General features: G+C 39.2%; 1 long non-coding RNA gene across 2 annotated transcripts; it reads right to left on the bottom strand.

Annotated features, from left to right (window-relative positions):
- Window positions 1-18,797: 18,797 nt before the first annotated feature.
- LOC132002898 (uncharacterized) lies at window positions 18,798-45,476 on the bottom strand. Of its 2 annotated transcripts, none has more exons than XR_009400076.1 (4): window positions 45,384-45,476; window positions 45,022-45,124; window positions 35,962-36,016; window positions 18,798-19,031 (listed from the first exon to the last, which is right to left on the bottom strand). It is a non-coding gene; the product is annotated as an uncharacterized LOC132002898 (long non-coding RNA). The 2 variants fall into 2 exon arrangements; XR_009400077.1 differs by lacking the exon at window positions 18,798-19,031 and adding an exon at window positions 29,988-30,109.
- Between the last annotated feature and the right edge of the window lie 26,613 nt (window positions 45,477-72,089).

Raw genomic sequence — 72,089 nt, 5'->3', positions numbered from 1 at the left:
ATGATATCTAAGGACAAGAAATATAAATAATATTTTAATTGTTATAACAGAATTACCATAAACTACAAATGTTTAGTTTTCTTTATATCCTCATTTTTACAATTTGCTGAGTCAAATTGCAATAGCTTATTTTAAAAATAAGCAAAAATAGTTCATATAATTTTATTGTACAGCTGACTCTTTCTAAAATAATAAAGACCAAATTAGAAAGAAATTTCTATTAGAAGCAGCTATCCAGATGGAGATGTAACATAAGATGAGCTGTTTTGCTATCATTGTTGCTATATAATTTAATTATTTTAGTGAATGATTCCATCATCTTATATCCTGAAGTGTAGGAAAATAAGTTGAGAGGAGTGAGCAAGGATTTCATCCACTGAGATCCAAAATTGAAGTAGTTATGTAGTATTTTGTATTGGTGTGGGGTTTGGGATTGTCGTTTTCATGAAATGCATCACTATCGGTGTATTAGCTTTCTACCGCTGTGTAAAAAAATGATAAAATCTTAGTTGCTTAAAACAATACATGTTTATTGTCTCACAATTTCTGGGGTCAGGAGTCTAGATTTGGCTTAGCGTAGGGTTTCGCATGGCTATAATGAAGGTATGGACTGCTGTGTTCTCATTTGGAAGCTTGACTGCAGAAGAGTTGATTTCCAGTCTCATCCTGGTTGTTGGCAGAATTCATCCTTGCAGCTGTATGATTTGAGGGCCCACTTTTTGTTGTCTATCAACCTTAGACCACCCATAAGTCCCAGAGGTTACCACACTATGGTGGAGGATCACTAAGTTATCCATAGCTTACAATGTAGATGTTTGCTTCTTCAGGGCATGCAGGAGAGTGTGTCTACAGTCTTCTGAAATGGACTCTACTACAATGTAACATAATTGTAAAAGTGATACCCCAACACCTTAACACAAGCCAGCCTCATTCAAGGGGAGGGGATTATTCAAAGGTACAACTCAATGGTGTGCCTCTCAAAATCAGAAGTTCTATTGCACATTTTTCATTTATTTTTTTGTCTTCCCTCTGTCCTAGGATACATGTCCTTTGAGAACAGGAAAATATGTAAATGATGTTGAAGATTTTATTTACTTATTCGTCAGAAAGAGAGAGAGAGAGAGAACACAAGCAGGCAAAGGGAGAAGCAGGCTCCCCGCTGAGCAAGGAGACCAATGATGGACTCTATGCCAGGACCCTGGGATCATTACCTGAGCTGAAGGCAGATGCTTAACCAACGGAGCCACCCAGGTGTCCCTTAAATGATATTGAAAAGAAATGCTTTCTTATGAATAAAATCTAGATACAGAAAGTGTTTAAAGTTATGGATGAATTAATTACAAATAAAGAAAAATGTTAGTTATCTTTATACTTTATAATTTAGTATTGCTTTTAGATATATCGACTTCAATAACTTGCTTAGTTTGCTGACTTCATCAATTGTCTGGCCCTTCTAAGAATTAGTCACAAAGAAATAAATTCTATTGTGTTAATTAAGGAAGAAGCTAAGTACATGTGACAAAGAAGCCAGTAATATAATAACTGATGTAAGGCAGAAGTTTTTTTTTTTTTTCTTACACAACAGTTGGGCCAATACAAACAGATAGGGCAACTCAGTCTTCCAACTGTATCATCCACAAGGTACCATCCTTGTCTTCTTGGCCAAAACAACACACATCCATTTTCCAGAAAAAAGAAGAGTCAAGGTCCAAGGAAATAACTTCTGCTTATATCCCCTTGGCTCAAACATAGTCACAAGGTCACACAGAGCTGCAAGGAACCAATGAAATCTAGCTGCTTTATGTACGGTAGGAGCCCAGGACAAGGGGAGAAACAGAGTATGGGGAACAACCAGCAATCTTCTATAACAGTTAAACAGTTTATCACAGTTCCTGAGTAAGATGGCCAAATCAACTTCAAATTACAGGAGCTCTCTGGTGACCTGGATTATTGTATCTCCCTTGGAATGCTAGTGTGAGTCTCCTTTGAAATGCATTTTTTTTTCTCACTTACAAAATAGAATTAATGTAAGCTTTCCTGCGTTTGCCTAATAAGGTTTTTGTGATGAATACTCAGAAGATGGTGTTTTTCAAAAGTACTCTCTTGAGCTTAATAAGAAGCCTCTAATAAGATAGTTGCACAAAGTCATTATGTAAGTATCACAATTTTTCTTTTTAACCAATATAAGATCATTTTTCTCAAGAAAATAAAATAAAAATTTTAGCACTCTTCCTTTTTTATAAAATGGTAAGAAAGTCTCTTTTTGAATATTCATGGCTCTTAATTTCCAAATTCTTAATTTCCAAAACTGTACCTAATTGTGATTTACCAGAGTATTGTTGGGCTTTTGTTTTTATAAGTCTCATTTGGTTTGTTTTAGGCCGTTTGAGTGAAAATTTTCTCTCTAGATGCAAAATTCCATACTGAACAAACTGTCTCTTTTATACACAAGCTTCTGGAAGAACTAAGCAAGAGGATTTTTGTCCCCTGACACAGCAAATCATTTTTTTTTTCAATCTGAATATTTAACCTCCCTTAGTCATCTCTACATGTCTTAAGTGATAATTGCAACTATAAAAATTCTTATATAGTGATTATATATTCTAACGAGTCCTGATCCCACAGAAAGAGTATTTTAAGGTATAAGAAAGTGTGAAAGCACTGTTTACAACTGTAGATGAAACATGATACCCATATACTGTACTCTACTTATACATTAGTCACAAAGAAAGAGCAAGTATGGGAAGAAAGACATAAAAATAGGCACCCAGCCACACCACACTTAAAATTCTATCAGTTCTAAGTCTAATCCTAACTGCCCCCTCCACCACACACACACACACACACACACACACACACACACACACACTCATGCGCGCACGCGCACGAACCACGCTTTTTTTCACTTAGTTCATTGCTCAAGCAAGTTTCCCTGCATGACTTGCCTTTATATCCTCCACTACCCTAGTTCGTGCTCATTTTTAACAGTTCAATTATTGTCTCCTCTGGAGATCTTTTTGGGAACCTCAGGATGGATTGAGGGCCCCTTGTCCAGCATATTTCCCTGATTGTATTTACTATGATGTGATTGATTTCTTTTTGTCTCTACCTCCCCATTAGGCAGAGAATGCCTTAAAGGCAGCAATGCATTTTATTTCCCTTTACTAGAGATGCCCAGACCAAAGCTTGGTACATGATGTACCCTCAATTAATGTGTGTTGAAAAATTAATGAATTTTTAAAATCATAGTATCTGTGACAACATTTAATGCCATGCATTGAATGTAGACAGACTAGTTTAGGGATCTAATTTATCTAGAATTATTGTCAACATTAATTGAAATAATTATTTCAATGCTCTGTTTGGTGAAAAAAGAAAGAACAAATTACTTAGTGTTCAACATCTAATATGTGAAGACACTGTTCTGGCACAAATACATTGTCTCATCCATTCATTCATTCTACAAATATTTATGGAGTGCTGACTATGTACTACCAACAGCTTTAGTCAATAAAGATACACAATAAAAACAGCAGATAACGGGATGCCCGGGTGGCTCAGTTGGTTAAGCGACTGCCTTCTGCTCAGGTCATTATCCTGGAGTCCTGGGATCAAGTCCCGTATCGGGGGGGTCCCTGCTCAGCAGGGAATCTGCTTCTCCCTCTGACCCTCCCACTTCTCATGCTCTATCTCTCTCTCTCTCTCTCATTCTCTCTCTCTCAAATAAATAAATAAAATATTTAAATATATATATATTTTAAAAAAAAACAAACAGCAGATAACAATCCTGCCTTCATGAAACTTACATGTGGTAGGAAAGGTGGAGGCCGGCAGGGAGGAGATAAGGCAGAAAGTAAACAAGACAAATAAGTAAAATATATTAAATTGCTAAGAACAGCAGGAAGCAAGAACATGAAATACAGGAATAGAAGGTGAAATTTTGAATTGGATAATCAGGATGGTCTTCCTGAGCAAATGAATTTGAGTAAAGACCTAAGTCAAGTGAAGGTGATGGGTGTACACCTGTCCAGAGGGACATGTGATAAAACAGGTAAGATAAGATAGCGAGAGGCTTCTTATAGTCTTGCCAATGTGAAGGCCATCGTGCCTTTCAGTAGAGTGATGGAGGTAAAAACTGATAGAAAGGGATTCAAGAGTGAAGGAGAGGAGAGAATATGGCAAAGTAAGCCTAATTTAATCTTCTAAAGAACTCTGTGAGCTAAGTAGTTTTAGTCCAGTTATAGATGAAACTGAAGCCCAAACATGTTAAATAATTTGCCTAAAGTGCTCGTGGAGGCAGATTTGGGATTCCAATCCAAGCCGAATCTATTTCCCCAAGAGCCCTCCAAATTAGCAAATTGTTCACTGGCTCTTTTGGCTATATTAATCAGTAGTTCAGAGTCAGCTCCACTGCACAGTAAATGAATTTAATATAATGGGTATATGACTGATCATCATCACAAAAAAATATGATTTAACTAGAAAGCTATTAAATGGGTGACTGCATGAAGGTGTGAATACTGATTCCAACACTTAGCAAGATACACAGTTCAAATCAGAGTAAGTGCCCTGCGCTGATATTTGCACAACAAAACTGTAAGACTAAAAGAGGATCCATGCACTCTCCATGCAAAGCATTAAAGTAGACAGTATCCACAGTATTAAAAGTCAGCAAGGCTGAAACCCTACTCCTTTTAAAGCTAATAGGAATTATAAATGAAATTATTGTAATAGATGGTTGTAGAAATGTTTTTCATGTCCTTCCTTAAGGATATGTGTGTGCACATTTAATTTCCTATAGATTATTTTTCTGGTTTTATACATCACTGGGGAGTCAGAAAATTTGGCAGGAGAGATAGACATCAATTTCACAGGAATGATGCATCATGCAGATAAAGTAGGAGAATGTTTTTTAAATTCTTTTGTTATGGAAAATGTCAATAAAAAAACAAGTAGAATTGTATACCAAATTTCATGTACCCATAATTCAGCATCAACAGTCACCAACTCATGACCACTTTTGTTTCATTTCTATCCTCACCTCCTTTCCTCTCCCACTGTCAGATTATTTTGAAGTAAATAAACATCATACCATTTTATCTGAATACATTTCAGTGTGAGGAGAAGATTTAAAAATAAGTAATTTGCAGGGCTTAATTACATGATAACGAGGTTTTTAAAAAAAAAAAATGTAAGTTCATCACCTTTATTTGGCAGTATCCAAGTTCAAATTGTACATAAATAATGCTACCTATTTATTTTTTTGAAAAGTTTTTTCATATGTGTCTATTTTTATTTAATTGAATACAGCTGGCACCCAATGCTTCATTAGTTTTAGGCATACAACATAGTGATCCAATATCTCTATGTGTTATGCTATGCTCACAAGTAGAACTACAGTCTGTCATCATACAACACTATTACAGTACTACTGACTATATGCTCTATGCCATAGCTTTTATTCCCGTGATTTATTGTGGGAGATACAGGCTTTTAGTAACGATATCTATTTTAGATGACCACATAGGCTAGGGCAGATTGAATCTTGGAACACACCTTGCTTCTCATGTCAGCCTAGCCTTCTAGTATATATATACTGATCCACTGTTTCCCACTGTGTCCTCATGGCCAGGCCTCTATTCTCAATCTCTTTCATTGGTGCCACATTCAAACCCCTGTTAGCCTCTCTCAGGTCTAGAATACCACTGTCCCTCATTCAAAATGAACACCTTTTTTTTAACTCAAGTCCAACCTAATTCAGGAAGTCTTCCTGAACTACTATGAGTCCCAGTGACCTCTCTGTTTCTTAACGCTATTGCTCTCGTAATTTTGACCTCCACCATGCAAGATTTTATTATATATACTATTCCATGTTTGCTTTCCCAATATTACTAAAAGCTCCTATAGGACAAAGATTATATTCTATAATTGATTTGTATCTTAAACTTCATAGCCTCTTCCACATAACTGGTTATATAGCAAGTATGCAATAAATATGTATCACTTATTAATGAACTTAGTGGATTCAAATATATGCATTGGACCAGAAACGCCTTGAATTTCTTTGCATGTAATATTGATTTAAATTTGCAAACTGCTCAAGTTCTCCCAAAGAAAAATTTACTAATAACCTACAACCTCTTAGGACTTCAAAAAAAGAGTCAAAGCTCTAATCTAAATTCTTCAAGATTTAAGATTTACCTGGGATGCCTGGGTGACTCAGTTGGTTAAGCAGCTGCCTTCGGCTCAGGTCATGATCCCAGCATCCTAGGATCGAGTCCCACATTGGGCTCCTTGCTCAACAGGGAGCCTGCTTCTCCCTCTGCCTCTGCCTGCCATTCTGTCTGCCTATGCTCGCTCTCTCCCCCTCTCTCTGTTAAATAAATAAAATCTTAATATATATATATATATATATATATACCTGAATTTAAAAAAAAAAAAAAAAAAGATTTAAGATTTACCTAATCATGATGATAGTCCTGACATAGAGTTCTTTGGTATTTATTTCTTATAATGTCCCTGAAAGTCATCTCCTTAAGAAATACCAGGAACACTTCAGTCAAGACTGAATGTTCTCTCTTATTTCAAGAGAGTTCATCATAAATGCTGAATAGGGGACAGCCTCGAAAATAGCACTACTCAATCTATTTCATTTATATTGCAAGGCATTTGAAAATGGAATATTTTATGTGCTGAACCAATTTGATTTCTCTGTATGATTTGCCATTCATATTTTTTCTTTTTTCCACTCAAGCCTGTGATTTTAATAGTGATTATATATAGAGACAAACATGTGAATGAAAGTGATACAGAATTTGTTATTATTCTTGATAGAGACAATATGCTAACTCTATGAAAATTTAGTATTAAAATTGACTTTATGATAATATTAGAAGGAAAATAAGCTGGCTATCTTAACAATATTAAAATATCTGGGGTAGGTGTCACAAAGTTCAGGGGTTATCATTTCTTAGAATATTTCTCAATTGCAAACTCTTTTAGAGCATATCAATTTTTGCATACCCTATTTCCTCTGAATATCAGTGAGTACCTAATATACATGTGACCCTCAAGTATTTGATGGGAATAATTATTGGATAGATGATGTTAATTTCATGATGGAGTAAGAAAGAAGATGCCTCTCTATGATAATATTTGGGGAAAAAAAACTATCCATGCAAACTGCTGTACTCCAACTTAAATTTTAATCCCCAATAGGAGAAAGTCAATAGGGGAAAGAGAAGAGTGTAGACACCCCTCCGAACTCCCCTCCAGTGCTGGAAGGTCTGAATACCAACAGTCAGCAATCCCAGCTCTCAGCCCCTAGAGGAAGTAGAGAAATAGCTCCGTGGCTCAGAATCATTAAAATAAGTGGTAGTACCTAAAATGTACTGAGTGTTTATTTACTATGACAGTCATTGCACTAAGTGCTTTGCAGGCATTATCTCATTTGATTTCATCACAAACCTATAAGATATCATTTTTTATGTCCATATAGCAGATAAGGGGCTGAGAGCCCTGAAGCCCTGGGACATTAACCTAGAGCCCCCACACTTAGCTTTCCTTCCTACTGCCTCTTTCCCAAAATAATTCCTCTCCATGCAACTTTATCTTGGCACTTACTCTCTAATGTATATAATAGCTTGTATCCCAACCTGCAAAGGGCAAGTTTCCAAACTTGCTACTATAACTAGTTAATGTAAGTTCATTCATTTGCCCACAAGCCTAATGAAACCAGAGTATTTTGTGTCACTTTGCTCACTGTCTTCCCTTGTGAAATATATATCTTCTAATAATATAGGAACCATTATCAAGCATGGATCTCAGTCCTAGAAATTTAACTCAACCTTCTCTTCTCTAATTGAAATTAAACCCTAATGTCTGCATTTAACTTTGCCCTTTGCCATGATATAAGCAACCTGCCTGTCCCATCCTCAGAACTAGGCTCCTGGTCTAATCCAATCTTCTGGAATCACATCTCCATGTCTGTCTCCCATAATGGAGACATTATGTGGTATCACCTGGTCCCTAGTATCCTCTCTCCTCAGTACCCAGTCAGGTTGGTTCTGCTCCAATGCTAACTTAGAGTCTACCTTCACAGAGAAGGAAGTCATGCCTGAATCTGACATAGTCTCCTTCTCCTCATTCCAAAAAATAAACTTTAAGAAATCCACGTGACTCCAGACCCCAATAGAAGATACTTTCAAACTCAACGTTCATTCAATAGAAGTATTTTTCTTGAAGGGAAGTGTGAGCTTGTGCTCAATATTATAATAAAATTGAGCTCATCTTTCTGTATCCTCTATTGTCTAATGATGTCTAATGAATCAAGCTCGCAGGGACATCTTTAGATACAGAGGGCAGTAGGAAAAATGTGGACTCAAATCTCCCCGGTTTTCCTTCTCACTTTCTTCCTCCATTATATTCCCTCTCCACAAAAGTCCAAATGCTACCAGTTTCAGCACTTCAATCAGGTCTGCTCTTCTTGAGAGTTGAACTATCACATAAACTTATTTTCTCTATTCTGTTTTGCTCGAAACAAACAAAATGACCCCTAACTTAATCAGTCTTAATCAGCCTCCTTTGACAAATTCACATTTACCATAGCAATTACTTATAACAGCTTCATGCTTTCTCCTTCTTGATAACAACTCCATATTTAATGAGCACACTTAGAAAGTGAACCATAAGCCATAGAATATATTTCTACTTCTGAAGTTTCAGGAAATGTGATAAAAGATAAATTAGAGCCCGGGAGATTTTCTTCATGCCTCTAAATAACACCAAGTGAGAACAGTCCTGTTGTTTGATCTTAGAGTCATTTTTCCAAATTTCGTATAATGATACACCTTCTTTAAAGAAGGGAAATGATATTTTTGAACACTCTATGCCTATGCACTGTGTGTTTTGCATATGCAATTTCATTTAATCCTCAGTAATAGTCCTGTTCAATGGGTGATATTTTCCCCCATTTTATAGTTAAAGAAATGGAGATCTTCGAGATTAGGCAGATTCTAGTTTCTTTCTCAGTTAAGCAATTGGCTGAGAACCAGAACCCAGCTGTGCCTGCCTCCAAACCATGGTCTTTATTCACACTGCTCAATTCAACCTGGCCCAGCAAAGGGTATGTTACTAAATGATTGCACATATTTTTTCACAGATGCATCAATATCTTGGCCTACCATTCACCCTCGAATAACAAAAGCTCCAGGAAGTTAGAACCTTGGATTGGGGGTAGGGAGGGGTTGCGGATTTTTGTTTGTTTTGATTTTTGTTTGTTTGTTTTTACTTTACATAACTAGTGCCTAGAAAAAGGAATTAAACACGCTAGTCGTTGTGGTAAGTGGCATGGTGGTCCCCAAAGGTGTCCACACCCTGATCCCCAGAACCTGTCAGTATGTTACCTCACACAGCGAAAGAAACTGTGCACGTGTGATTAAGGGTATAGTCCTTGGCACGGGAGATCATCTTGGATTATCCAGGTGGACCCAGTTAATCACATGAATCTTAAAAGTGGAGAAATTTTTCAGGCTTTGATCAGAGGGAAAGATGTGAAGACAAAAAAAGGGTTAATAAGAGAAGCGACATTTCTGGCTTTGAGTTTGGGGGGAAGAAGGTTTAGAAACCAAGGAATGTAGCAGCTTTAAGAAGCTGGAAAAGGCAAGGAAATAGATTCTCCCCCAGAGTCTCCAGAAAAGAATATGATCTTGCCAATACCTTGATTTTAGCTCAGCGTGACCCATGTTAGACATCTGACCTATAGAACTGTAAGATCATACATTTTTGTTATTTTCAGTGATTAAGTTTGTGGCAATTTTTTTATAGCAGTAATACAAAACTAATATAGTGCCTTAATATTTGTAAAACAAATAAATAAATTAATCCACAGATTGACATTATCTCCATAAACTGGACTCCCATGTCAAAGATCAAAAATACAGAGGTCTAACCACCTGCTCATGGAGTTTGCTAAATGAGGACTTTATGACTTAATGAGGTTTACATCTGTTTAATTTTATTCTACATTGTATATTTCAAACAATGCTCAAAATATATTTGCCTTTGGGTGGGTGTCATCAAAGATTCATAAGGACTCATGTACTGAAAACTTTGAATTTGATTACTCTTGGTTTGCCTTACCCGATCTAATGGTCATATAAAATCAAGTGTCAGATCAAGCTGATTGCCTTTGTCCTAAAAGAGGAAACACATTTATTCTTTAATAGTGTCTAAATGAGTCTAAACTCTGGAATAAGCTAGAGAAGTGATAGGAGTATTTAAGACTCTCAACAACATGGGTGCCTGGATGGCTCAGTGGGTTAAAGCCTCTGCCTTCAGCTCAGGTCATGATCTCAGAGTCCTGGAATCGAGCCCCACATCGGGCTCTCTGATCAAGCAGCGAGCCTGCTTCCTCCTCTCTCTCTCTCTGCCTGCCTCTCTGCCTACTTGTGATCTCTGACTGTCAAATAAATAAATAAAAATCTTTAAAGACTCTCAACAACATACTCCAATGAGCACAGTGAATTTCGGGTACAATAGACCAGTACCTTATATTCCTAGAATTGAGAGCTCTTTCCTTGCTGTAAAACAAATTTTTCCAAATCATTACAAAGACTTTTCAAGACACTATGCTTTAGTGAGTTTAGCACAAAACCTGAGTTTATTCTGAAGCCTAACACCCAAATTTTGTAATATTAGTTATCACTCTGTATCTGTATCTCTCATATCAGTCTGTCTATGATAATATTGGCCCCACTTAGAGACAATCTCCATCTTTAGAACCCCAAGTGTCAATGCCATTGCCCAAAATGGGCAGAACAGAATGATTCAGGTCATTGAAGGTTCTCCTATGGGTACTAAAAAGCTTGCTGAATGAAAATAAGGCTTATGTTTTTAAGTGATTCCAAGGAAAGGAGAATTAGCTTTGCTGTGACAAGGGCATGGGTAAGGCAGGAGAGTGGCTGCGGTTCCTCCAATGGTAAGAGCCTACCCTAAAGTTCAGTATCTCTGATGATGGCAGGTGGGAGCTAAGGGGGTGATCACAAAAAGCTGAGGCCTTGAGAAGGGTGACAAAAGATCCCCAGTTCTTAAGGAAGGAGCAACCATGTTGGATTCTGAGGGTACCTCTACCAGATGAACTACAGCTCTGCTATGCACAAAATTAGTGCTGTAGTCTACCCATGTCTCGTTTACTTTGAGCTAGCCATGCATCATTCTTAGGTGGGGCCCTCTTGAAATATATTTCTTAAACATCAAAATGGTTAACAATGCTGGATCTTCCTTCCCTACAATTGTTAGCTAAGCAAAGGCTCTGTAACCCCAGACTCAAAAGTTCCCATAGCTGTTACTGTGAGACCATAACTTTTTTCCCATTGCCAATACTGCCACCCAGGTGCCAACAGGATCTAGTGTCCATGAACTGGCGCACTTGTCCTGTGCCATTGCAAAACTTCCAGAAAATGGTCTCTCCAGCTGCCACGTGTATGTGCTCACACAGACACACACACCTTTCCCTCAAGATGCACAGATATATCATAGTGGCTGCATTGGAAGGAACTTCCCTATCAGCTGTCTTGTAATATCCAAAACACCTTTTCTCTCCAGTACTCAGGTTTTGTTGTTTGGTCTAGCTTACTCTATTTGATAATGTCTTCATCTTACTTTTAGATTCCTCCATTTTTCCCTCTGCAACTCCACTTCCACCGGTTTAGCCCTTTAGCCCTACCCATTAGGCAAAATTGTGTATGTCCAGCCATAAGAGTTCAGTGGTGGACTGGGTTATTTTCAGAGAGACCGTCAGCCCCATGTGAATCAATAGATATGTCAGGTGTTGGGGGCAGAGGGGAATCCTAAGATGGAACTGTGCCAAATATGTTCACAGAGGTACCAAAAAAAAAAAAAAGAGGCCACTGTGGTTTGAATAGGGTTAATAAAAAGAAAATAATAGGATTACAGTGGATTGCTGAGAAATGAGAGGCAACCAACTGAAGAGAGTGAGTATAGCTAACTCCTGAAGAGGTTTGTTTAAAGGGGAGCTGGGAAAACTCTTAATAATGCTCTGTTTGCCTACCCGGATAGCTTTCCACTCTGACATGCTGATTTACGTACTAGATTTGTTTTATCATTTTTTTACTATTTTGAGGGACCAAAGATTATGATAATCGTTGGTTCAGCGAATATTTCTGGCTCTCCTTCAGAGCACGTGATAGGATTGAGCTTGCTTTCTCCCCATGTGACCTGTTCTGGGAGTGCTCTGTGTCACCTCTGGGAAGCTTTAAGAGATAGTACAGAATTCACTACACTCTCTTTCCACCTGCATTAACAAACAACAGCCTTCAAGATGAGGTCAACTGCGTCAGCCTGGGGCCCTGGAGTAAGGACACATGAGCCAGGGTCTCCAGTCAACCCTTGATAGGCAAGTGATTTAAATAAAAAATAAACCTTTTGTGGACGATTAGATCTTAGGAGTGTTTGTTACCACAGCATAACCTAGTCTAACCCAACTAACAAAAGAATGTTTTAAGTTTACTTATATTTTTAGCAATATGTAGAAAAGAAAGAAAATTTGAAGCCCCAATCTGTATTCAAGTTATGTAAATAAATCACCCCAAATGAGGTTAACACTATATTCATCCCACCAATTGTAATAAATCACAAAAATTACATTCAAATGTTATCTCCTAAAGCTATGTCATGTTTTATGTATGTTGTATTTCATTAACCTAATTGAATACAACCCTCATGCAAGTGACAGTTTTAAGGGAAAAAATCATATTAGTTTCAAACTACATAATCTTAAGTGAGAATAATAATAAAATATAGAATGTATGTATTGCTAGCTCCTTCAAAACCCACAGGATTACTTGAAGGCCTCTTTTGCCTCAAAAGATGAGTAGAGTTATGTGTCATTTTTATAATCTGGACACATTATAGTAAAACTGTAGAATAACCCAGATAATTTAACACATGCTTTTCCCACAAGGCGCTTATAACCTAAGAAGTTAGGGATGAGGGTTGGGAACCTAACAGACACGTACAGCCTTGTTTTACGGGCTTGTTTTTTATTGTTTCAGTATTACATGATCAAACGTTAAACACATATCATTCTTCCATATTTACTTAGATGCAAAAAAAAAAAAATCCAGCACTTTTACTTTATATTTTTCTCAAGATACAATAATGAGTCTGCAGGGAAGATCTGCCTCCTCTAGTCTCCATTAGCTTAATCTAATTCTGATTTGAGTTCTAGTGTGTTCTCCCTATGCTTATATTGCCCATTGTATAGTAACTAGCCTTCTTGAAGGCAGCATCAATTAACAATCATCTTTCTATCTCCTAGAACATCCAGATTGGTGGGGCGCCTGGGTGGCTCAGTGGGTTAAAGCCTCTGCCTTTGGCTCGGGTCATGATCCCAGGGTCCTGGGATCAAGCTCCACATCAGGCTCTCTGCTCGGCGGGGAACCTGCTTCCTCCTCTCTCTCTGCCTGCCTCTCTGCCTACTTGTGATCTCTCTGTCAAATAAATAAATAAATAAATAAATAAATAAAAAGAAAAAGAACATCCAGATTAGAGCCTTACACGTGGTTAGCACTCAACAGTTGTGTGCTGAATAAATGAATCATTCAATATATTAAACAATACACATAGGCAAAAATATAGACTGTCATCAACAAACATTACAATAAAGCCAGAGTTGTGGCTCTAATGAATTCATTGGGAAATTACAAAACTGGAAAGAGGTGATTAGAAATGAAACAGTAGAACAAAGCAAGTCAAGTTCCTAGTGAGGGGAGAAAAGAAGATAATGATGTATCTGGGGCATCTTCTAGAGACCTTCAAGGCAGTCAAGAGAATAAGTGCTTGAAGAATCCTTGGCTTCTGAGTTCGTAGTGGGTATTAAATGCTCTGTGTATGGGGGACAAGCTCCGCTAGGACCAAGGAAGTTGGTATTTATGTAATCTCCCCATAACTGTATTTAATTTCTTTTGGAAATTAATAGATAAATCTAGTATTGTAATTAGTTTGGGAAGTCATGAGATGAAACATGCTCTATAAGAAGAAGCAAATTATATACGTTCAACCATTTAGCTGTACTCAGCTTCTGATCATTACTACCGGAAATATTCAAAAATATGCCATAAAAAGAGAAGCATTCGTTTTTCTTATAGCTTTTAACCAACTTAATGGTCTTTCAAGTGGCTTTTGGTGTATTTAAATGGAGAAACATTACCAAACAGCTTTTTGAAACAGACCTGATTAAACCCTGCCTCCTTGACCATGATCAAGTTGTATTTCCTCTTTACCTACCAATACTGAGGAGAGTATTAACTGCATTAAAGCACATTCAGCACCCAGTATGATACCTACCTCATAGTAGGTATTTAATAAATATTTGTTTTCTTCTTTTCTTGCAGATACACTAAACTAGGCAAAATACAGGTTAAAATATTGTGGATCCTGTGGATTTGCATGTTCCATACAGATGCTTTGCTTCCAAATAACTCTGACCCTACTGAGTAAATATTGTTGTGGATAGTATATTATTACATTTTTATAATCATTAAATTATGTTTGATAATTAAATTAAACTATAATACTCCAGTTAAATAATTATGATAATTAGATTATCTTTCATAACTTGACATACAATCCTTCTCATCTTCAGCATCTTTAACTTCTTGGAATCCCACACTAAATATATACCAAATAGATGTACGTTTTTTTGGAAGTCCAGTGCATTATTCCGCATCACCAACATCAATGCAATTACTGCAGAACCTTGGTCACTGTTACAGAACTGCAGTACCAAGGAGAAACCAGTGCTTTATGTTATGGTTTAAAGCTATGCAGGATATAATAGGAATCAAATGAAAGTCTAGTATCTGTATTACTATACACACATCCATATATAGAATACCGGATCAAGTATAAAATTAATCTTAGCAAATAGCATATCTAGTAAAATGCTCTTTAGTATAATAAAATCAAGTATGACTCGTTGACTGTTGCACCAATGTATAATTGCAATTACCAAAAAGGGAACACAGAATATGCTTCTAGCAGGAGAACAAACTCTTTCCAGTTTATTGCTTTGGCTCTCACAGGATTCAGTACACTCCCCATAGTCAGTAATTATAAAGTCATAATTGTACAAGGTTCTAAATGTCATAAGTCTAATCGGTACCTCACCTAATTAGCCAACATGTTAGACTACTTTGTTCATTGGTGTTTGTAAATAAATAAATAAATAAATAAGGAGTTATTAGGAAAATGAGCTAACATGCCTTCGGGTAAATTCTGAGATCGTGTGTATGCCGTGTTCTCTTCCAGGTCAAGTATTTCTTTAATGTAATTATTCATAATATGGACAGCAAGTGTTCCATTTGTTATGTTTGATAAATAAGCTGAGCCATATTCTATTAAAATATACAGTTTTAAATTATGCATTATTCCTGGTTATTAATAGGGAAAACCTGTGTAAGCACTATACTTCCTACCTGTGTTCATAATAGTGGCTTCTAATACAACTGTCTGTTGCACATGAGCTTTGTCTAAGCAGACTGCCAGTTATGTGGGGGGCTTATTTTTTTCCCCATCCTCTTTCTCTTTCCTTGACAACTGTTGTTTGATGGCTGCTGTGTAAGGGAGGATGTGGTGTTTGGTTCATGTGTGGTGGGTAAGGAAAGTACTACATTCTCCAATAAATGACAGAAATTCCTTCCTGACAAAAGAAATGGACATTAGAAATGAGCTCTCTGAATAAAGCTTTAGTATAAACAGACCACAATCATATAAGTAACACCTTGCTTTCCCTATGACAAAAAGTTGCCATTAGTCACCAATGAGAGATAATCCCTAGGTAAGAATAAATCTCAATTTCATGTGCATCCCTGCTGCTATCAGAATTCAAACCTCAGAGGATGCTTCCTTCTGTAATGCACATTGAGTCTACGACTGAAAATAAAATACTTTATAGGTAACCACATCTGAGAGGTGCAACTGGTACATTGTATGACACAGATGGGGAGACAGGGAAACCTTCCTGGGAAAACTGGATTTAGTCCATAAAGAATGCCTGCTTTGAACCTGTCGCCCTAAAAATAGGGATCATAAGACTTCCCCTACAGAACATGAACAGCAAGGCAGACTCACAGAGCAAATTTAAATTGCAGTGTTTTAGAGTCTGAAACCTTTTGGGTAATTTTGAATATCATCTAGTATGGATTAATAACTGTACGTATTACACGATCTTAGGAAGACTCAGCAATCATGCATCTGAGCCCAGAGTGAGGGGAGATTTCTGGAGGAATTGCAGAAGGTAATGTCTGGGAATTAACCACGAAGGTTCTTAAGATTCAGCCTTCCTTGGGACGCCTAGGAGGCTCAGTTGGTTGGACGACTGCCTTTGGCTCAGGTCATGATCCCGGAGTTGCAGGATCGAGTCCCGCATCGGGCTCCCAGCTTCACGGGGAGTCTGCTTCTTTCTCTGACCTTCTCCTTGCTCATGCTCTCTCTCATTGTCTCTCTCTCAAATAAATAAATAAAATCTCTAAAAAAAAAAAATGATTCAGCCTTCCTTGAATTTAATAAGGAACCTCCTGTTTTCCCCCAAGTAATCTCCCAATTCATTCCAAAGCACCCAGAGCCTTCTAAGATTAAGTTTGAGTTAATTTGTTAAAATGTAAAATAAATATATTTTTAAATTTTTATTTTTGAATTATATTTGACATACAATGTTATATTAACTACAGGTGTACAGCATAGTGATTGGACAGGTCTATATATTATGCAATGCTCAGCACAACCATTTTCCACCATACACCATTATTACAATATTATTGGCTATATTCCTTATGCTGTACTTTTCATCTCCAGGATTTACTGTTTTATAACAGGAAGTTTGTATCTCTCAATCCTTTTCACCTATTTCATCCATTCCCCCCACCCTCCTCCCCTTTGCAAATACTCCACGTATTTATGGTCTGTTTCTATTTGTTTGTTTTATTTTTTAGATTCCATAGACAAGTGAAATAATACAGTGTCTTTCTCTGACTTATTTCATTTAGCGTAATATCCTTTAGGTCCACCCTGTTATTATGAATTACAAGATTTCATTTTGTTGGGCTGAATAATCTTCCATTGTATGTATATGCTACATCTTCTTTATCCACGTATCTATTAGTGGACACGTAGGTTGTTTCCATATCTTCGTTATTGTAAATAATGCTGCAATAACATATAAGTACATGTATCTTTTCAAATTAGTATTCTTGTTTCCTTGGGTAAATACTTAATAGTAAAATTACTGGATTGTGTGGTGTTTCTGTTTTTAATTTTTTGAGGAAACTCCATAGAGTTTTCTACAGTAGTTGCACCAATTTACCTTCTGACCAACAGTGCATAAAATGTTCCCTTTTCTCCACACTTTCAATGACACTTTTTTCTTGGTTGTTTTTTTTTTTTTTTTTTTTTTTTTTTTGATACTTGACATTCTGACTACTATAAGGTGATATCTCATTGTGGTTTTATTTTCGTTTCCCTGATGATGAATGATATTGAGTATATTTTCATGTGTCTTTTGGCCATCTGGATGTCTTCTTTGGGAAAATGTCTATTTGGGTCCTCTGCCCATCTTTTAGTCAGATTATTTGGGGTTGTTGGTATTGAGTTGTAGAAGTTCCTTATTTATTTTGGACATTAAACCCTTGCCAGAGATATCATTTGCAAATATCTTCTCCCATTCCATACGTTGCTTTTCATTTTGTTGATGGCTTCTTTGCTGTGCAAAAGCTTTTTATTTTGGTGTGTCCCTATAAACTGCTTTTGCATCCCTGAGGAGACATATCTGTAAATATTTTGCTAAAGCCAATGTCTGAGAGATTACTCCCTATGTTATCTTTAAGAAGTTTTATGGTTTCCAGTCTCACATTTGGGTCTTTAATCCATTTTGAGTTTATTTTCATGTACAGTGTAAGAAAATGGTTCAGTTGCATTCTTTTGCATGTAGCTGTCCAATTTTCCCAACCATTTGTTGAAGAGACTGTCTTTTCCCTATTGTATATTCTTGCTTCCTTATAGATTAATTGGCCTTATACTTGTGCAGTTTATCTCGGGGTTGTCTCTTCTGTCCCATTGATCTATGTGTCTGTTTTTTCTGCCAGTACCAGACTGTTTTGATTACCACAGTTTTGTAGTATATCCTGCAATCTGCAATTGTGATAACTCTAGCTTTATTGTTCTTCCTCAAGACTGCTTTGGCTATTCAGGGTCTTCTATGGTTTTGTACAAATTTTAGGATTATTTTTTCTAGTTCTGTGGAGAAATGCTATTGGTATTTTGATAGGGATTGCATTGACTCTATAGATTCTGTAGTAATAATATTTTAAAACTTTCAAAACCCATATTTGCTGTAGGACAGAGGGTAAAAAGGAGCAGTGGGAAGGCAGGTAAGCATCCCACATTCATATATGCATACAAGTGTATGAAAGCAATGGAGGTGGCTGAACAGTTCATTTTGCTGCTCTTTGCTAGCTTGGAACCTTCATTCAGTAGATAAAATGGAAAGTGAGAATAGTATACTTAATATCCAGAAAAAAGAATTACATTAATGATGTTTAGAAAATCATTTTCTGGGGTGCCTGGGTGGCTCAGTGGGTTAAGCTGCTGCCTTCGGCTCAGGTCATGATCTCAGGGTCCTGGGATCGAGCCCCGCATTGGGCTCTCTGCTCAGCGGGGAGCCTGCTTCCCCCTCTCTCTTTGTCTGCCTGTCTGCCTACTTGTGATCTGTCAAATAAATAAATAAAATTTAAAAAAAAAAAGAAAAGAAAAGAAAAAGAAAATCATTTTCCTTTTCGAGCACCTGTATTGCTCAGTCGGTTAAGTATCCAAGTCTTGATTTTGGCTCCGGTCATGACCTCAGGGTGGTCGTGGGATCAAGCTCCTTGTTGGGCTCCATGCTCAGGGAAGAGTTGGCTTGAGATTCTGTCTTTCCTTTCCCTCTGCCCTTCCCCCAGCTTGCTTGCATGCTGTCTCTAAAAAAATAAACAAGGAAGTGCCATTTTCTTTTTCAATAAGGAAAAAAAATGTAGCAATGGGGAAAATACGTAAGTTAGGCTTTAAGGTGATTGACTTTTCGGTCCTAAGGTGGTTTCTTTATTTTTGCTCCAGATTCAGATTTTAAATGAAATTTTATAGAGCTCCTAATTCTCTGCCATCCATTTTTAAAAATTTACTTGTTTCGTTTCACCACTAAATAGAATCTTGATAATCCACATACCTTCTCGTGTTGATACGGCCTTTCCTATTTTATTCTTTTCTCCAATCTTTCTCTTTCCAGGCTCTTAAAGCATGTACATTCTTGGCCTAATGAGAAAGTTTATACTTAGAAATTGCCATAAATGGCATGCCTCAGAACTTATCTTGAAACTGCTCAATATCTGTTACAGTTGGAGCCAAGAAAGACTGGTTATGAATGTCTTGCAAGTGTTTTAGGGTTTTCATAACCATGTTATGTTGCCTAGAATATAGTTCAAGAATTTTTGGAGAACCTTATTTTTATATCATATTACTCTATCTTTGAGATAAAATCTAGTGGCAGAATCGTCAATTTTGTTTACTGGATCGAGGCGTTTCTCAAGTTTCAGGCCTCTTTTTATTTTTTTATAACAAAATTTATTCCTTCAAGTTTGACCCAGGCAATGCTTCTCAGACTTCAATTTTTTCTCACTTTAAAAAAAAACAGATCATTTTAATCTATTTGTAATAGTTCTTATTCTAGTGGTTTCTAATCATCTTTGAATTTTGATACTAATTATTCTGATTAATCAGTGTTTTCCATTGCTTTCTCATCTAGGATATGTATGAATTAAGTCAAATATAATTAATCTAGTTTTGAGACTTTACACAATACCTTTTGACATATGCAGGTACACTTGTATACAAAAGCAGTTTTCCGAATTCACTGTTTCCAGTAAGTAGACTATGTACCATGTGATATGCTTGATAGCATCTTCCAGATTCAAGGACTATAATTGTACCAGAGTTGGCTCCCTGGACGTCCTTAAAATTCTTGGAAAGCGGGGCACCTGGGTGGCTCAGTGGGTAAAGCCTCTGCCTTCGGCTCAGGTCATGATCTCAGGGTCCTGGGATAGAGCTCCTCATCAGGCTCTCTGCTCCACAGGGAGCCTGCTTCCTCCTCTCTCTCTGCCTGCCTCTCTGCCTACTTGTGATCTGTCTCTGCCAAAGAAATAAATAAAAATCTTAAAAAAAAAAAAATCTTGGAAAGCAAAGGTTGTTGGCACATAGGAGTTTAGAGAGAAAAGAGTATCTGTACCAAACCCCTCTGTGCTTGATGAGCAGCTGAGCCTGGGCAGTGAAGGGACAAGCCCAAAGTCTACCCCTCCAGTTCAGAAGACTCTGAGCTGCAGATGTGGGTAGCATGCCTTGCCCTGTTTCTGAGATGAAAACTAACAAGTACCTTAGCTTCTTCACTCTAAAATTATACTTCCATGCCTCATAGGGAAGATGTGTCTAATGAGTCAACCTTAAAACAACTTCATTTACTTAGAGAAAGAAAGAATTATGTGCCAATGAAACAGGTAACAAAAAAATGGTGGCTAAACCTTTTCCTGTCAGTGTTTTGCTAACCACTAGCTAATGATATATTGTCTCAAGCCTCAGTTTCCTCATTAGAGAAATGACACTAAAATTAATGCCTAGTTATTAATGCTTAGTTTTTCTAGCATTTACCAGCTATGAAAATAAATGCCACGTAAATAAGTAAAAACACAAACCAAGCGTGTCATTGACCATTTACAGACTTAGATTATTACATATAAAACTCTTCCATATTTTTGTTATTCCATGTAAAAAAATAGACTATTCCATGTGAATTTTTATGTCTATTCCATTTATGTTCAAACAAGTTTCTCCAGAGGCAAAAAAATAAATGGGGGGGAGGGGGCATTAGCTACATGGATACACATACTTGCATATATACATATACAGAAGGAGAGACTTTTCAACTTGACCTAAAATGTTGGACAGTTTTTTTATGTGAAATGTTTTAGCTGAACATCAAGTTTTATAGATAAATATCTTGCACTTTTATAAATATATATGATAATTTTATTTAATTATCATTACTGGTGGTTATCCTGATTTTACTAGCCTCACTTTGCATATTTAGTCAAAACCTCTCTGAAACATGATATATCAAAAAAGAAATCATGGGGTCCCACTATTGTGAGAGTAATAGTTGCTGGGGTGCCTCAATTCTGATGATTTTCATCACTCTTCATCTCAGTAAGCCATCCAGTCTTTGGTATCTTGTTATGGAGCCCAGGCTGACTAACACACTAGGTGACCATAAAATCCAAACCCTTTTATGACCCCTGATCCTTCCAGCTTCCTCTGTTTTTACTTCCACTAACATACTCTCTAAGCTCCATGAGAACTCGGTCCCTAACAGCTGATTTTCTTCCAACATTCATCTCTCTCCGGCTATTCACGAGATAGGTCCAATTGGTCGGCAACTTGTGCAACCAGCAGGTGACAACACATGCTAGCAGAAAATAAGGGAGGAAACTACAACCCTCTTTGTAAAAACCTCTTACCGTTCTCCTTACCCGATTGCCTCGCTTAATGTTTACTCCTGCCACACCTGCCTGACAAGACCCCAAAGCTGAATTGATAGGACTGTCTCATTTCTCCACTCAAATACCCATTCCGACACCTATTCCAGCTGAAGAAACTCAAACAAGTTTAATTTGGTATCACCACAGATTCCTGCTGCCTCTGTTTCTGTTCAATTTCCTTTCCCATTTTCCTCAATCTCAAACATTTCACTTCCTCCTCCAAACTCCCTTAAGTGTCATCATTGTCTGCAGGCTTCAGCGAAGGGCTCTGCTTCCCAGCTTCCCTGGGAAGCCCGGGGCCTCTAGATTTGCTTTCCCCATCCCCTCCGAAGGGCCAAACTTCTCCATTTGTTCCGCCTGCTAGAAGGTATGTTTCTTTTTTTCTTTTCTTTTCTTTTCTTTTTTTTCTTTTTTTTTAAATATAATTTCTTTTCGGGGCGCCTGGGTGGCTCAGTGGGTTAAAGCCTCTGCCTTTGGCTCAGGTCATGATCCCCGGGTCCTGGGATCGAGGCCCGCATCGGGCTCTCTGCTGGGCAGGGAGCCTGCTTCCTCCTCCCTCTCTCTCTCTCTCTCTGCCTGCCTTTCTGCCTACTTGTGATCTCTGTCTGTCAAATAAATAAATAAAATCTTTTTTAAAAAAATTAATTTCTTTTCAGTGTAACAGAATCCATTGTTTATGCACCACACCCAGTGCTCCACGCAACCCCTCCATAATACCCACCACCTGGTTCCCCCAACCTCCCACCCCCCGCCCCTTCAAAACCCTCAGATTGTTTTACAGAGTCCATAGTCTCTCGTGGTTCATCTCTCCCTCCAATTTCCCTCAACTCCCTTCTTAGAGGGTATGTTTCTGAGTTATTCCCCTCCTTTCTTGCAAACTTGTAAACTATCTTGGTCTTATCCTGCCTCCAATAAGCGTTTTTATTCCCCATTCATAAAACAAACAAGCAAAACCAAACAACAACAACAAACACCTCCACCCTGCCACTACTTCCAGCAACCATTCCATTCTTTCCTTTCCCACACAGCCAGGTTCTGCAGAAAACAGCTGCATCTGAACCTCTGACGCCCACCCTACATTCACTGCACCTTCCACTACAACTTGGCCTCAGCACTACCCTGCTCCTAAGCAGCGGTCAGCAAACTTTTTCTGTAAAGACCCAGATGGTAAATATTTTTGGTTTTGCAGATCAGACGGTTTGTGTGGCAACTACTCAGCTTTGTTGTTACAGTATGAAAACTGACACAGACAATACATAAGCAAATGATATTAGATACATTCCAATAAAACTTTTTATCACTGAAATCTGAATGTAATATAATGTCAGTGGAGAGCAAAATAGTATTGTACTTTGGATTATTTTATAAGCAACTGAAAATACAAAACATTCTTACCTTATCAACCACGCACAAACAGGTGGCTAGCCAGATTTGGCCCGCAGGCAGTCTTCAAACTCATGTACTAAACCTGTTCTTTCCAGCATTACCAATCATCTCCATATTACATTCAAACCAATGGGTATTTATACTATCCTAAACTCAGTAGACTTTTTTTTTTTACAGACAGAGATCAGAAGTAGGCAGAGAGAGAGGAGGAAGCAGGTTCTCCTCGGAGCAGACAGCCCGATGCGGGGCTCAATCCCAGGACCCTGGGATTATCACCTGAGCCGAAGGCAGAGGCTTTAACCCACTGAGCCACCCAGGCACCCCCTGTCTGGACATTTTTTTCTGTTTTCCTTCCTGGTCCCCTCTACTCCAGCTACCCCTTAAATGTCAGTGTCCCCAGGTCCCCAGGCTCACACGTCACCTCCTTTTTCTGTACATCATGCATGTTCTCACTGGGGGACCTCATCCGCAGCCATGGCCTCAACATACCCATGTCTTCCCAGTGTGCCAGCCCATCTGTGATCCTTGATTTCCCTCTGAGCCCCCCACACAGACATGACAGACATTTCTCTTCAGGGATCCCAGAAGCATTCAAATGTATCTTTTATATATCTATATCTATAAAGTATCTATATATCTCTATCTATATATCTATATACATAAAGTATTTTCCACCCATGAACAAACAACTGTTCATCCACTTTTCAGGACTAAAAAAGCACAAATTGTTCTACCTAGAGGTTTCCATATTTTCTCTTTCCCTCCCTCTCACTCTCTCTCTCTCCACATACTCAGACCCACACACACACTCACTCCCTCACAAGGACTATTAAGTCTGTCTCCTTAATTGTTCTTCTATCCGTTAACCATCTCTAGCTCCACCTTAGTGGAGGTCCTGATGGTTTCTGTCCTGGAGTACTATGCTAGACAGCCACACGGGTTATTCTTTATTTCCCATCATCCTCCCATTTCAAGATACTTTCTCTACCCTTCTCTATGCCCCGAGAGACCAACCTAGAATTACTGCAACTTCCAGCGTCCCTGCTCTCTGGCTTCCCATTGGGTTCATTCCCCCGTAATAGGCATAGGGCATTAAGAGCTTCCTGCTCTTGTGGTCCCCTGGGTGCCTTACCATCCTTAGCCCTGTCTGTACCCTGTAAATAGTCCTTCGGTAATCTCTCTTCAGTTAAGCCCTTTGAAAGTGTCATCTGCTTCTTGCCAACTGAAATACAAACTAACTGGCGTTCCTAGTTCCAATCCATCCCCACCCATTCCATGCTACCACTAATACAGCTGAGTCACAAATCTGATTACAGTTCCTCAGTGACCTGCAGTGGTTCTCAAGTTCAAGCCCATATCCCTTAGCTTAGCTCACAAAACCGCCATGATTTGATAATATCTGTCAATGCAGTCTTACCTGCTCTTTCCTCCCATAAACCAAAAACTACTTGCTGTCTCCCCATCAAGCCACGCTCCCCATTCCTCCTTTCCTTTCCGTTCTGTTTTCCTAATGGAACTCTTCACTTTCTCTCTTTAGCTCACCAACTCCTACTTCAAAATTCAGCTCAAATGTCTCCTCTTGTAGAGTCTTCCAGTCTCGTTTAGATGCTCACCAATGTATTATATACCTGTTGTATTTGTATCAGACTTCAGCAGTAATTGTGGATTAATGTTGTCTCCCCACCAGTATAAGACATTTTGAGGGCAAGGAACATGACTTATTTTGTTGATCCTAGCTACAAAGCAGAGAACCTTTGGTACTCCTCATCCTTGTTCTTAACCACAAATTAGAAAGAGTCCTCTTTTTTCTCTGTCCTTTCTGCTCACTGTGAGGAATGTTCCTAAATATCCTAAATATGCTTAGTATTATTCTTCATAATGGCAAAATGATCATGAGTCTCTCACCCCAGACTGGAGTCTGAGAGCTACTAGTAAAAGGATGTCTCTGGAGGTCATATTCTCTGCAGCTATTCCTTCTCTTGGAACAGATAGCTTGGCTCCTCCAAGGCACGTGGCTGAGGACAGAGTCTGAGAAGACCAGGAACACATTCGCAACAGAGCTGAGCAGGCCAGACATACACTAGTAACATATTTCCCGGTTGCCAGCCTTGGGAATTTTACAGAGTATTAGTTTTCATGTGTATTTACTTGAGAGTCAAGTTCTTAAGAGAAAGTAGGCACGAGACTCTTGAGAAGACCCTGATTCAGTCACCCCTGTCATCACCTTAGTCCTTCTCCGCACTCTGAAGTTTAAGAGAACGAGATGAAAAGAGAGATAAAGGCCAATGGACAAACTGACAGAGAAAGAGAGAGGTGGTGTGGTGTGATAGTATCATATCCTGAATGACCGATCTACTTGCTAAAATGTTCCCTTTTTTATAAGGAGAGCCCTTGCCCCTACATCAGAAGTCACCCCAGTCCGCAGGGATGGTTGCGCAGGTGGTGCAGGGACTCTGACCGTCGAGTCCATCGCTTTCACTCAGTCCCTGCAAGATCCTCACCCCCTGAAATCTTGCACGTGGTTTTGGTCTGTAAATCACCATGGTAATGAGCACTACATAAATAACTCATAGAGTTCAATAGAAAGAAAAAAAACTAACAATGAACATGAATAATGAGGAAGTAAGGGCTTTGTGCACTAGTTCCAATTAAACTGCTCACAATAAATAAACACACTTTCGCTTTCTTGAATCTGTGGGTGCTGGCTTTCTTTGCCTAGAGAGAATAAAGACCAAATAAGTAATAGAGAGGAAACTGGATTTATTGATTCACATATAGTTTAAAAATAGGAAAGGTGGCTTGAACATTAACGGGAAATGAGAGCCAGTCACGCAGTGATACTGTGCACCTTCAATCAAAACAAGCTAAAGAAGAACAGATTTTTAAAAAAAATTTTTTTTAAAGAAAAAAAAAGTCTCCCAACAGGTTAGAGTTAAATATAAAAGTATTGACTAAAGTGGAGCTGAACATGCATAAGAAACGGTTAACAATGCTTTGTAAGTTCAGCCATGACAGTATCCGTGTAAGAAAAGTCTGCCTTTCAATATTTTGGCAATAGCTTGATAAGGAGCCAACAGGAGTTTTCACACAGCACCTTAAAAGCCTGTCTTATCCTTGGGGTTTCTTCAGCCAATGAAAGTTTGTCATGATGATGTAATGCTCCTGAGTTGTGTTTCAGCACCGAGTATGTGGTCACCGGATATCATGCCTGAGATATAGGTAAGTTTCTGGATCAAATCTTTCTTTCCAGCCTGTTCCCCTGCTTAAACTAATTTCAGCAGAGATCATTTGTTTCTCATCTAGTTTACTATCTCTGAACCATTTTTTTAAATGTGGGCTAGGGTTATTATAGAATTGTAAAGACAGCTGGTAAACAAAATGATGGGATCTAAGAGTCAATTTTCCTCTGTGATTATTATGAAGGCTTTTACTCCCCAGCAATTTATCATCACCTCAGAGGGGAAGAGCAGCGATCAGGGTTATGCTTTATTTGTTAAGGGAGTTCTAGTCCTTTAACAAACAAGTTTTACTAGAAAGACATTTTCAGGGAGATGGAAAGATTTCTTTTTAAGGATTCACACTGAATTTGATTTATATTATTAAGTGAGCCCCCACTGAACTGTAAGCAGGGAACAAAGTTTCAATGTTTATTCTAAATAGGGAATATATAGAGATTCTGCCTCCACAGAGGTTAAACCCTACAAGAGAGATAGAGAGACAGCATGCTCTTTGTTTTCTGTTTTTAATTAAATCAAAAACAATTTACAAAGAAAAAAAAAAACCCTAAAAATTGGAAGATCTTTAGTGACCTATAGTTATATGAAGCTCAATCGAAAAATAAATCAATATGAATTAATAAGCTAATTCTGATACATGGATGTGTATCAGATGCTTTTATATGTAAGAACCATTTTTAAATTTGGAGTTATTTTGAAAATTGGAGCAAGGTAACCAGCACAACCAATGGCTGTGTACCTCTTTCTTTTCTGTCCATGATACCCTCTGCAAATGTGGAGATTTTTAAGGCGCTCTTATTGATTCCAGTCAAACTGTGTATATTCAAGCAACTTGAGTCACAGAAAACAATTATGCAGATAATTTAAGAATTTTTGAAAAATCAAGAATGCTACTGGGAAAAGAGAATGAGTCAGGGGGAGGGGACTGCAGGGAAGGGAGGAGTTTAACAACATGTCACCAATAACACTGATTGAATTATCCAAGTAGTCCTCTTTCCCTTTCCTTCTGATCATATAGATATAGACTCTGAGAAGAGCATCTCCGTTAAGAGTGGGAATAAAATTATCTTCAGCAATGAGGAAAAACAGAAAATGTTAAGTGTTACAGACTTTCTAACAGGAGAAAGATGTTTTTCTTCTTTTGTAGAACTTGGTATCTGATGGGTGTTGATGCATGTATCTTTTACTAAAAACTTTTCAACTTTCTAACTTAAAAACTACTCTGCTCTGCCCTCGGCTGAGTTCCTACACTACACATCCCTTGCCACTGCATCTTCATTTACTTTGATTCCAAAGAGTGAGGTCATCTCTCTACCATACTTCCTAAATGGTTAATAGATGCTCACCCCTTGCATAAAATTATCCTCCTCTTTTTTGTTCCACAGCTAATTCATTTTTCTCTAAAGCGTTTGGTACTACAAAGTAAACCTTGTAGAAATTCTTTAAAGTGTATCAGTCAGCATAATAGAAACATTACTCACTTTCCTTTTTTAGCCATAATTTTCCATAACATTGCTTTGGTGCAGTGCTTGGTACCAACGCTTGGGACTTAGATAAAATCTCCCCATTTCCGTCGCATTCTATGCTTTGTTTCTTGCACCATAAATTCTGCACAGGGAGCCAACACGGTTATAAGAAGGGGTAAAAGTCCTGTGCTAGAATCGAATGAATGAATGAGAGGTGCTCTAGAATGACTGAGGGAAAGAGAAAACATTTCCAAGAAAGGGAAACAGTATGGATAAGGTAGAGCATGATGAGAAAGCCAGGAGGGATGACCTAGTTTCTGATACAGGATGCCTTTGGCTTTGGGGCCTTGGTCTGTGCTGAAATCCTGGGCCTTTATCACAGAGCTTTGGTGTAGCACGTTGTAGCTCATTAAGCTTGGGTTCCCAATTCTCACAGCACCCAGCTGGAAGCAGAAAGGACATACGTGTGGATTAAAGCACAACTCATTAGTCTGCCAGCCAGGACTTCGGAGATGCCTAGAAGGAATCCGCTTGGGGTTCTGCTTGATCTAGGAAACCTCTTTGATCCTTACTCTATGATGCAACTATGCAGAAAAGTGCAGGAATTTTTAAAGTTCTTTTTTTACAAGGAAGATACTGCTTAAGAAAGAACCTCAGGACATGATCCGACCACAGATGGGGACCAATAAATCACCTTTGTGATTTATTCTGTGGACAGAGCAGGCCTTGGAAAAGACAATCCAGGGTAGATCTCTTTGTATGCATAAGGTCAGAAGGTTACAGTCCAATTCCAGCTTTTCTGAAATCAGAAGGTTATATCAGCCCAAAAGACAGCCTAGAGGATTTGTAAGTTCATGAAGTCTGGTAACCCAGAAAATAAGATTCTGGTAACCCAGAAAATAAAGTTTCTATCCCTAAAGAGCTTTCAGTTTTCCTTGATTTGGTAAGTCTTAAAGAATACTACTCTGATCGATTAAGCACAGAGAAGTAGAAGTCTGTGGTAAAAAGAGGATGGCCACACACGCCCATGTGCCAAAGATAGTCCCAGTATATGCCCCTTATCTCGATATAATTATCCATAACACTTCTGTTCATTTTCAGAAGTTCCTGGTTTGTCACTCACAAATGATGAACCATTGAAAGAATTTAAATGTGAGCTAAAGGAGGATCATTAATCCAGGCAAGAAATTCTGAGGCCCCGACCCAAGGCAGTGGTCATGGTGATAGGGAGGAGCAAACAGTGTCCATTTCCCCTTTTAGAAACGGTACCCCCACCCCCTCTGGGAGATTTTCTCCCCTCCCTTTGTGAGGTGTCTCTGTGCGTCAGTCAAGGGCCCTCACAGGCCATAGGATGGGCATGGCCAATGAGGACATGGACACTCTCCTGGAACTTCGTGCCTTAGGCAGAGTGATGAAATGAGAGAAGGGGAAGCAGTTGAGCAGGGACAATGCCAGTAAGCAGGTCCTACTCCAGAGACCTCCCCCCCAACCCCCCCGCCTCCAAAAAACACCAACCCCTGTCATCTCCGGGTCAGCTCTTGGGCCTTCCTTTCAGTGTGTGAGTTCCCCAGTAGACTTCCCACAAACATCTTTTTGGTTCACATCTGCCAGAGTTCCAGTTCTGCCGCTCACAAGAAGCCCCACGCAGGTAACAATTGTCAGCGTGCTCCAGGTCCATATGGAGGAAAAGCAAGGCCGTAACACTCACCAACGAGCACTTTTCTTTTCATGCCGTGTCTGAGCCATGACTTTTGTAAGGCAACTTCCTACTGTCTTCTCCCTCTACCCCTTTCATACAGTTCGTCAGATGCTGTATCTACTTCGCAGCTAATTTTCCAAACATCAAGTATGAATATATCCACAGCAGTGGAGTTTGCTTGGTTCAAAGACAATTCTTGCTGTTGGATTTGAAGGTCTGGCTTCTGTGGCTGAGAGTCCAGGATTTGTTCCTTGCCTCTTGTGGTGGTTCCAGTACTACAGGGGGGTGAGGGCAGAGTGGGGGAAGGGTGGAGGTTGCAAAAGTCTAAGTAAGACTTAAAACAAAACAAAACCAAACCGAAACAGACTCCACAAACAGACCTTTTCCGGGAGGTTACTTGTCAATGGACTGAGCGCGCGTGTGAAACCGGAAGTGTTTATTTTGGTCTTGTTCTCCTTTAAACCATTCGAGGCACGTCGTGTTGTCACAGCTAGAAGGTGCTGGGCAGGGACCCAGCCCGGGCTGCACACGCTGGCTTCAGGTGGGGGGCAGGGGAGAGGGGGCAAAGGGAAAACTGGGGAGGGCAAGACCATCCCCTGCGATTGGCTGGATTTTGATGCAGCATATACTCCAAGGTCCTGAAATATGGTCTGCAGGAAGTCTCCACAGATGCACTCCGCTGCAGTTCTTGAAAGGCAGGAACAAATTTAAACTGGGTTTTGTAAAAACAAATGACATCATTCCTGCATACTCTGAAAAGCTGCAGCCCCAGTGGAACATTTTCCCATTTTCCCCTTTGCTCTTTATGTGTCTGACGGCGGGGCTTCAGGTTTTTATGCTGCACGTTTAACTGGCTAAATCTTGCAGGGAATAACCTTTCATCACTTGCCTCTAAAAATAATAAAATCCAAGAAGAAAATATAGAGGCATGTAAAAGTTCATTTAAACTCACGTTTAATCTCCATGTGGCTGTTATCTAGAGACGTGACAGCACATGGGAAGAATTCTAGTGATTTGAAAGAAACAATAACAAAATGCTGTATTGGGGACTGTCATCATGGAAATTATGGCACTGATTTATTTTGGGTGGCCTTCACTGTACAGTGTTCGGCAGTGGTGGTGGGGAGGACGAGGATTTCCATTTACGGATTTTTCTGGGTTTGCATTGTTAGCTGCAAATGTAATCAGGGATCTGTTGTAGTTAAGATGGTCACTGAAGAACTATATTGAAATGCTGTTTTAGATGTGCTGTACTTCGATACAGAATTCCACAAAATAGAAAAGATATGCGAATCTGAAAGGTTTTTGGTTTTTGTTGTTGTTTTTTTAATGCAGCAGATCTAGCTGACTTTCAAAATGTTGTGTTAGAAGCTAGACACCTGATAATGCAATATTGAATCTTGGACAGATCAAAATATGGTGGAAGTTTTCTCATCAAGAAAACATTTGTTTAATCACTGTCCTTAATCAAAGGATGGCCCAGGAAGTCCTCTATTTGTCAGTGTCCGTCCTGTATGAGCATCTGGATGTACACATACACAGTGACAGCCCACCAAGGCTCAAAGCCTACCTGGTTTTCTCAGTCCCATCCCTGAATCCCAGACCTAAGTGTTCACCTTCCTAAAACCAGTTTCCACACCTAATTCTAGAAACTGCTTTTCTTTATTAACTGGACTATGAAAATCTTCTCAGTTTAATTTTCTTCAACATTGTTATTAGATGGCAAACAAAAGTGAATTTCAAACCACAAGGATGAATTTTATATGAAAAACTATATCAGATACCTTCTGAACTGACATATGTACCTAAAACCTTAAAATTCTCAGTGACATATTCAGGAAACAGAGGCAAGATGATGCCTGCCTTTCTTTCTGAAATGAAAGCAGTGCGGAGATAACCTTAAAGAGAAATGAAGAAACAAGTTCATATGTCCATCCTTGACTTCCCCCCTAAACATTGACTTTACATTGCTGGTTCTGCAAAGTTCCTTTGACCTTCAAACCCTAGAGGTCATCTTTGAAAACCCCACTTCTGTTCATCCCATTATGAATTAAGTACTGGCTACTGCTTAGACCCAAAGAAAGTCATCTGCCAGCAATTATGAACAATATCTAAAATAAATATATATTTACTGGTTAAGAAATGCAAGGCATTGGATTAAGTAAACATGTCTTTGTTATCAAGGATGAGATCATTGGTTTATTTTCATTGCCCTTCTCTTCAAAATTGCCCTCTCATTCTGAGAGAAAATTTTTAAAAATATTTTTCTAGATGATTTTCTCCATTCTCTTATCTGAAATTGTTTCCACTTGGAAAAGATGCCCAACTAGATCTTCTTATGGAACTAAACATGATTTTCTCTTGCTATAACCCCTTTTTTCCATTAGAAACACTTTTTATATGTGGGAAGCCTGCTTTATCCTTCCCAGTTTGAGAAAAGAGGAGAGAACTTCCCAGCACCTCCTTCTGAACTTCTAGCTCTCTTCTTTTTTCTTACTTTGTCTTTTACCTCCCTGAACTGTTGGAGCTGAGGAAACAGAAATAGAAGCTTGGGATTGGAATGGTTGCTTGAACCCTCCCTTGAACCTTAAAAAAAATTTTTTTTAATTTTTAAGTAGAAAAGAGGAAAACTACATAACGATTTCTAAATTCTACTCACTCTGCTTGAATTCTTCCCATGGCATGCACATGTTGAATGATTTACACCAAAACTGTTTATGGAATTTTCTTTCAAAAAATACCTACAGGCACTTAAAACTTCAAGTTTAATTAAAAAAAAAAAAAAAAGGTGGGGAAGGGGAGTATTAAGAGATGTAAAGAAATCTAAATTCAATTATCTTTGGCTGATAATTGCTGTGTAACCTAAGACAAGTTTATATTATTGTAAAAATGCAATGGAAATTCTACCATTTATTAAATTTGCCCAAAATTTGGTAGAAACAAATCCCATAATAATTGTATATATCCACTCCAATTTATACGGCAAGCAAATAAAAAGGAGTTGTGAAACGCATGCATGGGATACAAGGACAGAAAATCACAGCAAAGCACGAGCCCAATTGCTTTTGCTCAGAACATTCTGATGGCTTCCCATTTCTTTTAGAGAATGCCCAGAATTGCAGAGGTCAAGGTTCTGCACTCTGCTCCTTCCGGCCTGACCACAACGTTTCCCCCTCCCCTCATGTGCTCAATTTCAGCCACACTCAACTCCTCACTGTTTATTAGACAGTCCAAACATATGTCAACTTCAGAATCTTCGCAGACACAAATTCCTGTGCCTGGGACAATGTCCCTCGAGATGGACATGTGCTAGCTCCTGTGTTGCCTTCAGAGCTCTGCTCAAAGGCCATGGTTTCCAGGAGACTTTCCCTGACCACAGTATATAAAATAGCAGCCTCCTCTATCATTCATCAGTACTTGCTACTTCCAATATCCTTGATCCCCTGTAGCCCTCTTTACTTTTTCCAGAGCACATATAAACATCTGACATTCTCTGTGGTTTTTTTTTGTTTTTTTTTTTTAATTTGTTTATTGTCTGCCTTCCCCCACTGGAAGGAAAACTCCATTAGGGCATGGGCTGGGCTTTGTTGCCCAGGGTCTACAACAATACCCATCACAAAGAAGGGGCTCAGCAAATATGTGCTGAATAAATGAATGAAGAATTAATGAATGTCTGATTTTTAAATCCTAACATAATTCCATATCTCTAAGACCTCTATATTGTTATGTCTTCACAGAAAAATTATTCTCCTTGTTCCCAAATCCTACATCACTGAAGTTGAAATTAGATGTATTTAACATTAAAATATAAACCCAAAGGTTTTTTTTATTTGAAAATTGTACATTGATATCAGTGACCCTCTTTCAAATATAATCCTCTTCTGTTCTTTCACTATTTTACATACTGCCTTCTCTCTTCTGCCCTTGTTTAAAAATTAATGGAAATAGTAGTACTCACTGGTTTTTCCAGTGACCCCTTACACAGTAATTTCCTTAGTTGGTTCAAATCTGTGTTTCTTTTGGCTCCAGCACAGAAAGTTCTCTCACACCTTCTCTTCATTCTTAATATTTTTCCCACTCTTGTCCATGTCCCCGGAGCCCTTGAAACCATGAAGTTTCAATAATTTTTTAAATTTTTCTAATTTCTGCTTGCAATGCTCTTACCCTTACCCATTGCATTGTCATCTCCTTCCTGCTAGAACTCTGTTCTGTGAGGTTACTCCAACTGTAATCTTTAGACAAATACAGTGGACTGAGTGGACCCTTATGAAAGTGAATTCTCATGAAACAATGAGCAAAGGAATCCCTGACTTGGGTGAGTCATGTAAGAGATGTGCTTTGAAACAAGCTGGCTCATTACCTTCCTTAACAATAATAGGTTGCAAAACAGAAGTGTGTTAAATACTGAGCTAAAGGATAACCTGTTTTTTCCTGTGCTTCTGCATTCTTAATGGCTTTTTACTGTTGTGCATAAAACTCCTTTTTTATAGAGCTCTAAACTTTAAAAGAATTTAGGACATTATATTTTCCATCTTCTACAATTTCACAAACTACCACTTGCTGGTAAAATCCTGCCATGCTAGCTTCTCTTCTTTTCCCTATTCCTAATTCCCATGTGGGTCTGAAATCTGAACATAAGCTTTGCTGTCCAATAGAACTTTCTGCAATGATGGAAATGTCTTAGAACCACACTGTTCGAAACAGTAACCACTAGCCCCATGTGGCTATTGAGAGTTTGAAACCTGACTAATGCAATAGAGGAACTGAAGCGTTAATTTTCAGAAGGGTATCATTAATGAAGATAAATCTCCCCCAACAAAAATGGAGAGTAGATAAACTCCATCTAAATCTCCGTGTAGTCTACATCTATATCCAAATGTCATATCCTTATCTTCTCTTGGTCACACACTTTATTATTCCCAGTGTTTTTCAGGCAAATTTCCTAGAAAAGTAAAACTGGAAAAGTACTTTGACAGTCAACTCTCAGGTATCTGTAGTGAGAGAGTAATGTTTATCAATATTACAATGAAACTAGGGCTTCGTGTTAACTTTGGTTTTGAATCTTGTACAGTGACTCTGCTACTACAATAGTTGAATTATACTTAATTTTGTTACTTTTACCCACACTGCATGGTACTTTTAGGTCATGATTTCCAGATGTAAGATTCAGAATAGAAAGAGAAAGTGACCTAGAGATTTTGATAACCTAAATTCTGAAATATCAGTGTTTCATTACATAGAATCTAAATACTCCCATTTCTGTCAATGCACTATTACCTGTGATTAAAACTGAACAGTGTTCTTAGCAATACTGTGGGGAAAAGATGAAATTTCAGGCTGCTCCAAATGACTTCACTCAACTTAAAATGTGTTTATGATACTATATAAAATTCCTTTGATTCTTAAATTTTTCAATCTTTGTAATTATAGAAATCTCTCTATATCATGAGCATTACCAAAGTTTAACTTGTCTTTGCTTCTAAGTTACCAAAACTTATCTTTGTATGTATATAATGGACTCCTCCCTTTAATCTTTTTTTTTAATTTGCGTACAGTTGGCACACAATGTTACATTAGTTTCAGGTATCCCTCTTAGTAATTTAACAAGTTTATACATCATGCTATTGTCACAAGTGTAGCTACATCTGTCACCATATAATGCTATTACAATATCATCTACTGTATTTCCTATGCTGTGCCTTTCATTCTTTTGTCTTATTCATTCCATAACTGGAAGCCATATCTCCCGCCCCCTCTTCACCCATTTTGTCCAATCCCCTGCCACTTTGGCAACCATCAGTTTGTTCTCTGAATTTATAGGTCTGATTCTGCTTTTCGTTTGTTTATTCGTTTGTAGTTTTGGGTTTTTTTTTTGTTTTGGGGGGGCTTTTTGGATTTTATTTATTTATTTGTTAGAGAGAGAGAGAGAGAGCGCAAGCACAAGCAGACAAAGTGGCAGGCAGAGGCAGAGGGAGAGGCAGGATCCCTGCCGGGCAAGGAGCCCAATGTGGGATGCTGGGATCATGACCTGAGCCGAAGGCAGCTGCTTAACCAACTGAGCCACCCAGGCGTCCCTTTTTGGGGTTTTTTTTTAATTCCACTTACAAGTGGCATCATGTGACACTTGTCTTTCTCAGTCTGACTTATTTCACTTAGCATAACACCCTCTAGGTCCATCCATGCTGTCTCAGTTGACACAATCTCATCCTTTTAATGGCTATATAATATTCCTGTGTGTGTGTGTGTGTGTGTGTGTTTGTACCACAGTTTCCTTAGCATTCACCTATTGATGGACACTTAGGTTACTTCCATGTCTAGGCTATTGTAAATAACACAGCAATAAACATAGAGGTGCCTGTATTTTTTTTGAATTAACGTTTTCATTTTCTTTCAGTAAATACCCAATTGTATGACTCATTTTTTATTACTCTCTAGACATCATGCCTTCACAGAGTTGCTCTAATGGTGCCATATCAGTGAGTAGGATGTTAACCTATAGCCAGACAAAATATTTCAAAACCTAGGGAAAAAACACTTACCCACAGCTCCATAGGGTTTATTCTGCAGAACACTATTTTTGAGATATTCCCTGACCTGAATAAAACAAATAAAAAAGACAGAAACTTCATTATACCAGGAAAATTAGAATACACATTGACATATTAAAGATTCTGAGAAGTCCAGTAGCAAAGAAACCTATTGATTGTTTTTTAGATTCGGTGTTTCCTCGTGAATTTGGACTTAAAACACTTTGTTTTCTCACCTGACATCTCTGAATAGCCCATAAAACTAATGTTCCAGAGAATACACTTTGAGAAATCCTGTCTCAGCATTAGGATACCCCTGGTATCAATTTCTTGTTTCCAGATATTCTGGTGTATTCCAGGTCTAGATACATTCACCATATTCAGAAACCTTCTTGATTCTATAGACTCTTGATTTGAGAGGGCTTCCCGGAGAGGTAGATAGATGATAGGTAGATATAAATAGATAAAGAGTCCCCAATGAGAACTCCTCTAACAGTTTGTAGTTGCTTTGCCAAGAGGCTTCTAACATATTTGGAATCACAATTGCTCAAGTCAGAAATTTGTCATTAATTGCAGACGCAATTAGCTTTATGATGATTCCTTGTAAGTAAGCTCTTGTAGACAAGATTTCCCCCACTGAAAATACCTGAAGGGTCTGTTACAAATAGCAGTTCCCAGGACCAGATAACACGCAGTAGTTTGCATGATTTGCCTTAGTTTTAGCTTGATTTCTTGGAGACTACAGGAATGAACTCTCCTACATGACTCAGTTAAGGAAATTATCTGTGTAAGGATTGCCCATGAAACTGCTATGAGGTAAAAATGAAAAATATCTCTAAAAGTCAGAAAAACATCATTTAAATCGTCTTCCCTCAGGAACAACATGACTTAGTGGCTTTTTCCAAACAAATACAAAGTAAAAAGGGAAGGATTTACATGATGTCCAGATTTCAGAATTCTACAGTTCTGAGATATGCTTTATCTACCTAATAACTACTCTCTCCAAACCACTTTAATATGTGAGTCTCACAGAGAGTGCCTTTATCTGCTTCACAGATTCTTCTCTAGTAAGGATCCCTAGCCGTGCTTTTAATCTATATTTAAGAAATTGAAGCCAGGCTATGGCAGTGGATCACATGAGATAGTACTGTATAAAAAATGAACTTTGGAGTCAGAAACACATAGGTTGACAAATTCTGACTCTAACAGCCATCAACTGTATGACCACTGGAGGCTATTTAACTTTTCTGAATGTCATTTTCTCCATCCGTGAAATGGGTGATTTGGCACCTACAAAAAAAGATAGTTGGGGGAATCGAATGAGATAGTGGATGTAAAGCATTTAGAACAAAGTCTTGAAAATAGTAAAATGTATCCAAAAATGGGGACTATTACTCTAAGCTGTTATTTTTGTCTAGGAAAACTTTCTGAATTATTTTTTCTCTATCTATAGCCTCTAGAATATAACATTCAAACATCCATTTTTTTTAAGCTGCATATCCCATGGATTCTATTCCTTTATTCAACAAATGCTCTGGTCACTAAGGATCAGGAAATAAGACAAAGTCCTGAACTGTGGTACAAATCATAGCGGCACATCACAGCAAGTATATTATGAGAGAGGCGTGATCACAGTGGTGTAGGATGACAAGAAGGGCGTAGAAAACTCTGCCCAAGTGTGGGTTGGTCTTTTTAGGGAAGAAAGCAGAGGATTTATGCCCTGAAAAACCAAGGGAATTTGCCTGGTGGTGGAGAATGTGCAGGGTCTTCCAAGAGATGTATCGGGAACTGACATGTCCAGTGGGTCTAGATGTCCATATGTGGCTTTAGGATAAGGGAAGACAAAAAAAAAAAAAAAAAAAAAACAAGGTTCAAGGGTATCTATATAAGATGTTGGAGAAGGCAGAATTGGTCAGACTAGACAGAAAGGGGAGAAAAAAGTAATTAAGTTATTACACATCTACTATGGTTGACATTGTACCAGATGCTTTATCTATACCTTGGCATCTAAATCAAGTGACAACACTCTGAGATATGTAGTATTATCTCTGGTGTGCAGGTGAGGAAAGAGTGGCTTTCAGAAGTTAAATGAGTTGCCCAAAGTTATATAAAAAGAAATTGAAGGAACTTGGCTTCCAGCCCAGGTTTGTCAGATGACAAGAGTCCATGCCAACCTCTATTTTAAACAAGGGGAACCAGCAGGGGTCTTCAATCAAGGAAGAAATCTCATCAAAAAAATTTTTTTGAAAAGAAAGTATGGTGACAGAATATAAAATGATGGGCTGGAGGGAGATAAGTCTGGGGATTGGGAGATAAATTCAAGGTTATCACAGCTTTGAGGGAGAAAGATGAGCAAAGACCCTGAGAGCCAGCCCATGTGCAGGTGGAGAGAGAAACAGTTCTTAGAGAGACTCAGAGAGGTTTGGATAACAATTGGATGTGAGTATACCTCAGAATAAAATCTCCAAACCCAGACATGATAGAATGTATGTGGGGGAGAAGTGTGGGCTTCATTAAAATTCATTAAGATGCTTTATATTAATTTGGAAGAGCAGAACCAAACACGTGGCATTGTGTCATCTAAACCTGTGCTGCTCAGAGTATGGCCCACAACCAGCACCTAGATGTACCCAGGAAATGACAAATTTCAGGCCCCACCCAGGACATTCTGAAACAATCTACATTTAATGAAATCTCTAAGTCAAAGAAAAACTACCATAGGAAAACTAAAATTATGGGTAATAGAGGAGGAAGGGGTCAGAGAAGAGAGGCAATTTTCTGTAATCTATAATTTTTATAATCTATAATCTCTCAAAAACATTCTGGCTAGCAATGATTTAATTTCATATTACTTTTATTATGTTAAGAAGTTTCTAGAAGAGGGGTGCCTATGTGGCTCAGAGGGTTAAAGCCTCTGCCTTGGGCTCAGATCAGGATCCCAGGATCCTGGGATTGAGCCCCACATGGCAACAGGCTATCTGCTCAGCAGGGAGCCTGCTTCCCCCTCTCTGCCTGCCTCTCTGCCTACTTGTGATCTCTGTCTGTCAAATAAGTAAATAAAATCTTAAAAAAAAAAAAAAAGTTTCTAGAAGAAACAGCAACAGGTGCTGACATAACCAAGATGTAAAAGGCAGATGCTCCTTCAAATTTGGTGTTTTATAAAAGACTGCCAAATCCAAGCTGTAACCGAATGATTAAGTAGCATTTGATGTGCTCATTTGGAATGTCAGCAGGGCTAATGCTTACATAAGCTCTATGCTGTCTCATAATGTCCTTCAGTTACCAGGAAAGTAGAAATCCAAAAGAGAGTCTACTTTATCATCATGATTGCCTGAGAAGGGGACAGAACAGAAAGATATTGAAGTATTTTCTGAACATTCAATTTGTTCATTCAATACATATGTGAATTAATGTGTGTGTAGGTATGTAAGGTCTTGAACACTGTCCTGAATTTACTATTCTGCTTTCTAATTTCTGTTGATCCAAAGTCCCAAGATTGGACCCAACAATTCATGAGAATCAGATCCAAAACATGTACGTTCATAGTAGGAGTTTCTAGGGGAAAAACAATGATAGACTTGGAAGGGTTATACCAGCTAAAACTCTCCACCTGAGATTTGACCTCAGATCTCTTCTAGACCTCTGGCCCAGTGATTTACACCAGACTCACCCCCCTTCCCCTTCACTTCCTCTACCCTAATGAGCATTGGCACCCTTTGCATAAAGAACACCAGGGCTATATATTCTCATTGTCTTATAATTTGATCCTTTAGATGTGATGGGGAAATTGAAATACTTCTTCTTGGCTCAATAGGATAATGTATGCATCTTAAATTGTGTTATGAGGCAGGCAGTAGTGTTCAGATCCCCTCTCTGGTCAGAACACCCACATTCCTGTGATGGCAGTGTCCTGAAAAACTCATGGTTCCCATTGCTGTTTTCATCAACATCATTTTTCATTAACTAAGAGTGTGAGACCCTGCTATGCCCAGACACTGTACTAGGCTCTGGGGGCACAGAGGGGAACAAAGCCACTGCTCACATGAACCTGACATTCAAGTGAGCTAAATAGATAATGAACAAATAAAAAATAAAACCATAAAGTAACATCTAGTAGTGATAAGTGACAATGAAAAAACATAATATGATAATATGATATACTGGGAAAGAGCCATAGGGATGCTGTTAAGTCAGATTTCTCCTGGGAGGTGATCTCTAAGCCGAGATCTGGGTCAAGAGGTAGACCTGAGAACAGTTCCAGGCAAGAGGACATGCAAAGACCAGGCCTTTTGGGCAGAAGCCCATTAGGAATGTTTGGGCAGTGGCGAGGTCAGAGTGAGAATGAGGAAGAGGAAAAGGAAATAGTCAGCCGGATGCCAGACCGTGCGGGTCGTCAAGGGACCTTGAGGGTCACAATAAGTTCACAACCTCACACAAACAAATCGTTCATTTACTGAGACAGGCACTACACTAATAAAACATACACATTACTCAGTCTGATCATTACAATAATCCTGCCTATGGCTGTCATCATTATCCCTCAAGAAGACTGAGATTTGGAGAGATTAATTAGTACGGTCACATGGCTACGAACTGTTGGAGCTGGGATTTGAACCCAGCTCTGTCTGACACCGGAGGCCATCCTACTTTTCATAATGCTGTTATTATAGATAATTGGAATCAAAATTTACTTGCAGCTTCTTGGCGGAAATACTGTTGCAGTTCAAGTATATTGCTATGGCTCTAGGTCCCTCTAACTTTAGTAGAAGGGTGAAATTATAATCTCCATTCTTCAGCACAATCCAATGTTATTTTGGGTCATATTTTTCATGCTCTCGACACAGTAAGATTTTCATTGAATGTGCAAAGGTTCACAATAATTTTGTATAAGAATTGAAGGTATAAAATAAATCAAATTTTTATACCATCTAGTTAAGCCCACATTAGACTGAGCAGATAATAAAGCCATGCTACACAGCAGGGAAAACATTTCCACTTCAAAAATATTTCATGGGGGGGCACCTGGGTGGCTCAGTGGGTTGGGGCCTCTGCCTTTGGCTCAGGTCATGATCCCAGGGTCCTGGGATCGAGCCCCACATTGGGCTCTCTGCTCTGCAGGGAGCCTGCTTCCTCCTCTCTGTCTCTCTCTCTGCCTGCCTCTCTGCCTACTTGTGATCTCTATCTGTCAAATAAATAAATCAAATCTTTAAAAAAAAAACAAAAAACAAAACAAAACAAAAAATAAAACAATATTTCATGGGACCCCTGGGTGGCTCAGTGGGTTAAGTCTCTGTCTTCGGCTCAGCTCATGATCTCAGAGTCCTAGGATCCACCCACATTGGGCTCTCTGCTCAGCGGGGAGCCTTCTCCCCACTTTCTATTCTCTCTGCCTGCCTCTCTGCCTACTTGTTATCTCTGTCTGTCAAATAAATAAATAAAATCTTAAAAAAAAAAATTTCATGTTAGCTCCTGAATTTGAGGTATGGATGTTCAAAATATTTGGTACTTTCTACTTCTTCCTAATTTACATCATCTTTGCTAATTTGAGTACCTGCTTTCCCAAAAGTATGTCACAATACACATGTCCCCTCACAGAGGTCTGTTCCATACACACCCACCCTTTCTCATGCCATCCTTCCGCCTAAGAACCCTTTCTAGTCTCTTACTACCCATGAAAATCTGGCTGTTTCTTTCCAACTGTACATTCTGCTTCACCAACTGACCATAGATGGCTAGATTCTGTCCTCTAAGCCTTGGAGGACCTGACTTTGCCCACTCACCTCCTCAGATAAGAACACCAGCACTTGGTTCTTGCCCCCACCCCCCCAACCACCAACCACACTAGTCTCTCCTCCTGACCAGACTGTTTCTTACACTATCTTCAGTGGGTTCAATAATTCCTAACTCACGCACAACTGATTTATCTGTCATCTTTGCTATAAGGTAGTATCATTTTCAAATCTGTTTACAGGAAAAGCTCTAGAATCTGAGAAGTCTGAGGCACACATTTTAATGACATGAAAACCTAATTTAAAAAGTAAAATCTATTTAGGACAAAAATAAACCAAGTAACTTTTCTTTCCTCTAATGCCTTGTGTCCTACAAACGGGTACATTTTAGAGCTAGCTCTTTTTAAGAAAGTTCTGCTCAGTGGGGCACTAAGTTGTCTAATAAATGGAATAATTCTGTTTTCCAGTAAGCCATTGATAACAATATTAAGCTTAGTGTAATTGTTGTAGGAACACTTTAATAAAAGTTCTGCTCAGGTGGGTATTTTTTTAAACAAAAATCAGACATTTATTATGCTGCTTTTACACCGCAAATGGACCTATTATCGGAGGGCATGTAAGTCAGCTCTGAACCATCACAGGCTTTTTTTTTATTATTTGTTTTCAGGATAACAGTGTTTAAAATTCTCTCCAACAATTTGGTGGATTAATGTATTCTCCAACAATTTGTTGAACTGCAGGAGCTGAAAAATTCTGGGCTTGTAAAGAAACTGCAGTGTCTAAAACTCTCCAGAAGCACTCAGAATGACAGGGCTCTTGACCAATAAAATGTGAGATTCAAGGAACACATTGTCACGACTCAGCAAATAATAAGGAGCAGGTATAAGTATGACATCACTGAAAAACCTTCTCATTGGCGGTCCCGCTTTGTGCTGGCTACTGTTCTATTTGTGGAAGCAGCAGCCTTATTCAAATTAACCTTTTCACGCAGAGGGGAGGAGGAAGGTGGTGAGTAATACACTGCAGTCTTTTCCCTGAAGGTGATGTGCTCTCAAATTCGCTTTACATTGCCTTTGAGCAGGCAAAATAAAAATAAATTCAGCTGTGGCAGTGTTTCACAGGGATAATAGCTGCTTGAATTAGATCAGGTCAGTGAAAAGGAATGGAATAGAAGCTGTTGCAGAGTTAAAACAAATTTCCGAATTTTCCCTTTGCTTTTATTCCTACCCACAGTCCCCCACCACCACCACCACCGCGCCCCCCCCCCGCCGCCGCCCCACCACCCTGTTATTATTTCTCCATGCCTCATTCTTGGACTCAGTTGCTGTATAGATCAGACTCAGTATCCCTCCAATCAGCCATTGGAGGGAGGGATTTCTTTGAACACTAACACCTCCTCCCTGTGCCATAGGGGTCTTGCAGACAGGTCAGATTAACGGATGGTTTTCTGGCATTGTACTAATACTCAGGAGTCTGCAGCTGATGAGATAATTTAATCACATTTACTGTAGTCTGTGAGGAACTGTCATTCTCTATCCTGTTGCTGTTATATAATACAGGGCCTCCAGCCATATCAATGATACACAGGAGAGCCCACGCATTTTTAACTCTTAGTCCTCGGCTTTAACTCAGGAGAGCGCCAATGGAGGGGGTATTTCACGGATCTATTCCCCTTCTAAGGCTGGCTCCTGGTACTTCGCACAACTGTGCTTAAATATAGTGCTTCCGGTCTTTGGCCTTATGTGATTTTATGTCTTCAAACTTCAGTCTCTGTCTTGTCATCTGCAAAGATCATTCAGGATATAAACCATGTAAAATTTTGAATCTGGCTTTAAAGAAATTAGCTTTAGTCGTTTCTCGCTTCCACTATTTATATTTTATTCCCTTCCCTCGTCACCCCTTCCTTCCTACCTCAGAATGCCTCTACTTGCCAAAGACAAAAAAAAAGGTGGCAAAAGTCTACAGAAAACTCAGTCAGCCTATGATCTCCACCATGATACCGGGTGTCCTACTCTGTTTGGGCTCCTATAACAAAATACCACAGACTGGGGGACTTATAAACAACAGACATTTTAGGCACCTGGGTGGCTCAGTGGATTAAAGCCTCTGCCTTTGGCTCAGGTCATGATCCCAGGGTCCTGGGATCAAGCCCCGCATCAGGACTTTCTGCTCTGCGGGGAGCCTGCTTCCCCCCTCTCTTTCTCTGCCTGCCTGAGTACTTGTGATCTCTGTCTGTCAAATAAAGAAGTAAAATTTTTTTAAAACCTTATAAACAACAGACATTTACTTTGCGCAGTCGTGGAAGCTAGAAGTCTGAGACCAGGGTGAGGTGAGCGTCCTTTTCAGGTGCAGATTTCTCCTGGTATCCTCACCGGAGGGAAGGGACTAGGGCTCTCTGCAGGGTCTTTCATAAAGGCACGAATCCTAACTACCAGGGCTCCACCCTCATGACTTAATTCCCTTTCACAAAAACCCTACCTCCCAATACCGTCAACTCCGGGGGTTGGGATTTCAGCATATGAATTTGGAGAGAACATAAACCTCAGACCCTGTCAGGAGGTCAGGGTTTTCCGTCTGTATTTTCCGTCAGAGAAAGGTCTGTCCATGCATAGAGCTAGCTGTCTCTGCTCCAAACTCGGGACTCCCTGCTGTACCACCACTCTGTGTCCTTAAAGAGGCGTCAACCTCTGAGATCTTAGTGGCTCCCCAGTTACTCCACTAAGAATACCAGTAACCCTGTCACCAAACGTTAATGACAATGTCACCCGGATGACCCTACATGGTGCTTTCCCATTGGGTCTCTTTCCACTTGCCTTGGCTCTCCATCTTAGAGTTCTCTTAATAAATTTATTCGGGTGTTGTAGCAGTTCCTGGGTTCTGAACAAAACGATACGGATTCGGAAAATAGTGGCTTGTGTGAGGAAGGTTAAGGGCACTAGGTTTGCATCACGGCTGAATAAATAATGCAGGAGGAGGTGGAACACGGAGGAACTCCGGGATGCTCGTTGGCGGCGGGGAGCAGGTGTGTGCTGGGGTGATGAGCGAAGCCCAGGCGGGGAGGACCGGGCCTAGGCCGCCCGCGTCAATGCCACGCTCACGACCCGGCCCTGCCCTGCCCAAACCCTGCGGGTTCTCCGCCATAATCACCCCACTGCTCAGCTCGTTCATGGCTAGCTGCCGACGTCCCAGGAACCAGGTGTCTGGCGCGGGTTTTAGCACAGCTCTCTGTATGTCGCCGAAACCCACCAGTCTGGCGTGCCCAGCTTTCCATATTTTGACTTGTTGCAATTTTCCCTGCCTAAGCACAGACCTTCCTTTGAAATGAGACCTTTCCGTGGCCTACCTTGGCAAACGGGATCTTGGAGAGGAGCTCAGAGGCTGCTGACTTGACCTGGCGCACCGGGCACTTTCAGCTCATTATGCCTGAATGCTGCATTGTTCCCGCGCTGAATGAAGTTTTAGAAAATGACTTTCAGATGTTAGATTCCCATTCTGGTGCTGTCTAACCACCACCACCACCCCGCCCCGCCCTACCTCTTGCCGTTTATAATCTCGTAAAACTCATCATCTTTGTTTGGCTCAGGACAAAAATGAAAAGACTCGTAAAATAGCATTGTAGATGAGAGGGGGACTGATACCAATTTGAAATGCTTCAGCTTAAGACCACTACCAAAATAATAATCATTGCCCTTCCACTGTACTTACCTTTTTTAGTTTGTCAGTTTGCCTCTTTTGCTGGAGCTCTCTAACCCGTCGGGTTATTTTAGGCAGTGCCCGAAAATGACTGTGACCCTCTTTATTTGAACTCTGATCAGAAAGCCGCCTAGTTCTCCTCGGGTTTGGTTTTTTTTTTTTTTTTTCTTTTGTCCCCCCACCCACCCACGCCCACCACTCCCACCCCCACCCCACCCCCAACACCCCCTCCTCTAAACCAGAAAAGTAGCTGCTGAAAGCAGAACAGTTGCCATGGCAACCTCTTGGCAGCTTCCTCCGCGGGCGAGTAACAGTGCTGATTTCCCGAGGAGGGCTGGGTGGGAGGGGGTGGAGCTCTGAGGAGGTAAAGGAAGGTTACTGTGCACTTCGTTAATATGCAAAACCACTTACGCAGTGCTGGATGCGCAGTGAGTTAGTGCAAACAAAGCCATGCTTGATCAGCTAACACGGACTTTACACACTAGTTGATCTGTCCAAGGATGCAGATGTTGGCTCAGAAAGAAATTTTGCAGTTGGACAGTGAAGGACACAAGAGGTAATGCTACAAGAGGTTAAGCACGATTTTTGTGAGGGTTGGCGAATAAGGACAAAATAAACAGAAGCTGAGGTGTAATTGCCTTGCTCCTCTTTTGCTTTGTTCAAGGAAAATCACAGCCCTCTAAATCACAGCGATGGTGTTTTCTCTGAAATTCTAACATACTGAAGTTCAAGTTTGCATCAATTAAACTCTATGTAAGATAAACCAATATGTTCAGATATAAGCAAGTATAGCATAATTTGGTTTGTGCTTGAACAAAACATACGGCTCAAGTAGCATCTTTCACCTTGGAGTTTTCAGACAAAGCAGCCGCTTAGAGTAACTTGGGGCTGGGAGTGGGGGCGGATGCTGTTGGATCTCTTTTCTCTCTCTTTCTCTCTCTCTCTCTCTCTCTCTCTCTCTCTCTCTCTGCCCCTCTCTCCCTCCAACTTTGATAGATCCTCGTTTGTTTCCTGGGGGCTGGACAGGGTGGACATCAATCCTCAAGAGAGTCCTGGGGAGACTGGTGCAGAGTGTTTCTGGCAGAGGTCACCTGCATGAGGAATGAGCAGCCTGGCTGCGAGCGGAGGAGGCGGCCGCCAGCCCCTTCCTAACCCCGGGGCCTGCAGCCTTGCATGTTAAAGAAGAAGCAAGCTGATGGAAAGCCCGCAGCAGTGAGCTGACGTCTGCCCAGCAGGTGTCACTAGGGATTTAAAGCTTACCAGACCTTTGGGAGGAGGCCTACGAAACAGCCAAGTAATGATTAATGAAGCTTACTTTAAAATATTTTTGAGAGGCTATAAGTGAAATAATTCCAAGGAGTTCGCCTTCCAAGGGAAGTTAAAATCATAGCTACAGCTTGGTGTGAAAGATTTCTGGCCCATTCTCTCCAAGGCTCTATCTCCATTTCTGAGTCCCCATTCCAAAAACCAGACATGGGCATAAAACTCCCAGAAGGCACACAGTATCCTGCACGATGGGGAAAATATACAATGCAATGCTGGAGAAAGTGTAAGAAATGATTATTATGGTAGGGATTCCCCCTTGCAAAACCAACCTCCATGTGCTAACCCCGTACATGTTGATTTTGTAAGTAATCTCAGAGTAAGATCAGAGTCCACTCTAAAAATGCAAATGCAAATACAGTCTCTGTGTAAATGAAGTCAGCTTGTATTTTATCAATGATTAATATTTAGTTAACATTATTCTATGTAGATCTACTTTAACAACAAAAGCCTGCATTGAAGATATTTTCTAATGTAGACACCTAGGATTATGGAAGTGATCATCTTTTCTAAGAGTTAGGAGTAGGGAAAATTCATCTCCCTTAAATACTTTTTTGCTGTTTTTCTCTTTGTCTTGTCTGCCTGGAAGCTCAATATTAAACTTCACTATGAATTTCAGCAGCTTCCCTAGCTTAGATTTTCTTGATTTTCTCCCCCCACCCCCATCCATCTTACGTTATTCAAATAATAGCTTCGTGTCTTGTTTTAATTATTTTATGGATTTAACAAGTCTGTACTTTATGCTGTGTGTGTCTCCTACCTCACATGCATTTTGGCGAGGTGTACCCACTTGGAAGGAAGAAGGAGCATGACCCTTTCATCAACACTCAACATCTTGTGTTGAATTCGTTAAGAACGTTTATCTTCACTTATACTTTGGATGGTAGAAAGAAGGAGCAGAAGGAGTGAGAGTCGTGGTCTGCGAGGGGCTGAGCTTGTAGGCGCACCTAATGCCCTCCAAGCACTCTGGGTGTCTGGAATGGTGTGAAAGCCGTAGCGTGGGAGAGAAACTGGAAGCCTAGGGGTGATCTTTTAGAGCATTTTACGAAGCATCCGTGGATGCAGTTTTTCCTTGCAAACGAAATTTCTAACATATAGATAGAATCCTTCCCATCTTACAGATAAGAAAAACTGAGACAGTGAGGTTATCATTTAGCCACATGGCATTACGTAACAGACTCAGGACAAGGAACCAGCCTCCCTGCTCACAGCCTGGGAAGAATGAAAGAAAGCCATAGGATGCCTGTGTAGGGGCGCCTGGGTAGCTTAGATGGTTAAGTGTCTGCCTTCAGCCCAGGTTATATCTCTGGATCCTGGGATTGGGATTGGGATGGAGCCCTGCACTGTGCTACTAACTCAGCAGGGAGCCTGCTTCACCTTCTCCCTCTGCCTCCTGCTTGTGCTCTCTCTGTCTCTGTCTTTCTCTCAAATGAGTGAATAAAATCTTAAAAAAAAAAAAAAAAGAACAAGGTGCACAGGGACAATCACACAAAATCACACAAATAGTCCTTCATTTTTTTCTCCTGGGGATGCCCCAGCACAAAATACCAGCAAGGAAACTTTCCCACAAATGAAAAAACCAGTCTGTAGTTTTGTGACTGTGGCAGAATTTCATTAAGATCTTAGTTATTATATTTATTTCTGTCTTATGAGGGAAAGAATAAATGACTTCAGTAGTATTGATGTCTACAGACCCATTTCCTAACCACAACTCTAATCATTTCTCTTATCACTTAACTGATGTTGTTTTAATGAGAGCTATTGTTATTATGCATTATTAATAAAGGACCACCATTACTATTAATATCACTTAGGAAAGATTCTATAAAGAGCTTTGAGACTATAGATGCAGTTAACAAGAAGCCCAATTCTCATGGTGTGAAAAATACCAGGTAGGGCTGGCTTCACACATTTGATCTTACAAAAGTGTTACGAGGTGTTGTAAGTGGATTTCACATGCCCACAAGAAAAACCAGGAACCCCATGAAAACTGATGTATGCAGTAACTTGTCTTCCTCCATAGATAGAAAAATTAGATGAACTGAGAGGAATTTTCACAAACCTCTGATCTCATGGCCAAGAAGATAGAATGAATATTTTACCTCACATTTCAGGGAGTACATGCTTACCTAAAAGATGTTATTTATGGTGGGTGAAAACAAACGTATTTATACTTTAAAATAAGGTTTGAGTTGTTGGAGTGGAAATATCATAATTCTATGACATAGTCTACATTCACTGTGAAGCCCATAATTCTCATGGGCTTCATAGAGAGGCCCTAACTTCATAGAGAAGCCATAACTCTCATGGGCTTCATAGTATGTAATTGAGAGCCAAGAACAAGGGCGCAGGGCAGACCCTTTTCACACATTCTCCCTTCAGTGATATTCCCCTTCAAAGGAACTCCCCTGGCTCCCCAAGCCACCATTACCTACCATTCTCATAGCCACAGGACCACTCTCTCCCTTTGTCAGGGCAGGATAAATCAGAGCAACAGGAGCACAGCCAGAAGAAGCCTCTGACACATCTGTTCCATAAATGGAGAAGGAAGATTGTGATCTCGTTTGCTTTTAAAACGTGGCCAAAGTTCTCACTCTAACAAAGGGATCACCTCAGCAGAGCGGGCCAGTCGACTCACCCTCCAGGGAAGTCCTGTGTTCTACGAGAAGCATCATACTACTTTACATTTGTTCTGTGAGAAAGGGCTCTTACTCAATGGGACCTGAAGGTTGCTTTGGAAATAAGAGCACTCTCACTTCCCCTTCTAAGACATTCTGTGTCTGAGTCTGCTGTAAGGATGTACCAACCCCAGGTCTTGAACCTAGTATTCAGCCTCACTGTGGGACTAAAAGACACGGGTGAGCTGGATGGCCGGAGGGCATAAAGGGTGAGCCCACCTACTACAAGATCATAGGCATACCTGGAAATTTTGAAGGGCCCTGAGAAACTTACAGGACTTTTATACACACTTAGAGATGATACTTTTAGCAAAAGCTTCAGTCTCAGTAAAATAGCAATAATCCTGTATCTTCTTCTAGAAACGTGTGGCTTTTGTGCTTTTAAAGTCCATAATTAAATCTCACGTTGGTCAGCTGAATATTATTATCTCTTTTTTAACAGTTGTGGAAACAGAGGCACAAGGTTTGAGAGTAGAGCCATGTAGTAAAGAACGGGAGAATCCAAAATAAATCCACATTCCCCTGACTTTTAGCCCAATGCTCAGTCTACCATTGACATATGCTCTCTTATTAATTAGTAAAAACACAAAACACCTGTGAAGGAGTGTCTGCATGGAAACATAGTATGAATCTTTAGTTTATGCCCGTCTGGATGAATTGATTTTTCGTGATTGATTAATGCAAAACTCTTAGGTTATTCCATTGGATTGATATGCATTTTTACTTGTTTTGCTCTTTTCCAAATTATAGCTCAGTGGGTAATAGCAATGAGGCTTTCACAGGGGTTTTGGATTATGCCAATAATGTCTTCCTAGTAGTTTTATTAATCAAAGGAAAGCATCTGGTTTACATTAAAATATTCATGAAGGAACCATTGAAGGAAGATAGTATTGAAACAACATAATCTTGAATTTTTGGAAGACACTTTCTAAGCAGCTTAGCTGATTTACACAGAACAGATTTTTCTGTGTAGATTGTAGTCTGTGTTTTCTCTGAGATCTCCAACTGGGTAGGTTGGGAACTGATGTGCACATTGTTAGTTTTCAAGGTAGAGGAATTTTGTGAATTTTAAATCTTTTTGTTTGGCCACTTTTAAACTAATAGTCTTGCTAAGTCGTTATCATATGTCATCAAAAATCAAGGCTCATTTGTGTCTTGCTATAATAAGTCTATGGCCATATTTAAATAAAAATATGAGTGGTAGAGATAATAAAATAGTAGGATGTTAGTATTATAAAATACCATATGAATCATATGGTCAAAACATGCTCAGGAGAGAAACTGGCACCCAGAGAAGTTAAGCACCTCGTCCTAAGTCACACAGCATTCAGGAACAGAACTGAAACCATAATGAAGGTCTCCATTTCTGGGAATCATCCCTTTGTCATTACTCTCTCTATTCATTTTTGGCTCTTTGGTTCATTTCTCTTTTCTGGTTCACTTCTCCCCCACCTTGAAGGTATCATTCCCATATTTCCTTTTCTGCACATGCTGCTGTATAGTCATCCATAGATTTGAATTTTCACCTCACTACCTCTCAGGAGAGACACCTCCGTCACACAGAAGCCAGGTTGGTGTGCAAGGATCTTAACATCATCACCCTTAGGGAACCTCAGACCATCAATACACTTCACTCTCTTGGTCCCCGTCCTTGCAGGGTGAATTCCCAAAATGCTGATGATAATGTATCGTATTAACATGAAGGGAATACAGACATCCAATTGCCCAGATTCGTAAACCATACATGTGGCAAACAAAAGCACTAGATTTAAAACACTCGCCGCCAAGATGGCATCTTAATCACATACTACCTGCTTAAGTGTGCAGAATCTTAGGGCTAAATTTTCTACTAAGCTGTGAGCTCTGAAAAAGAATATGAAATTAGGATTTGGGAAGGAGAGTGTGCTCCTTCCTAGAAAAGCACTTTTATCACAACATTTAATTATGATGCTGCCCCACAGAGGAGCATTGAGCTTGTTGCCATTAGAAACTGAGTCATGCTTGCTGGGACTGTGGTCAAATAGCAGGTACCACCCCCACCTTCTGTCACCTCCTCCAGTAATTGAGTGACCTTACTAAGGTTGACTGGGCTGAACTTTGAGATGGTCCCAGGTGTTCAGTGGCTGAGCTGTGCTTCTGGTAATACGTGCGCGGAAAGGACATTGTTTGTGAAGGCAGAAAGGGGCCCTTGCTACAAGAATTTCCAAGGAAATCTCTCGGTTGCAGAAGCTAGCGATGTTTGGTGGGAACAATTTTGGATCTGCCTGAAGAAAATGTCAACCAAGTTTCCATTTATTTCAAACTTTTATGAGATATATTGAATCACTGTGCAGGAAAAATATTTTCTATACCCACCAAGAAGATTGCAACAATCTTCCAAAATGGAGAATGCCTTATAACCTAGCACATAGATCAAAAATTGATTTATGCAAGCCATTGAGTTTGTACATATTTTGATACTATTCATCTTCCAGCCTGATTCCATTACCTTGGCAGAAGGAAACACTCATCTGTTCCTAAAATTAGATTCTAGCTAGTTTTGTTAATGTATTTATAGTTTATATACAGCTAAATGCAATTTAATGTATTTTACAACAAAATATATAACCAGCACTTACTTTATTCCTTCTTTATCTAAGACAAAATCTGATCTTCTTTGACTAATAACCATATTCATATCCAATCTCTAAATGCCTTTCATCTCTACTAAACATGCCAAAATACTTCAACATTCCATGTGCCTTCATCCTTATTGTCTCAGGTTTTGAAGTAAAGAGGGGCCAGAACAACTTTTCACCTTTTCTTCTGATGACAGTCACTGCAAAACGACTTCGGCATCCCATAACATCCCATAACGGAGGGCAAATAGCATCCCCAGCAATTAACATTTGTACCAAGACAACTCATGAGGTGTGAGAAACCATGCAGGCTTCTCGAGATGATGCTTTTTGAAACATAGAGAAGAAAAATCATTCCTAAAATGGAAAAGGTTAAAAGAAAAGAAAAACATGGGCAGAAAAATAAAATACAACAACGTAGGGATGTACAAGAATGTGGGAGGTAGAAATTTGGGAGAGGCTTACTGACCAGATACTAATGGATTACAGATAGATTTTACCTCACTGTCAGTCCTGAGAGAAAGTACCAGACTTGTGATAACACATATGATATGCAGTTGGTAGGGGGGTTGATATGCAGTTGAATTTGTTTTCCCTATTTTCTCAGTTTCTTATGGTACAGTATTTGGCCAGAAAATGTGAGCATGGTTTCTGTGCCACAGTTGGTTCTGTTTTCAAAAGTCTGCTAGGGAAAAGAGCAGAGGGGAGTGTCCAAGAAATAGTTGTTTCCTATGCTCCTCACAACTGGCTGCAAACCAAAGGCTCTTCCACTCTAGGTCTCACCCTTCATTCCCTCTACTAGGCACTTCCTATCATCAACTTGCAGAAAACTAGAGGATGTGGCCTGAGATCATGGTTTGATCCCCAGATCTGCTTCCCTTCATGTCTCTCATTAGGCTATCCACCACACCCATAGTGACAGCTTTCACTGGCAAGAGATACAATCTATGTACAGAGTCAGTAAATTTCCAAGGTGTATTTTTTTTTAAAGATTTTATTGATTTATTTGACAGACAGAGATCACAAGTAGGCAGACAGGCAGGCAGAGAGAGGGGAGGGGGTGAAGCAGGCTCCCTGCAGAGAGCTCCATGTAGGGCTCGATCCCAGGACTCTGGGATCATGACCTGATCCGAAGGCAGAGGCTTAACCCACTGAGCCAGGGGAATAACCCAGGTGCCCCTCCAGGGTGTGTTTTTATAGTACTTAAGAGTCAGTCAGGTAACAACACAAGCTTACTTCTCTGACCACAGCTTTTTCAGCAATCTGAGGAACAGATGTAAGTTAGTAAGCTTGTTTCTACTTGTTCCAGAGACTTCGATACAAGGTTGAGGGTGGGGAGGGGACACAACTTTGGACATCAGAGTCTCTACCCAGAAAGGACATTAGACCACACCAGGCTGCGGTCTTGGCTTTGAAAACTTGGACAATTTTCTTAACTGTTCTGAGCACCTGAATCCTCATCTATAAAGGAAACAGGAGAATGAAGTGCAATGTTGTGAGGTTTGGTAGTTATTTATATGACACACAGTAGGCATTTAATAAGTGCTAACAATTGCTAGTATTCTTACCAGCCATGCAGGATACATTTTAAGAAGAAGACTTACATGCCCACTTCCAACCCCACAGTGGGGTATCCCACCGTGGATGGTAGCAGGAGGCATTACTATTAAAATCCATTCCTTGTCCATTGTCCACACCAATGGCATTCAACAACATTCTGTGTTCTGGGCTTTAAATAGTAACCTTGTACATCGTTCAGCTTCTAGAGACTTTCATCTTTTCTCATATATTTACCCAAGCCTCACATTTTCTTTGCCCATGAGAATAAGTCCAAGCTTCTTAACATGGAATTTAACAGTCCTTAAAATTTCAGACCGAAGAAGCTTGACAATACTTCAAAAAGCCCATTATATACTTTATGCTCTTATTCTATCAAGCCCACTATATAACAGCCCCCAGGGTATTTTCCTATGCTATGTGTTTTCATTCCAGCTAAACTCTCAGCCTGTAATGTCATCCACCCTTTTGTTCATTGGTTACAAACCTGATTTCTCATCCTTGTGCTTGTTCAACATTTTTATTATCTTCTGCAAAAAGCACTTAGGACTAAAGAAAATGTCAACAAAATTTCCATTTATTTCAAACTGTTGTGAGAAATACTGAATTATTGCACAGAAAAAAAAAATTTTCTTACCCACCAAAAATCAGGCCACATTTAACCAATGTGAAGAGTTAGTTTCAGGATGTCCATTAGCATATCTTCCATCCAGAGTTTCTAGCCAAGAGCCCAAGGAGTGGCGGGGGGGGGGGGGGGAGCCAAATGTATTCCCTCTAGATGCAGCTGTCTAGTATCAACTAAATTAAAGAGCACAGTGGAACTTTCTACCCCCCATTATTATTTAAAATCCCAGGGCTATGACAGAAGAAACTCTTCCCCAGGGGATGTTAAAGACATGTCCAGGAAGAAAAGAGTGGGTGTAGAACTGTGCAGGCAGGTAACCTGACCCTCCAGTACAAATGATGTGGTAGGATATGGGCTGTCTCCAATTTCACCAATCAGTGTTGATACCTGTCCTTAGGTTGCAGCAGGAAAGGATATACAGCCCCAGAGAAAGCAGCTAAGTCATCTCCCTACCATGGAAATAAGAAGAGCCGGGGAATAAGTGTTCCTCCCTAATAATAATATAATTATGTAATTGGATATTAAATTGAGATTCTCTATCAGTGTTTTAGCCAAAGCATAAAAATTACAGATGCTATATTTCACAGTAAGGTTTGAAAAGTGAAGAATGGCAGAAAATAAATTTTGTGGCCCCTAAGATGACAGCATACCTTTAAAAAATTAGGAAGAGCTAAGAAAAGTGAGAGTGGATATTGAGGAAGACCATAGGGAGAGGGTGTGGTGCTCACTCTCTTGACCTCAAGGCCAAAGGCAGAGTTTTAAAGGGACAAGTAGAAGGATTCAATAGATGTCCAACCCTACTGGGGGTACAGTGGACCAGCACCTAATTCTTGTTTGGAAATCTAAAGGGTTATAGGTGGGTTGGCAGGATCTTTGTGGGAGAGTGAAGGAGTTGCTGCTGAATTGAGATGAGAACGTAGACCCACTATTTCCTGGGGTGTTGGGTTGACAGGAGGATGGAGGAGAGGGATTAGACAATGAATCAGTGAAAGCTTCCATTAGAAGCTTTCTTGGCTTAGAAAGTTCCCCCAAGTAGGAATAGAGGGAAACTGGTAGTAATACAGCATTCCTACAGCTGAGGGAATAGGACATAACACAGAAGTACGCAGTTGTTAGTTGAGGCAAGGGAAGGAATGCTGGGAACATTGGGAAATTGGAGGAGTGGAGATTCCAAAGAACCCACGAGAGCACTGTGAGAGAGACTGCCGCTATTAAGCATTCACCAGGACTGAAGAACAGCACTGCATGGCCACAGCAGTAATAAAGTAGTGGCAGGAATACCTTGTCCCAACCTATCTCTCCTCCTACCTTCCTCCCCCAGCAGACCCAGGAGGGGAAAGAAATCCCATTCATAAGAGGAGATCGAGAGTTGATTGTGACATTCCTTAGGACAGGACATTCTAATTACTAAATTAATTGAGAGGGTTTTGTGCCATAAGACTGAATCCTAAATCATAGTTCCTGCCTGATTTTCATCCGGGAGAAGAGGGACTACCCCTACAAAGCTCAGTTTAAGGGACTCCTGAAAACAATCACAAATGCTTTATAATTACATCCCCTGTGCTATGTTTGTTTCATTATAATATTTTTGTTGCTTTTGTTGCAATATAATATTTGACACGGCTCTCTGCCCACCTTGGTATCCCTGATGGCACTTCTTCTCTTGTTGTGTTCATTTTTGTATCCTCGGTACCTAGGGTCATGACTGGTCCATAGTTAGCACTAAGCACTTGCCAGAGAATACAAGGGAGAATACCACAACTACCTGGGAAGAAGTAAAGAGAATGACAAGAATGTGAATGACAGATCATTTGGATAGATCAAGAAGCCTTCATAGACATGATCATATATGACATGAGCCAGGTCAGATTTATATCATTCCGCCAGGTACATATTTAGACCAACAGAACTGGAGAAAATTGTAATAACAAGGAAAGTGGTGTTGAGATGAAAAGATGTAGTTAGCCTCCAGAAATGAAAGAAATAACCATTGTACAGATGGTGATATGAAGTAGGCATAACCATTTTATAGTAAATGAGAACAGAAAGCAAGAGAAGAACTGCGATGAGATTGGAGAGGCCGAGCCCATCAGATCAGCGGCAGGTCCTGAGACAGAAAAGATGAAGCCAGTTCAAGGGGAGCAGACTGGGAAGCACACCAGAGGCCAGTCGAGGGCATGGCTACATACATCATCCATTGGATGCTGCCAAATCAGGGGTCAAACCTAATGAGGAGGACGGCATCTACCTGAAGTCTATATAGCAGAGTTATTTTCCAGATATCAAAGAACTTTGTTTCCCCAACCCCCAGCTTGCAAGCAAAAGAGAGCTAGCTTACCCTGATAGTAGGATTTAAAGGAAAAACCGTGAGAAGAAAAGACTCGGCTCCACTATGGACGAGCCTGGAAAATGGATTTCGCTGTGTCAAACCAACTATGTTAAATAAAATGGATAGTTATCTAGTCTGTATATAGCTAGCTGATATCTCAAATTCCCTAACTCTCTTGTAACCCTTGTTTTATTCATTCAAATGGTTGGCTCTTGTGTCTTACTGATATTAGTGCTACTTCAGATAATACAAGAAAGGCAAGGTTGTTATTTCTTGGTGGCAAAATCTGTCAAGGAAATGTCTCCAGTTTTTCTCCCAGTTGTTAGTAATAGAAAGTTATTTCAGTGAAGCAACATGGTAGAGACCACTGGAATGACTCTTTTTAGAAGTTGCCTTCTGTCACAGAATATAACTTCTTAGGATATTATTTATTAACTTTGTATAATGATTTAAAGAGAACCAGTTTGTATAAGACTGAGAAAGTGAGGGGTGGGGGAGAGGTAGGGAGGCACTGGAGAGCTTAAGGTACTTAAGACCCCAGATAGACACAGCATCTACTTTATGGGGGCACCTGACTGGCTCAGCTGGCTGAGCATCTGGCTCTTGGTTTTGGCTCAGGTCATGATCTCCTGGTCAGTATATCCGAGCTTGAGCCCCTCGTAGGGCTCTTTGCTCAATGGGGATTCTGCTTCTCCCTCTCTCTCTCTCTACCCCTCCATCCCCTGCTCATGCTCCCCGACTCTCTAAAATAAATAGATAAACTTTTTTTTTTTTTAAGTTATCTACATTTTGCATTGCATCATATCTGCCCTGTGGAGACTGAATATAGACTGCAAGGCTAGGAAGAAAATAAAAATCAGTAGAAAGTCAAGAAATGAAAATGTGCCAAATGACTATTATATCCTACAAAATTTACCTCATTCAGTTCTCCATACTAGCCCTTTGAGGGATTATTATCATCATACCACTGAGCAAACTGAGACTCCAACGAGTAGACCAAACTTCTCAAGGAAGAACCAAGATTCAAATCCAGACCAGTCCAAAATCAAAGACCTTGCTTTATCCCAGTACCAAGATATCTTTGAGTATAAAGTGCAAGCAGCAAAGGAAATAGAAAAACACAAGTCATCCAGTCATCTATATAATAATTAAGAAAAAGTTATTTTTTATAATACTGAAATTAGGGTAAGATAAACATCAAAGTATCTTGAAACTATGGAACAAACTTAAGAACTGACAAGAAATGTACATGATCTGGATGGGGTAAATTGCAAAATTTGACTAAAAGGCTTTAAATGAGGCTTAAAATACTAAAAGACAGGATTGTACAGATTTCAATTCTTGCTCAAAATAATCTAGGCAGTTTTTTCAGACATCCAAAGCCAATGGATTTTATTAACTTGATCATAACATTAAAATTTATATAGAAAAAAAGGGGGCCAAAAACAGGCAAGAAAAGTTTGAGGAAACAGCAATAAAAAGGAATCTGCTCAATTAGACTTTAAATATACTTTAAGGTACAATTATTAAAACAGTATTATATTTATGCAAGAAAAAGTCAAGAGACCAAAGCAAACAAAATGAAGGTTTCACGTATATGTTAACCCTATGCGTCATGGGAATTTAATAATTAATATAAATTGTATCAGAAAGAGCAACCTTCTATCAGCTGTCAGTAGAAAAAAAATTAAGACTCAATAAATAATTTGAATTAACTGATTAAACTATGAAAGAATAAAGAATAATGCTGTTAGAATAAAAGATCAGGTCACATGACTTCTGTGATTAAGCCCTCCTTCTCCAATGGTTTCCCATCTCTCTCAGAGTAAAGGGTTTATGGTGACCTTGAAAGTCCTTATAACATGGCCCATATTTTCTTCCCCTTCAGTCAGTCTGCTTCAAACACACTGGCCTCTTTGCTTGTCCTCAAACCATAACAAAACTTCTGATTACAAGATTTTTGCATTTGTGGTTCTCTTTGCCTGGAACACTTCTCTCCAAAATAGGCGTGTGGGTCCCTCGTCAACTCTTGTGAGATCTTCACTCAGATGTCATCTTCTCCTTGATGCCTTCTCTTACTTCTCTGAAATTATAAAAGTTCTAAGAAAGAAAATGTAGGTGAATATTTACATAATCTTGTGGGTGTGAACAGACTCCTTAGCAAGACTCACAAATTACTGACTTCTAAGTTTTGCTACATTAAACATTTAAAACATCTGCTTCTTCCAAATTTGACAGATAAAACAAGATAGCAAGCAAAAAGTCAGAGAAATATATGGGTAACACGTGCAAACAAAAGTTAATTTCTTTCCTAGAAAAAACTATTAAATATGAGAGAAATGCCCATATAAAGATGGGCAAAGGAATAGCAAATTAAATTCTTACACACACATAAAAACAAATTACCAGCATACAGGAAAATAATTTCTAGCCTCATCGATAAGAAAATAAGCAAAAATTAAAATAATGAAACCACAAATTGGCAAAGATAAAAAGAATGATCATACACAACATTGGCAAAAGTGAGAAGAAAAAAAAGTTGTATTTGCTACACAGCCAGTAGATGCATAAATAAATATAATCTATCTCAAGAGTCAGTTGGCAATATGAATTAAAAAAGAAAATTTTAAATATGCTTACCTTTTGACCCAGGGATTTCACTTCTGGAAATTGGTCATAAGGAAATAATTAGGGACAGGTGGAAAGATTTAACTACAAAGATAGAATAAAATGGTAATGTGCAACCTTGGAATAAAGAATGTAAGAGGAGGCACTGCAATCATTTTTTCTTGTTGATAGGGATAGAGAAAGGGGATAGCTGAGCTGATTATATGTAAATAAGCCTTAGGTCTTTTTTTTTTTTTTTTTTTTTTAAAGAACCATCTGGAAATGGCAGCTGTATTGCATCTTCACTAAAGCTGGAAGAGGAAGTAGTGGGCTTAAGCTTCCACATAGGGATTTAGGTTAAATATAAGAAAGTATTTCCTTACAAGAAGATTTGTAAACATTGGCCTGAGTCGAGAAGGAGGTGGTATAATCACGTTCCCTGGAGGACTTCACCACAGAAGAGGTATTTGTCAAATTAAGATGCTTTTTGGTGCGTGCCTACGAGAAGCAGGTTTGTTGTTGAAGTTATGCTCAGTCTTCTATTTTTAATTATACTTCAATATTTGAGTAGCTCGTTGTGCTTTGTGGGGTATGGATTCGTATTAGGGTAACTGTCACCTTGTCTCATTAAAAATAATAGTTAGAATGAGCCCTTATCACCAAAATAAAATAGTTTTTTTAGTAAGAATTAGAGTGGGGTACTCTGTCTTCAACCCACCAGCTGCCACACTTTACATAATCCCAGTAATATTTGAAAACCTTTGGGTGATCTTCACTTTTCCTAAAAAAAAAATTAAAAAAGAGTAAGTCTGAAATTAATTAACCAATCCTCTGAAAGGCCAATGATACTCTTAAGTTCACTTTTCAGTTACAGTGAGAGTAAGTTTTCTAGTTCCCATAACTCATTTAGGTTTATAATTGTTATTATAGTGTTTTTATTGAGCACTAATCACTAAGATTCTAGCAAATATCACATACCATTCTATTAGAATATAAGAGAATTGGACACAGCCATTGCAAAGTTCTGATATAGAGGGGAAATTTCACAAATATAGAAAGAAAATGATCTGTACATGCTCAAGAAAAAAGCTGGCTATCAAAACTATGTTATAGGAATAGATTAACATTAAGTCAATTCTGATCATTTTTCAAGGCAGTATAGATACATTTACCAAAGAAAAAATGAGCCTAAGGAGAAAAGAATATGAATTGCTTATATGGAAAGTTGAAGGGGTATTACTGTATTATTTACACCTTAAAGAATCATAGGTTCATATTTAATAAACTTCACATTTTCTCATTTTTCAAACAAACAAAATCTGACATCATTTCTCTAGTTGCATTGTAGCTATATGCCACCAAGTAAGGCATTCTGTAAAGACTACCTAGTGATTATTTCTATCTTTAGATATTTCTAAGCAGAAAAGAAAAAACTAAAATGAACATTAGTTGAAAGAATACAAGTAGAGCACACCCCTTCCAGAAGGAAAAGGAAGTCTGCATCCATGGTTTCCCAGATGCATGTGACCCAGTTTATTCATTATATTAAGGCAATATGAAGTTCTTCCCTGAATTCTAACATTTACTATCTTTTTTTTTTTTTTTTTTAAGATTTTGTCTATTCATTTAAGAGAGAAAGAGCACAAGCAAGGAGAGGGGCAGAGGGAGAGGAAGAAGCAGACTCGCCACAGAGCAGAGAGTCCAATGCTGTGCCAAATCCCGGGACCCTGGGATCACGACTATGTGGAAGTCAGATGCTTAATTGACTGGACCACCCAGGCGCCCCTAATATCTTTTTTTTAAAATTCACTTTTACTTTTATTCCTTGGCCACAACCTGGCTTATCTTGCTCAGAAATCCAGGTACCTGGCCATTTCAGGATATTTTCTGTCTACAAATCAAACCCTTCTCTTGGCTCCAGGAAAATTTTGCTCTTTGAATTGCCTGAACTTCAATGTGACACTAGTCCTTGGGTCACTCACTCTCCCTTCTAGACACACAGCCTCATTCTAAATATTTATGATTGACTTTTTCAAAATACTCTAAATTCCTGCCTCCCAGTTGGAGGAAGGATCCATTCTTGCTTCTTCCGGCTGTATATTCTCACATTATCTAACTGTCTGTTCTGCCTGTGTCCCATCTTGAGTCCACTTTACCGCCCGAATCCTCCCTTCCAGAATCTCACACTGAATCTCTGCAATCTTATCTTCAGACCCTTATATGTAGACCTACTCCCTTCTCAAATACTTTACTATGACAGCTATCATAGGCACAACTTATAACATTTAAGTCTGACACTGTAGATTCTCTATCCATTGAGTTATTTTTAAGATCTGCTATGCTGTCCTCACAAATTTTTTAACATTACTGTTCAGTGATGATCCAAAAGAGTGACCAATGGCAGGAATTTTCATCAAAGAAACATGAAAATCGACTTAACATTTTCCTACATGAACATTTTAGCCATTATTTGAGTACTTACCAAACCGAGTATCCATCTATAAATCAGCTGTTAAACTGGTAATCAAATAAATTCTAGATTAGACAGAAATTTGTTTGATGAGAGTAATTAGAAGTTAAAACAATATGCTAATTTTACGACCTTGATTTTTATTTGTGTTGACAATATATACCCCAAAAAAGTAAATACATATATAAGCTACATTTCTAGATTCTTTTACAGCTAAGGCTGGTCAAGGAACACTGTTCTGGCCAATAAGATGTAAATGGAATTGCTTGGAGGTTATTCCAGAAAAGCTCTGTTACAGGAACTAGTTCCCCTGGCATGAGTTCTTTGCTCCTTGCCTTTCTCTCTTCTTCCTGGTTAGAGGTTGGTTGCCGTGTCCATGAGGGCAAGAGTCTTCTTGCAATAATGTGGAAGAGATCATATATTCCAAGGGGAAGTTAGTAGGAACCTGGATCTCTGATGACACGACGCACACCGTACTTAGCCTGCCTATCTCCAGACTTCTTTCACGTGAGAAGAAAAATTATCCCCTCCTTTTTATGCCACATTTTTAAGGTTCCTATGGTTACCAGTCTCTAACACATCCTTAACTAATATAGTTGGTAATAAGTGTGATATGAAATTTTAAACAAAGATATTTCAGGAAGTGGTGCTCATAATCAAGAAAGTGACTTTCCTTTGGAGTAAAAATTAAACTATTGCTACGAATGCAATTCATTAATTTTTTTTTCCTGAGGAGGGTCTTCTGCTTCACAAGTGTTTATTCTCTGTGATCTAAACATACAAGGTGATCCTACTATCTTTTTACTTTTTTACTGTCTATTGGTCCTAATTTGGCTTAGGGAAAAAAAGAAAATGGAGTGACGAGAGACTTCAGATCAATGTCCAAAGCTTAATTTCACTTTCTGCTAAAGCTTGAATACAGTTTCTCTCTATATTACTTCTTCTTATCAGCATGCTGGATTGCAAACAGCAGCAAATTGCTCTAACTAACCGAAGAAAAATAGGGAATTTACTAGACTGATAGGCAGGGAGCGCACAGAATTGGCGGGAAAGTTGAATACAGTGCCATTCTGATCCTAAATAGAGTTAGGTAAAATTTCACTTGTTAAGGGCACAGTCCCTCACAAGCCTACGGCTACTCTAGTCACAGGCTCCAGGGTTCCCAGACAACTCATGCTTCCCACCAGTTGGCACCAATTTAAAGGTTCCCACTGCTCCCTCAGGTTTAGTAATGTGCAAGAACAACTCATACCACTGCCACTGTTGGAGACTTCCCAGAAACTCTCCACCGGCATCGCAGTAGCCGGAACCACTGCAGACACCAATCATGTGGATACAACCCTCGTGCTAGTATTGTCTCGCTCCCTTGCATCACCTCTGCTAGATTCAAAGCTCTTCAACGTGAGCATTTCATTACCCAAATTCAGGTTATATGCACACACAGAGAAATAGGAATATGCATGCCATGTGGTTTCTAAGAAGATAGTAAGTATACTGCCTCAAATAGTGGAGAATTCCCCTAACTTAGGAATCTGAGTCCCTGGGCAGTGAAAATACGACAGATAACCCTATACTCTACCTCTGTCACTAATTAAAATCCACGTATGCCCTTCTTCTCCCCAAACTCTGCTTCTGTAAAATATAGTACCATCCCTTGTATAATGAAAACACACTTTTCTACTCTTATAACAAGGAAACCATCCAAAATCCCATTATGTACAAATCCAATGACTTGTCTCAGACCTTTGGGTAATGTCCCCTCCTTCTCCAATTTTGCCTCCATCCCATAGAGATATGGTTCAGCCTCTGAACTAAATATGCCCTATATATAATAGGGGGTGCAAATGGACAGGAATTAAAAGGTAAACTTGTTAAATATGTAAATAGAAGGAGAGAGAGGGAGGGAGAGACAAAGCAAGTAAGATCATATGGAAGTGATAACAGTTTTTTTATGCAAAATCATGAGAACAATATACCCCTCCATTACCCATTCCACATTCTCTTTGCCATCAGCCAGCACAAAATCTGGTTGAGTAACTTTACCTCTGGGGCAATACAAATCTTTGTTATTAAGAGATCTGAGTCCTGGATGATCCTGTTGTACAAGACTGAAGTCATCTTTAATCTTTTTTATGTCTTACTGCTAAAAATGGTGGCACAAAGGTCTCTACCTCCACTCTCAACCTAGCTGATTCTATCCCTACGCTTTGTTGTGTGCATTGTGAACTAGCAACTCCATTTTTCTTTCAGTGTCAGATGAACCACTCTAGACAGCACCATAATCTCTCTTTTTTTCCTTTTTTTTAAAATTAACATATAAGATATTTTTGTTTCAGGGGTACAGGTCTGTGAATCATCAGTCTTACACAATTCACAGCACTCACCATAGCACATACCCTCCCCAATGTCCAACACCCACCCACCTCCCCTCCAGCAACCCTCAGTTTGTTTCCTGCGATTAAGAGTCTCTTATGGTTTGTCTCCCTCTCTGGTTTCGTCTTGTTTCATTTTTCCCTCCCTTCCCCTATGATCCTCTGTCTTGTTTTGAATTTAAGAAACATAATCTCTCTTTTTGATATATTCAACTTATGGTCAGGAACCAAAAGCCCAGTGGCTGTCTCAGCTTCCAACTCAAAAGAACACTTGTTTTGTTGTGTTTTTTAATTTTTTCATTTTATTTTATTTTTTTCATCATGGTAAGTGTCCTTTTTAATCTCCATCCTCTATCTCCACCATCCCCCAACCTACCTTTCAGGTAAATGTCAGGTTGTTCTCTATGATTTAGAGTCTATATGTTCGTCTTTCTCTCTTTCTCTTTTTGCATTGCTCATTTGTTTTCCTTCTCGAAGTCCACATATGAATGAAATCATATATTTATCATATGGTATTTATAAAGTATATCATATAGTATTTATCTTTCTCTGATTGACTTCTTTCACTTAGCATTATACTCCCTAGCTCCATCCATACTGTTGCAAATGTCAAACCCGCACTCTTTTTGATGGCTGAGTAATATTCCAGTATATACATATTCAATTATATATATACATATATATATATCTCCCACTTCTTTATATTATACATAAAACTCCATTATATATATTGCATTATATATTCCAATATAGATATCCATTATATATATTACATATATTCCATTATATCTATACATATATGTATATATATTTATATCCCATCTCTTCTTTATCCATTCATTGATGGACATTTGGGCAGCTTCTGTAGTTTAGTTTTTGTAAGTAATGATACAATAAGTATAGGGATGCATATATCCCTCTGAATTAGTGTCTTTGTATTATTCAGGTAAATACCCAGTAGTGTAATTACTGGATTATAGGGTAGTTTTATTTTTAATTTTTTTGAGGAACCTCCATGCTGTTTTTTACAATGACTGCACCAGTTTGCTTTCCCACGACTGTGCAAGAGGGTTCCTTTTTCTCCACATCTCCACCAACACTTGTTGTTTCTTGTGTTTTTTATTTTAGCCATTCTGACAAGTATGAAGTGATATTGTAGTTTTGGAAAAGAACCCTTGTTATGATGCCTAGAGGATACACCCATCCCTTCCTTACTAAATCCTCCAAATCAGAAGTATTTGAGGTTAGCACAAATTTCTAGAGCACATTATACAGTATAATCTTGATAAGCACCAAACTTTCCATCATCCCTTCTCCCCCTCATTTAATCTGTGAGATAAATGGCTCCGTGTATTACTGCCCTGAGCAAGATTCCAGTCTCACAAAGGGGATCTTCTGGCACGGACCAAAAGGGAGACTTCTGTAGGCCACCCAATTATTCTGTAAGTAAACTGCTTTAGGGTTTGGCTATATGACAAAACCCATAGTCCCTCAAGCAGCAGCACATCACCTGATTTCATTCACTAAAAATCAATTGTTGGCTAGACAAATGTTGAACAAAATATTTTGATGAAGTTAAAGTCCACAATCAATGATGCTTCCAGAAGCATAATAGGCAGGGAAAGCAAATCCATACCCTGAAGGTTTTTTCGGGGGGCACAAATACTTGATGGAAAGCATACAAAGTAATCAGCTTGCCAGTTCTTCCCAGGTCCCAGCCCCTTTGCTCACCAGTAGACGAATTCTACTGCAAAACTGAGTGCTCAGCCATGGTGATGGTAAAATGAGCTTAATGTAGAGAAGTCCCAACTTTTGGTGTATTAGTTTCTGTGGCTGCCATAACAAACTACCTACCACAAACCTGGTTGTAAATAGAAATTCCATCCCTCACAGTTCAGAAACCAGATGCCAAAAACTAAGAGCCCATTTCTTCTCTAGGAAAAGAATCTAGGAGAGAATCTTTCCTTGCTTCTTCCAGATTCTGGTGACTCCAGGTGTTCCTTGGCTTGCATCCATATAACTCCAATGTCTTCCTCCACCTTCACGTGGACTTCTTTATGTCCATGTCTTCCTCTGTCTCTTGTAAGGGCACCTGTCTCTGGATTTGAGTCCCACTCAGATAATTCAGGGTGATCTCATTTAAGATCCTTAATTACATCTCAAAGGCCTTTACTCAGATAAGGTCATATTCACAGGTTCTAGGTGTTAGGACAAAGATATATCTTTTGGGGGCCACCATTCAACCCATCATAATAGTTTTGATTGTTATCACCATTACCGCTACTGCTGTCATTCGTGAGATCATTAGGTAAGCACTGCGTAGAATAGGAGAGGAAGCTGAGTGACATCCAGACATCCAAGAAAGCATCTTGACCCTTAAGACGCTTTTGATGGGGGCGCCTGGGTGGCTCAGTGGGTTAAGCCTCTGCGTTCCTCGGCTCCTGTCATGATCTCAGGGTCCTGGGATTGAGCCCCGCATTGGGCTCTCTGCTCAGCAGGGAGTCTGCTTCCCCCTCTCTCTCTGCCTGCCTCTCCACCTACTTGTAATCTCTCTCTCTGCTAAATTAAAAAAACAAAACAAACAAACAAACAAACAAAAAACCACTTTTGATGAGCATTGAAATGGTTACTAATCTTTCCCCACCCTGGGTTCATCCCATGTGGTTTATTCACATACCTCTACCAAAACAGTCTTTTTACTTTCAAATTTCTGATTAGCTGCTCAAGCTATTAACCACTACTCATTGGTCTGTGTTATTCTCCTTTTTTTTTTTTTTTTTTGACAGCCCTCTTCTTTTTTTATGTTTTTTTTTCCACTTGTATTGAGATATACTTGACATATAACATTGTATTGGTTTAAGATGTACAAACATAATGATTTGACATATGTGTATATTGCAAAATGATTGCCACAAGGTTAGTTAACATCTATCACCTTACATACTTACCATTTTTTCTTGTGACAAGAACTTTCATGATCTGCTGTCTTTGCAATTTTCAAGTATGCAATACAGTATTGTTAACTGTAGTCACCGCATTGTACATTACATCCTCAGGATGAAACTAGAAGTTTGTACCTTTTCACCACCTTCACCCATATTTCCTACCTGCTATGGTTTGTGTTTTTAGTTAACTCAATCCATGACTTGTTCCAGGTAAATTAGACAAGATACACCTCCCTTTAACACTACCACTATTTTAAGTGATGCAGTTAGGTAGCATAAGTCCACTTAATGCTGCTCCCAGGAAATCAAGAAGAAACATCTGTAAACCAAGCCATCTGTGTGTCTGTCTATCTACCTATCTATCTATCTTCTCAAACCACTAACCGGTCATAGAAATATGCATGCCTCCATGCATCTATTCCTATGGTGCTGAGAGAGGGCAGCTGCACAACAGGAAGACCTGGGGAGGATGAGCACCTTCTTTGTGCAATTTAACTCATACATTCAAGACTGGCTTCTGTCTATTCCTGTACACAGACCTCAGAGATAACGTGAGTCTGATTCCAGACCACCACGATAAAACAAATATCAGAATAATGCAATTCAAATTAATTTTTCTGTTTCTCCGTGCATATAAAAGTTGTGTTGACATTATACTGTAGTGTATTAAGTGTGCAATAGCATTATGTCTAAAAAACAGTGTACATACTTTAATTAAAAAATGCTTATTGCTAAAAAAATCCTAACCATGATCTGAGCTTTTGGAGAGTCATAGGTTTTTGGTAGTGGAGGGTCTTGCCTTGATTTTGATGGCTGCTGACCAATCAGGGTGGTGGTTGCTAAAAGCTGGGGTGGCTAGGGCAATTTCTTAGAATAAGACAACAACGAACTGTGCCTCATAGATTGACACTTTTTCTTTCATGAACAATTTCTCTGTAATATGTGATACTGTTTGATTGCATTTTACTCACAGTAGAACTTCTTTAAAAATTGGAGTCAATCCCTTCAAAACCTTTTACTGTTTTATCATCAAGTTTATGTAATATTCTAAATCTTTGTTGCCATTTCAACAATCTTCAAAACATCTTCACCAGGCATAGGTTCCATCTTAAGAATCCACTTTCTTTGCTCATCCATAAGAAGCCACTCCTCATCCTTTAAAGTTTCATCACAAGATTGCAGCAATTCAGTCCCATCTTCAGGCTCCACTTCTAATTCTAGTTTTCCAGCTATTTCCACCACATCTACAGTTACTTTAACCACTGACGTCTTGAACCTTCAATTTGTAAAAAATGTAGTATCTATGAAGCTCAATAAAGTGAAGGATAATAAAATGAGGTATGCCTGTATATATTGCACTTGATGGAGTGCTGCTGGGTATGCCTCACTTTATGATTTGGTGGATAACTTAATGGGCAATTCATAATGGAAAGCTCATTCCATGTGATCAAGCATTTGGTCTCTACCAAGGTCCAATAAGAATTCAAGGATTGTTTCTCAAAATAAGGATAGTTACTTGCTGAAGAGGTCATAACTTTTATTACAAAAACAATATCAGAGGCCTTAGCTGTGAATTTACTACCAGGGTTCCACAAAGCACCCTAATCTGCCATGAACTGTTTAAGCTTCATTGACTCTGCTGGGTGATATGGGCTGGTTGGTAGAACTGATTGCACCACAGCCTGGACTGATTGCCAGGGGCTGTATTGATTGGAGTTAGGAAGGAGACAACATCTGGAACAGCAGCTGCACTTGGAGACATCACCTAATTAAGCTTATGATAATCCACTCTCATTCTCCAAGACCCATCTGTCTTCCCCATCAGCCTAATTGGAGAGTTAAATGGAGCTGTGATAGAAATGACCACTCCCTATCTTTCCAGTCATTAATGGTAGCCTTAATCTCTGGGGTTCCACAGGAATGCATTATTGCTCTTCACTTACTCTTTTAGTGAGGAAGATGAGATCCAGGACTCCATCCATGGTCCTTCTGCTCATAATAACTCTTTTTCATGAGTCAGAAGCAAATGTGAGTAGCAGGGCAGTTGCAGGATATCTTCTTCCAGGAAACACTCAGGTAATGTTGGGAAAAGAAGAGGATGTGTCTGCAGGCCTCACTGTGTCTATGGCATGATGGACGTGGGTCAAGAATCCACTTATCACCCGACCACCATAAGCTTCTGCTCTGGCCATCGAACCACAGTGCCATTCTTCTTTGCCTGGAATGTGTTTTTTTAAGAGCTATTTCCTAAAACAAGTGAAAGGTCTCCTTGTATTCTTTTCCTCAGAATATATTTAGGAAGTATGTTTTATTTATTTATTTTTAAAATATTTTATTTATTTAAAAAATATATTTATTTATTTATTTGACAGACAGAGATCACAAGTAGGCAGAGAGGCAGGCAGAGAGAGAGAGAGGAGGAAGCAGGCTCCCTGTTGAGCAGAGCGCCTGATGTGAGACTCAATCCCAGGACCCTGGGATCACTACCTGAGCTGAAGGCAGAGGCTTTAACCCACTGAGCCACCCAGGCGCCCCGCCTCAGAATATATTTAAACCAGACAATGATCACAGTCCTGAAAATAAGGCTAATACTATGCCTCCCCTTTTGGTGAGTCCAATAAATACAGGCTTCTTATGTAAATTTATGAGGAACTTTGTGAGTTGCTCATACATTTCAGATTTATAGACTCCACGATCAGTACACCTACGTGAAATACTCACATGTCTCTATTAGAGAAAGCACAACCACCAACCTAACCTCTGGAGGTTAAGTGCCTGACTTGGCTTCTGCACCTGCCCTCCTCCACTGTAGGATTTTCCCATCCCCCTTGTAATCAGGCACACTGTTTCCATATCAGTGTTTTTTTCAACATGATTCCCAACCTACAAGAAAAAACACAATCACATCTTTTAAAGTTGCCAATAGTTCTCTATTTGAAATATTTCTCAAAGCCTTAATAAGGAGAGGGTTTTCTGTGCCTATTTAAGGAAACACAGTTAAGAAGAAGGTAAGATTCATATTCTAAATCTGGTCTTTTGATTCCTTCCTTTATATTATGGCTAACCACTTGTAGCCTCTTAACTTTCTTTAGCATGATCACCATTCAGTACAGCTGCCAGTCAGGCAGCTTACCTAGGAATTAAAACTACCTTCCCTTCTCAATGAATTCTGATAACTGTGCCTATGTAAAAGAAAACAAAGCAAACAAAAACCACGAACTTAAACTTTATTTTTTTTTTCAACTCTTTGGTTGAGTTTTGCTTGGAAGTTAGTCCTGCATATTTTCTCCATGTATATTGTAATATAAACTGGTAAATATATCTCTTTTGTTATGTAACCTACTATCAAGATAGACACCATGACTAAAATCTAAGTCTAGTTATCAGTTTGAAATGAAGATGGGACAAAAAGGCTTGGAACCTGAAGAGAACGGGCTCAAGAAAGGGAGGAACAGCCCCATAAGATCAAGAAAAGAATCTGCTTAAGCTACTTGGGTCACATCCATTGGCAGGAGAAGCTAAGAGGATTGGGAGTTGGTGGATAGTCCGAGTCTTCTGAATCCTCCCATAAATCCCATTTCAATAGTCAGGATCTTACTCGGTCCCATTTAATACTTCGGCTTTCCCAGGTGAGACCTGGAGGCCCGGCGTGTTCAGTAGCACACTGACCACGCACAGCCGAATCTTTTCATTTGTTTTTGTGGACCATGGCTCTGCGGATGTAAGAGTCAAAAGGTTCTACTAGAATCATCAGACGGAGTGCCTGGGTTTAACCTGACCTGAGAACTTACTATTTAGACTTGTCAGTGCCTTTTTTTCAAGCCACCGAGGGCAGCTAAAAACACCCACTTGCACCTGCCTTGAATTCCCGCAGCAACGAAGCAAGTCGATACCCACAGCCGTACCTTCAGAGTGCCCTTGTCTCCGAGTGATTGCAGAAAAACACAATGTTTCACCACTGTTGGCCCCACGCTTTCACCTTTCTCTCCCTTCCACACGCTGCATTTTTTGCTCCCCAGAATCCCCAGTGATGCTAGGAAACAACCCCAGTTTTCCCAGTTCTCCCTGGTCCGGTGAGTACCATCTCCTTCTGGAACCAAGTTCCATTCCAATCAAGGCTCTTGATTGCCCAGAGTCCAAATATCTTTGTGAATATTTGATGTTTTGTTCCTTTGTCACTTCCTTTTTTATTTTTTGTTTATTTTCATTTTTGTTTTACAGATAATGTTCCAAAAAAGCTATCAGGCTTCTGCACAATCATGTTTGACTAGTTAGGGCAAATGAAATCTCCTGTCACACTCTATTAAATGCTTAAGCCAAAGTACTTATTGAGATTTTTTTTTTTATTTTGATGACTCTGTTTAGAAAACATCTGCCTATATATTATGGAAATTGAGTCTACAAACAGATAAAATATAGAGATGTGGAAAAAATACGATTGTTCTATTTTATTTTCTAATTTTGTTTTTTTTTTTTTAAACCAGGAAAACAACACATTTCAAAGAGGTTTTTTTGATAATGATAGTTCATATTATTCTGTTAAACACTAGGTCTTTTCAAAAGTGTCTCTGCTATTTTAATGTATATTGATCTAAACTGATTAACTTGTTCTATATTTTTAAAATTTAGTTTGCTTTGCTCCTCTCATCTACTTTTTTTTTCCCAAAAATATTAACTGCAAATCTTGTGCTTGCTTTTACTCTTTAAAATAATTTGTTTTTCTTGGTCTATCTTATTAAGACCAATTGACACATATATCCCAATATTTTTATCTTCCCAAGCATTCCCTACACATTTAGAATTAGTATCTATTTTCAGTACCTTCATTATCCTTCCTAATCATGGGATACATTTCACTGTTTTTCTGTTTGAAAGCCAATTTTATTACTTAGTCCCTTTCCTACAATTAATTTACTCTAGATGAACTGTTGCTGTATTTTACCTACGAGAGAACAGCATACCTCTGGTGGTTCAAGTTATCTCTTACCAAAGCACTCAGTGTGGGACCTTGGAGTTATCAAGTAAATTTATTTACAAACACTTTGAAGATCCCACTATATGAAGTACATTGCATATAGCACTCTAGAGGAGTTACAGAAGAAACAATTTCCACTTTTAATACGTTTATAAATTCATGAGAAAAATGCTCAGAAGTAAAATCAATTATTCTTTAAAATGTTAATCAGCCCAAAAT

Source organism: Mustela nigripes, chromosome 15, assembly GCF_022355385.1.
Source record: "Mustela nigripes isolate SB6536 chromosome 15, MUSNIG.SB6536, whole genome shotgun sequence".
Lineage (NCBI taxonomy): Eukaryota > Metazoa > Chordata > Mammalia > Carnivora > Mustelidae > Mustela > Mustela nigripes.
Note: the sequence above shows the minus strand (reverse complement) of the source record. Positions and strands in the feature narration are given on the sequence as shown.